The 71,676-nt window shown below is 35.7% G+C and overlaps 6 protein-coding genes and 1 long non-coding RNA gene across 8 annotated transcripts; 5 read left to right on the forward strand and 2 right to left on the reverse strand.

Annotated features, from left to right (window-relative positions):
* Positions 1–12,840: 12,840 nt before the first annotated feature.
* On the reverse strand, positions 12,841–14,093 carry LOC130462448 (uncharacterized). Its single transcript, XR_008922678.1, has 3 exons — positions 13,662–14,093; positions 13,462–13,538; positions 12,841–13,377 (listed from the first exon to the last, which is right to left on the reverse strand). It is a non-coding gene; the product is annotated as an uncharacterized lncRNA (long non-coding RNA).
* Positions 14,094–27,086: 12,993 nt separating this feature from the next.
* On the forward strand, positions 27,087–35,705 carry LOC110795435 (uncharacterized). Its single transcript, XM_056832725.1, has 12 exons — positions 27,087–27,215; positions 28,097–28,136; positions 28,987–28,997; positions 29,178–29,330; positions 29,505–29,709; positions 33,227–33,543; positions 33,617–33,742; positions 33,844–33,977; positions 34,077–34,174; positions 34,320–34,411; positions 34,648–34,769; positions 35,565–35,705. Exons 1-12 carry the CDS (start codon positions 27,087–27,089, stop codon positions 35,635–35,637), a joined length of 1,500 nt encoding a protein of 499 aa, XP_056688703.1. The 3' UTR covers positions 35,638–35,705.
* LOC110795437 (protein SRC2 homolog) lies at positions 35,565–37,784 on the forward strand. Of its 2 annotated transcripts, XM_056831340.1 has the most exons (2): positions 35,565–35,720; positions 36,712–37,784. In XM_056831340.1, the coding sequence occupies exons 1-2, from the start codon at positions 35,705–35,707 to the stop codon at positions 37,605–37,607; spliced, it is 912 nt and encodes a 303-aa protein (XP_056687318.1). In that variant the 5' UTR covers positions 35,565–35,704; the 3' UTR covers positions 37,608–37,784. The 2 variants fall into 2 exon arrangements, with proteins under 2 accessions (XP_056687318.1, XP_021856137.1); XM_022000445.2 differs by lacking the exon at positions 35,565–35,720 and having other exon boundaries at positions 36,330–37,784.
* A 3,852-nt stretch (positions 37,785–41,636) lies between these two features.
* Positions 41,637–49,650, forward strand: LOC110795432 (uncharacterized). Its single transcript, XM_022000439.2, has 7 exons — positions 41,637–41,769; positions 43,835–43,987; positions 44,100–44,570; positions 44,752–44,810; positions 48,035–48,581; positions 48,681–49,210; positions 49,339–49,650. The coding sequence occupies exons 1-7, from the start codon at positions 41,637–41,639 to the stop codon at positions 49,417–49,419; spliced, it is 1,974 nt and encodes a 657-aa protein (XP_021856131.2). The 3' UTR covers positions 49,420–49,650.
* A 335-nt stretch (positions 49,651–49,985) lies between these two features.
* On the reverse strand, positions 49,986–54,161 carry LOC110795434 (amino-acid permease BAT1 homolog). The gene is made up of 8 exons (XM_022000440.2): positions 53,796–54,161; positions 53,461–53,721; positions 51,989–52,007; positions 51,635–51,854; positions 51,342–51,523; positions 50,921–51,210; positions 50,682–50,811; positions 49,986–50,445 (listed from the first exon to the last, which is right to left on the reverse strand). The coding sequence occupies exons 1-8, from the start codon at positions 53,891–53,893 to the stop codon at positions 50,098–50,100; spliced, it is 1,548 nt and encodes a 515-aa protein (XP_021856132.2). The 5' UTR covers positions 53,894–54,161; the 3' UTR covers positions 49,986–50,097.
* Positions 54,162–54,255: 94 nt separating this feature from the next.
* On the forward strand, positions 54,256–54,750 carry LOC130463561 (uncharacterized). Its single transcript, XM_056832727.1, has one exon. It carries the CDS (start codon positions 54,256–54,258, stop codon positions 54,748–54,750), a length of 495 nt encoding a protein of 164 aa, XP_056688705.1.
* A 4,465-nt stretch (positions 54,751–59,215) lies between these two features.
* Positions 59,216–69,945, forward strand: LOC110795431 (autophagy-related protein 18a). Its single transcript, XM_022000437.2, has 4 exons — positions 59,216–60,302; positions 64,581–64,788; positions 67,208–67,334; positions 69,630–69,945. Exons 1-4 carry the CDS (start codon positions 59,373–59,375, stop codon positions 69,718–69,720), a joined length of 1,356 nt encoding a protein of 451 aa, XP_021856129.1. The 5' UTR covers positions 59,216–59,372; the 3' UTR covers positions 69,721–69,945.
* The last annotated feature ends 1,731 nt before the right edge of the window (positions 69,946–71,676 follow it).

Below are 71,676 nucleotides of genomic sequence, written 5' to 3' on the forward strand. Positions count from 1 at the left end.
ACGGCCTAGCATAATTTGGTAGTTTAGGCAAGCATATATTTTGGTCAATAATTAGTCCTTAATTGTAGCCTAGCTTTAAATTGTACAAATGGTATATTAACCAAGAAAATCAAAGAGATTGGTTACGAAATAATTCTTTCGGAATTAAGTTGTGAAATCAATTACGTGAATTCCGCTAATGAAACATGGACATTAATAGTGATATTCTCTTAAGTGTTTCTTTATTTTTGATTCATTTTTACTGACTTCTGTTTGGATGTTTATTAGACTATTTTATTGTCTATTTAAATTAATTAATTAATTAAATTATAAAGTAATCGAGGGTATTTTAGTCTTTTAAATTGGGGACACCAAGAGTATTATTACCAAAAAATCCTCAACTTTCCATTTATTGAACAAAGAAGATTGGTATTTTGTGGATATTATTCACCTCCCCCCTTAGCTGTATATTACGTAATTGATTACCATTCAAGTCTTCAGTAGTATTAACCATTTTCTAAACCTTACATGGTATCTGAGCAGGTAAAATCCAAACCTCCTTTTTTTTCTACCAACAAAAGCCTAATGGCTTCAAACAACGTAACAACAATGTTGTACCTTTGCATCCCCTCGTTAGCCTTCGAACGCAAACAAGACACACTATGATGCTTGCATTGATCTATAACATCGTCCACTCTTCTTCTCAAGGTACATTGACAACGCCCCATGTTCATATTGCCACAACCAGTAGTGCCACAAATCTCACATCTTGGCTCCTTGACATCGGCGCAACTCATCATGTCACCTACGACATGTCATACCTAGTCTCCCTACATCCCTATGATGGAACATAAGAGATTGTAATCGCCAATGGTACTAGTGTTCCAATCACCTACACCGGTTCATTCACTCTCTCTACCTCTTCTAAATCCATTCATTTACTGAATGTTCTGTGTGCACCCACTATGACTCATATTATTATCTTTGTGTCTCAATTATGTTCTAATAATAATCTTCCATTGAGTTCTTATCTATTTCTTAATAATCAAGGACACCCTCGCAGGGGTACATCTTATTAAAGGTCTAACCAAACAAGGGGTTTATGAGTTGACATTCCTTTCTGTTGTTCCTATGTTTTGGTTGATGACACACACATATTGCAAACTTCCTGATTATGGTTGCTAAATGACTTTGAACAGGCATATGCCCAAGTTTCTATTAGGATAGGAACTTGAATAAACTGGTGAAGTTCCTGAGGTACACTTGGAACAGTCAATGGAGTTCCAGAGCTGGAAGTTGTATCTGTTCCAGTTTGAAGTCACAAGAGGAGCAACACAGTTACATATCAAGAGTTCCGAATATCCACAAGAACTATTACAGACTCATAGCCAAGAGTTCCTGTGTTAGCTAGAGAGGAACTCATCAATGTTCCTTGGCTGGAACGTCTGAAGCTTCTGAGTTGCAAGTTCCAGACAAAGGGAAGACATGAAGTCTAGGTAGTCCACTGTACTTAGAATTTTATGTAAATATTAATTATGCTAATGGTATATAGAGTACTCAAGGAACTTATGATTTAATTAGGCCATTTATTTTATTGGAAGCGATTTTTATGGAAAACATTTTCATAAATAAAAACAAGTTTTGCATATTTAATATAAAATAGATTTACGTTTTATTTTATTTAAACAAAACTTATTTTCCTAAAAATTCTCCTAAGTTTTTGTAGATAAATAAAATCTGTTTTAAAGAAACGTTTTAGGGTTTGATTGAGTCAAATCACCAACTGCTTCATGGCTGAACGTGGGAAGTGGTCTTCCCCTTGTTCCTCAAGTCAAGGGACGTGGAGACCAAAGTGCTGGCAGTTAGCAGTTGAGGTTTTGAAGGGAACTAACCCTAAGGATAAACACTATAAAAGGGAAATCGTTTTTGGTTTAAAGCACACAAACATTCTGAGAGTTTTTGCTTTCCTAAAAACGTTTTGTCTAAGATTTTCTAAAACAGTTTGTGTCCTAGTTAATTCAAAGTTCCTAAGTCTCTTATATACTCACAAAAGCAGTATTAATATCTAGGGTTATCCAAACACGAATTATATTTTGTATTAGTAAGGATAGAGTTATCCTGTTTAGACTTAGAGTTTAAGTCTGAGAGAGAGAAGTTAAGGAGTTGTAATCGAAGTAGATTACTGTGAGGAACACGAGTTTGAGAGGAACTTGTGTTGGAGAGATTATTGTAATCGAGGCATTACCATAATAAAAGAATTCTCTTCTTGATTAGTATCAAGAAGTTTTCACAATTGTTGCTATTGTCTTCTCTATTCTCAGTTTCTTGATTGTTTCTTAAGTTCCGCAAGAAACTTTATCAAAGTTCTAATTACAATTCACCCCCCCCCTCTTGTGCGTGTTCCTACTGGAATAACAGTTGGTATCAGAGCCAGTACTCACCAAAACACAGGAAACCCTGTTTGAGTCAAGTTCCTGAAAGTATGAACTCACAAGAGAAACTGGAAGAAGGTTACTCGACACAAAGGCCACCTATGTTCAATGGCAAGTTCTACTCATACTGGAAGAATAGAATGGAGATATTCATCAAAGCTGAAAATTACCAAGTTTGGCGTGTAATTGAAGTTGGAGACTTCGAGGTAACAAAGACCAATGCTGAAAACGAGGTAGTTCCTAAACCAATGTCTGAATTTTCTAAAGAAGACTTTGATAAATATGAGATGAATGCCATGGCTGTCAAAATCTTGCATTGCGGGCTTGGACCTCATGAACACAACAGAGTCATGGGGTGCAAGAACGCAAAACAGATTTGGGAACTACTTCAAGTAACCCACGAAGGAACTAATGAAGTTAAGCGTTCCAAAATTGACCTTTTGATGTCTAAATATGAAAGATTTGAGATGCTTCCAAAAGAAACTATTCAAGAAATGTTCACTAGATTTACTAACATAACCAATGAATTAGTTTCTCTTGGTAGAATCATTCCCACAGATGAACAGGTAAGAAAAATACTAAGAAGCATGCCACAAGATGATCGCTGGAGAACAAAGGTCACTGCACTGTTTGAGACCAAGGACTTCACCAAGTTCAACATTGAACAACTTGCTGGTTCCTTGATGACACACGAACTGCATCTTGGAGCTGCTGTTCCCGAGAGCTCAAGAAATCGAGGACTTGCTCTAAAGGCGGAGGAACTCGATGAATCTGAACCAGATGAAGAAGAGGCTGCCATGCTGGTCAGAAGAATGAGAAAGCTCTATAGGAACTTCAAACCAGGAAACCAGAAAGGAAGGAACTTTGCCAAGAAAATCACTAGTTCCAAAACTGAGCAAGGTTGCTTCAAATGTGGAGAAACTGATCACCAAATTCGTGAATGCCCTCTGTGGGAGAACGACAAGACCAGAGGAAAAGGGAAGGAACAGGTCAAAGATCGCTTTAACAAGTCTACCTCCAACAGACCAAACTTCAAGAAGGCCATGATAGCTGCATGGGGCGAAGCAACAGACTCAGAAGACGATGAGGAACAACCAAATGAAGAAACTGCAAATCTCTGCCTTATGGCTAGAACAGAAGGAACTGATCAAGTTCCATCAGAAGAAGTAAGTTCCTCCACTCTTCAGTGTCTCTCAAAGTCAAAACTAATTGAACTGTTGCTAGAAACTCTAGATGATTACAAAAAGCTAAGTATATTAAAAGCACAAAGTGATAGAGCCTTGGAACTCAGTAAAGACCACATAAATTATCTGAACAATATTAGATCTGATGTCCAAGGCAGGTTCTTTGAATTACTAGATAGAAATACCTCTATTAATGAGTCATTCGAAAAAATTAGAAATGAAAACATCCTTCTACAAGTTCAACTCAGTCAATATAAGATGTTTAATTTAAGTTTAGATCCTACAAAATCCTTGGAAATCAACATGGGAATTTTTAACATCGACTTAGAAAATTTAAACAAAGATCTGATCACCACCAAGGAACAAAAAGAGAAACTGGAAAGGGAACTATCCATGGCCAGGGCACAGAGACAACCACCTAAAGTTCCTCCCAAATGGATTGAGAATGCTCAATCTAAGAGAACAGAAGGATTGGGCTTTAACCATAAAAATAGTCATAAGAAGAAGTATGTGGATCTTCCTAGTGTAAAAGTATGCTTCTCATGTGGAAGTGGAAGTCACATAAGTACTGAGTGTTCCAAGATGAAGGAACAGGATCAAAGAAACATAAATTATGTAAAACAAAAATGGGTTAAGAAGTCTGAAGTTATAGTTGAAAAGGAACTCGAGGAAACCCGAGTTCCTGTAACTAACCTTTGATCTCTTTACAGATTCTAGTGAAGGGGAACAGCTCGTGGTATCTCGACAGCGGGTGTTCCAAACACATGACAGGAGACAAATCTAAATTCCTCTCACTAGAAGCCTACAATGGAGGAACTGTGACCTTTGGAGACAACATGAAAGGAGAAATTATTGGAATTGGAAAAGTTGGAAGGTCAAGTTCCTACGCCATTGAAAATGTATTTTTAGTCGAGGGTTTGATGCACAGTCTACTAAGCATCTCTCAATTCTGTGACAAAGGAAACTCTGTAAGTTTTACTTCTGAAAACTGTCAAATCATAAACAATAACACTGGGAAGGTTATTTTGGAAGGAACTCGTAAAGGGAACACATATTCTGTGGATCTCAATACGGTTCCCAGGAACAATCTAACCTGCCTCAGTGCCTTTGAAGAAAATTCCCTACTATGGCACAGGAGGTTTGGACATGCTAGTTTCTCGCTGCTTGACAAACTAAGATCAAAAGAACTGGTTCGAGGACTCCCCTCAATCAAGTTCCTAACTGATAAAGTGTGTGATGCATGTGCAAAAGGCAAGCATGTCCGAAGTTCCTTTAAATCTAAGAAATTGGTAAGCACCACAAAACCATTGGAACTCATCCATATGGACTTATGTGGACCAATGAGAATTCAAAGCAGAAGTGGGAAAAAATATGTATTAGTTATTGTTGATGATTACTCTCGCTTTACTTGGGTCATATTTCTAACAAGCAAGGATGAAACGTTTGATGAGTTTGTTACATTTTCAAAGAAAATCCAGAAAACCACAGGTCACCAACTGATCCATATAAGATCAGATCATGGAACAGAATTTGAAAACTACAAATTCGATGAATACTGCAAGGAACAAGGTATGGACCACAATTTCTCAGCTCCCAGAACTCCACAACAAAATGGAGTTGTTGAGAGGAAAAATAGAACCCTAGAGGACATGGCAAGAACCATGCTAATAGCCAGTTCCTTGCCTAGGAACTTCTGGGCTGAAGCAGTCAATACTGCTTGTTACATTATAAATAGAGTTATGATTCGAGCAATCCTAAACAAAACCCCCTATGAGCTACTAAAAGGTATAAAACCCAACATCTCTTACTTTAGAGCCTTTGGGAGCAAATGTTTTGTCCACAACAATGGAAAAAGGAACTTGGGGAAGTTTGATGAAAGAAGCGACGAGGCAGTGTTCCTAGGATATGCCTTAAATAGCAAGGCTTATAGAGTTTATAACAAAAGATCTATGTGTGTTGAGGAAAGTGTACATATAATATTTGATGAATCTAACAAAACTGACATAGTACAGGAACAAGAATTTTTCGAGATTGGTTTATCTCGTGCTGCAGAAAATGATGAGGAGTTCCAAATAAGCAAACACACAGCAAGAGGAACTGCTCAACAAAATCAAGAAGTTCCCGTACTAGAGGAACAAGCAGAAAACCAAGAAGATCCAGAAACAACACCAGAGGAACCCCAACAGGGAACTCAGGTCATAGAAGGAACTGACGAAAATGCCACAACACCAGTAGCTCAATTTCAACCTAAACCTTGGAAGCATCTAAAGTCCCACCCAATGGAACTCATTGTGAGTGACATCAGAAAAGGAACTCAGACAAGGTCACAACTAAGGAACTTTTGCGCATTCCACGCGTTCCTCTCCATATTTGAGCCAAGAAATCACACTGAGGCTCTGGAAGATGCTGACTGGATCATTGCCATGCAAGAAGAATTAAATGAATTCAAAAGAAACAAGGTATGGCACTTGGAACCCAAACCAAAGCACCAGAAGGTGATAGGGCTAAAATGGGTGTTCCGGAACAAGAAAGATGAACATGCAACAATCATAAGGAACAAAGCAAGGTTAGTGGTCAAAGGTTATAATCAACAGGAAGGCATTGACTTTGAAGAAACATTTGCACCTGTTGCTAGATTAGAAGCCATTAGAATCTTAATTGCTTTTGCTGCTTTCATGGGTTTTAAACTTTATCAAATGGATGTTAAATGTGCTTTCTTAAACGGTTTCTTAGAGGAAGATGTTTATGTGGAACAGCCCCCTGGATTTGAAAATCCCGAATTTCCAAATCACATTTACAAATTAGATAAGGCTCTCTATGGACTAAAACAAGCCCCTAGATCTTGGTACGAGAGATTATCAAAGTTCCTCCTTCAAAATGATTTTAAAAGAGGTAGAATAGACAAAACCTTATTCTTAAAATCTAGAGGAACTGACTTGTTAGTAGTTCAAATTTATGTTGATGATATATTATTTGGAGCAACTAATGAAAATTTGTGCAAGGATTTTGCAAGCTTGATGAGCAGTGAATTTGAAATGAGTATGATGGGGGAACTCAACTTCTTCCTTGGTTTACAAATCAAGCAAACCGAGGAGGGAATCATGATACACCAACAAAAGTATGTGAAGGAACTCCTAAAGAAATATGAGCTAGAGTCAGCCAAAGTAAATCACACTCCCATGGGAACTGCTACCAGATTAGACACTGATCCAAATGGGAAAAGTGTGAATCAAACAAAATACAGAGGTATGATTGGATCTCTATTATATTTAACAGCCAGTAGACCTGACATTTCTTTTAGTGTAGGACTATGTGCAAGATTTCAATCAAATCCAAAGGAGTCCCATCTAACTGCGGTGAAAAGAATACTAAGATATCTCAAAGGAACTGATGACCTATGCCTTTACTATCCAAGAAGTGGATCCTTCGAGCTAAGAGGATATGCAGATGCTGATTATGCAGGTGACTTAGTGAATAGAAAAAGCACATCAGGTATGGTACAGTTCCTAGGTCCATGCATGGTTTCTTGGGGTTCCAAGAAACAGAATACTGTTGCTCTATCCACAGCTGAAGCTGAGTATGTAGCTGCTGCAGCTTGTTGCTCACAAATTCTATGGATAAAACAACAGTTAAGAGATTTTGGTATTATCTATGATTGTGTTCCTATCTATTGTGATAACACTAGTGCTATTTGTATTTCAAAAGATCCGGTTCATCATTCCCGAGTCAAACACATCCACATCAGACACCATTTCCTTAAAGATAATGTTGAGAAAGGTTTGATCAAATTAGACTTTTGCCAAACTGATCACCAAATTGCTGATATTTTAACTAAGCCTTTGAACAGAGAGAAACATGAGAAAATGAGAATGGAACTCGGAATGATCAAGCTAAGGTAATTGCCAAATTGGAGTTCCTCTAAGGCAAAAGCAAAAATCATGGTACATATAGACTATTACAAACACAAAATCTTGTGTGCAAACATAGTTGAAGCTTACCATCGTGGCAAATTCACTCACACTTCAAATGAGCAAGGTAAGCAGTTCCTTTCAAACTAGTTAAGTCAGAAATATGAAATTAAGCAAGTCAAAGTCAAACACAATTTTTTTTCATTTTCCTTTTATTTTTATCTATTTTTTTTAATTAAAAACCGAATACCCATATTCAAAGAATGTTTGGAACGGTTCCATTGGCAATAAATAGGAGAAACTCTTCACTTTCCACAATCAATCCATGCAACCCCCTTTCTCTCTCTCACACGCCTTCTCCACTGACATCACCTCTTCTTCCACCTATAAAATAAAAAACCTCAACCATGGTTCTCACAAGCAACAACACTGATCTCACATCCCTCAAACGAAAGAGAAACCCTTCATCTCCTGTTCCCATGGATACCTCACCCATTCAATCGCCAATTCCTCTTCGATCCCACAATCCAATGCTCGCAATCACTCAGGGGGAACAAACCAACACTGACATCGAAATGAAATCCCCAATCTCAAACCCTAGATCCTCCACAAGAAAATCCAAAAAACGACGAGTGGAAGCTTCTGGTGAAAACATCGAGGAAACAGAGGAGATTGCTCAAACTCAGGGGGAAGTAAAAGGGTCCAAGAAACTCACTGCAAAGGAAAACAATCTGGTCGAGGGGTTCGCAATCAACTCAACATGGTGTGAAGCCACGAAATTTAAAGAGTTGATGGAAATCCTTGAACAACAAAAGTGGGTAAGTCTCTTGAGTACCTATGCCAAATCCCCCTTAATTCCTGAAGCTATGAAAGAATTCTGCAAGAACTTTGCATGTGTTGATAATGTTTGCTCAAGTAAAGTGAATGGAACTCGCATCGAATTTGATGCCTCTTATCTGGAACAGCTGTTTGGTACACCCAATAGGGGTTTTGATATGTGGCTCAAAGGTCAAATCACAGTGACCATAGATAATGTAGATGAGAAAGATATAGTTGGTTCCATTGGAGGAGATTCTAAAGTATCCACCTCCACCTCACACAACTGCTTTTCACCTCTTCAAAAATTACTGTTTAATATTGTGTGGAGAGGTGTAGTTCCTCGAACTCAGAAAAGGAACATAGCAAGTCTGTTTGATGCATGTCTCATGTATTGTCTTGAAAGGAAAATTCCCATAAACTTTCCTGCAATCATGATCAAACACTTATCCACCTGTATCCCCAAATTCAAAATTCCATACTCCTCCCTTCTCACAGAAATCTTCAAAAGCTTCTCAGTTGACCTTAGCCCATACTTTGTGATTCCCTTAAAATCCACCCAAATCCTTCAACTTGAAATGCTCCATCTGTTAAATCTTAAAGTGGTTCAGGGTAAAGTCATTAGGGCTGGAAAGGAAGAGAAACAAGATGAGGAAGATCAGGAAGGAATGGCAGTTAAAGAAGAAGTGGAGGAAGAGGAGGAACTCGAACAAATAGAGGTCCCTTTACCTCGAGGGAACAGGAAGAGTGTAGGAAAAAGAAAGAGCATGAGGGTAGCAATGAAGGAGAACAAGAAAAGAGGGCCTGTCTTCATGGAAATAAATGAGGAAGGAGATGTCAAGGAGATGCCCATAGAGGAGGATGCTGTTCCCCTGAATCAAGAGGAACCGCCTGAAACTGTTAGGCCAAGAAAAAGGACACCCAGATCCTCCAAAAAGTCCAAAGCTCGTTGTGTTCCATCTGAACAGGAACATGTTCAAGATCATGGGGGTGCCTGGAACACAAAGGATGATCAGATATTGGAGCTAAAGGCAACAGTTGCTCGTCTGGTGGAACTACAGGAGGGAACAGATCACAGGATTAGCTCAATGCAGGCCCACATAGGTGCATTGGTTACAAGTGTCAAGACTCTCCAAAACGATCTTCACCACTACTCAGAACAAGCCAATGCAACTCGTGCCACAATCCTCACCAAGATCAACAATCTGGAATCTTTTGAGGAGACTGTGATAGAAGAAACTGCTGGTTCTGGTTCCCCATCCCAAGCCTAAATCACCCTATCCCATGTTTCTTTTATCTTTTGCCATGGAACAATTTTTTTTTGCTTTCGGTTTGTATAATTTTTAAACTTGGGTATTTGTTCCATCTTATTTTGACTTGCTTGGTTACACATATCTATGCTTTCTAGTCTTGATCATTACTGCTTGCTTTCAATTTATTGTATGAGTTAGTTTAATACTTTGAGGCTAGCTTAACTTGCCAAACGTTGATCGTGGGGCACTGTGTTTGGAATGGCTATATTTCGTGCTATGCTTTTTGTTGATGTCAACAGGGGGAAGTCATGGGTGCAAACCTCCAAGGCACACTCAATCCAGTTCCTGAATCAATCTCTCTGAATCTCTCTGTAAGCCAAGGGTGCTCCTCTTTCTTCTCTCTAATCTTTCTCTTTTGTTTTTCAATTTTTATGTTCTGTTTCACAATAGTCTGTATAAGTTCTTGTTTGTTTGTACTTACTCTCTTTGTAAAAAGTTTGCAAGTGTTGTCATCACCAAAAAGGGGGAATATTGTTGTTCCTATGTTTTGGTTGATGACACACACATATTGCAAACTTCCTGATTATGGTTGCTAAATGACTTTGAACAGGCATATGCCCAAGTTTCTATTAGGATAGGAACTTGAATAAACTGGTGAAGTTCCTGAGGTACACTTGGAACAGTCAATGGAGTTCCAGAGCTGGAAGTTGTATCTGTTCCAGTTTGAAGTCACAAGAGGAGCAACACAGTTACATATCAAGAGTTCCGAATATCCACAAGAACTATTACAGACTCATAGCCAAGAGTTCCTGTGTTAGCTAGAGAGGAACTCATCAATGTTCCTTGGCTGGAACGTCTGAAGCTTCTGAGTTGCAAGTTCCAGACAAAGGGAAGACATGAAGTCTAGGTAGTCCACTGTACTTAGAATTTTATGTAAATATTAATTATGCTAATGGTATATAGAGTACTCAAGGAACTTATGATTTAATTAGGCCATTTATTTTATTGGAAGCGATTTTTATGGAAAACATTTTCATAAATAAAAACAAGTTTTGCATATTTAATATAAAATAGATTTACGTTTTATTTTATTTAAACAAAACTTATTTTCCTAAAAATTCTCCTAAGTTTTTGTAGATAAATAAAATCTGTTTTAAAGAAACGTTTTAGGGTTTGATTGAGTCAAATCACCAACTGCTTCATGGCTGAACGTGGGAAGTGGTCTTCCCCTTGTTCCTCAAGTCAAGGGACGTGGAGACCAAAGTGCTGGCAGTTAGCAGTTGAGGTTTTGAAGGGAACTAACCCTAAGGATAAACACTATAAAAGGGAAATCGTTTTTGGTTTAAAGCACACAAACATTCTGAGAGTTTTTGCTTTCCTAAAAACGTTTTGTCTAAGATTTTCTAAAACAGTTTGTGTCCTAGTTAATTCAAAGTTCCTAAGTCTCTTATATACTCACAAAAGCAGTATTAATATCTAGGGTTATCCAAACACGAATTATATTTTGTATTAGTAAGGATAGAGTTATCCTGTTTAGACTTAGAGTTTAAGTCTGAGAGAGAGAAGTTAAGGAGTTGTAATCGAAGTAGATTACTGTGAGGAACACGAGTTTGAGAGGAACTTGTGTTGGAGAGATTATTGTAATCGAGGCATTACCATAATAAAAGAATTCTCTTCTTGATTAGTATCAAGAAGTTTTCACAATTGTTGCTATTGTCTTCTCTATTCTCAGTTTCTTGATTGTTTCTTAAGTTCCGCAAGAAACTTTATCAAAGTTCTAATTACAATTCACCCCCCCCCTCTTGTGCGTGTTCCTACTGGAATAACACTTTCTTCTATCTTAGCCCTTTCTACCAACAAAGCCAATAAATTGGCATCACAGGCTTGGTCATCCATCATTAGCTACATTTATGAGTCTTGCATCGAATTTTAAGCTAGATTGATCTAGTTCCTTTTCCTTCAATTGTGATGCATGTCAATGTAATAAAAGCCACAAGCTTCCCTTTAATAAATCTACCTTAATTTCTCATGCACCTCTTGAAATAGTTTACGCCGATTTATGGACTTCACCCGTTTACTCTCATGATAATTTCAAATACTATGTTGTGTTTGTTGATCATTTTACCAAGTACAATTGATTTTACCCTCTCAAAAACAAGTTAGACACAAATTAGCATTTATTAAATTCAAGGCCTTAGTTGAAAAATTATTTGAGAAATCCATTAAAATCCTATGCTCAGATAATGGAGGGGAATACGAAGATCTAGCCTCCTTCTTAACTATAGATGGACTATCTCATCTCACTTCTCCTCCTCACACACCCGAACACAATGGTTTTGCAGAACGACGTCATCGTCACATTGTAGAAATCGGGCTTTCACTCTTATCTCATGCTCATTTACCACTAACCTTTTAGTCTCATGCCTTCATCACAACATCTTACTTAATCAATAGACTCTCAACTCCTACTCTCTCAAACAAATCTCCCTATCATTGTTTATTTGGATATTTCCCCAATTACCTCAAACTAAGAAGTTTTGGGTGTTTGAGTTATCCTTCGCTCAAACCAGACACTAAACACAAGCTAGACCCTATATCAAAGCCTTGCATTTTTTTATTGGGTAATAGTTGTTGGCCCGCGCGCTATCGCGCGCGGTCCCCCAAGTTAGCAAAATAAAATTAACGAAATTATTTTAAATAAAAAATCTCAATTAGAGTTAGTTTATGTAATTTTTAGATTGTGTTTTTGTGAAGAAACATATTTCTTATAAGCTTATGGAGTTTTGGATTCTAATCCCTCCATCTTTTTTTATTCCTTAGTTCGGTATCATGCACGCGATTTGACGATTAACTAATGTGGATTGGGATTCATTTTTTTTTCTCATTTGAGCAATGCAAATTACGTTCATTTATAATGTTTTCACTTCTACCCAAAATATGGCATTGAAAAAAGTGAGAGAGATTAAATGTTCCAATGAATTTAATTGATCAAAATAACCACTTGGCACTTTTTTTGACAGAATATTAGGGATATTTATGTTATAATATAAAAAGAAATATTCCAAATGTAAAGATTAATAGAGAACACCCAAAATGGAAAACTTAAAAAATAAAAAGGAACGGGAGAATAATATTAAGATAGTTGTATTAAGTGCATGCGTGTTGTCTAAATGAGATAATATTTCCGTATTCACATAGTGCCTTAAAAGGTTTTGATACTAAGAATGTTTTGGATAGATCTCTAATCTAAGTATTGTTAATCACATGATCAATAATATGGATTAAACCGATAGTGAAAACCCAAAGTTTTTACAAAACATTTTAGGCTACCATGTAGTTTACATGTGACATAATCGATCATGACTCACGAGCAAGGAAAAAAGTTACTCATACGTGCTAGTATTGGTGCTAAATGGGATTCTTGTTTAGGACACTTTTTTCTATCGACATGAACCCGTGACATCGCCTGCCTTTGAGAGGAGCGTCCCACCCAAACCACATATATATTTGACAGGAACTGGATAACAGCCGGCTAACAAGCCTAAATTTTCTAAACGACAACTAAAACCTATAAGGAACCAATCAAGACTCCTAGCACTCAATTATCCCACCAAGATCATGTGCAGCAACATCAGTGACAGTAGAACCAAATCCCTTTGACTAGTCTCTGTCACCATGGATGACCAAAGTTGGCCAACCATCCATCCATCCTCAATTGTCTTGTGACCTGGTCGTATCCTTTTTTCGTTTCTACAAATATAAGCATTTTCTCCCATCCAGTATTTCTTTAAGTAGTGTAATTAACCTGGAAAAAAGATAGATCAGGAAAAACACATAAGACATTAATTTTTTTCGGGTTATTTGCAAACAACAGTTCAACTTGGTGTACTTCTACAAATCAGTCATGATTTCAATAACTTGGTGAATAGATTGATTAGCCTCCAGATCTTGCAATCCAATAACAACCTAGACACAATATGAATGAAGTGATCACTATCACACATATCTGGTAGCTTAAATAAATGAGTTTTTTTCAAAAAAAAGAGACATGGTTAAAAGCAGACATAATAAGCATTACGTAGAAATTACCTTGCCCATATTTCTTCCTCTTGCGGCCATGTAGCACTCCAGTACAAAGCCTGCCTATCGGGTCGAATTTATATATTGTAAAGGCATACATTATTACTAAGCACCTTACATCATGAATCAATAGTTATACAACCAAAAAACACTTCAAAAAAATCTTAAAAACCAAGAAACTTTAAGGGATACCTATAGTCTGATTGCGGCATAAACACATGCATTACAGGTTAAACAGCTAAGGTGATTATAAAGTTGTAATAGACTATTTTTGTGGATAGAAGTCAACATAAAAGATGTATATTCTCATTAAAAGTCTGGAAAATAGATTTGAGTGTAGTTTGATGCAATTTAATCATCAATCATGGTATTATAATCACGGACTTTGGACTGGGTTGAAAATCCCAAGTCTCAACCACAAGCTAAGGAAAGTAAATTACACTTGAACAGTCCATAATTTCTCTTTGTACCTCCTTTATTTACTGACTAACTTATTCCCTCCTCTAACTGATTTTCCTCTCGTTGCTACTCAAGCTACCTCTAATTGAGTTATAATGACAATTTCTATCGTGCCCTTCTCCTACAACCGACACATTACACAAATCTGATGCTAGCCATGCTACTCTGTAAAAACAAAGTTGAATCTTACAAAAAAAATCATAACAAATAATTTGTATTAGACTTTCCACAAAGGGAGTTATTAAAGTTCTTGGCTTTGAGGATATCTTAAAAACACTATAATCTACTTATAAGGTAGTAATTGTAGCAGGCTAATGGATATCACACTCAGCATACCCACGATCAGAATTCAGAAGAAACCATTCATCTAAAATCAAAGACACTGACTTTAAGTAACATGACGACGATGAATGTTTATCCCTTAAATCTATTGTGTAATTAATAAATCTCGAACATACTCATTTTATCATATAATATACAATTTTTTCCCTACTTCGTATTACATATTTATATGTTTAATATATATATAATATTGAAACTTATTAGAACTTATCTTAACTTATTTGAACTTAATATTGAAACTTATTGGAACTTATTGGAACCTATCTGAACTTATTGAAACTTATCTGAACTTATTGGACCTAAAACTTGTTTTTTTAAGGTGAACAGAACGCCCCCTTTAAAGGGGGTAAGATTCTAAAACTCAAAGTGCCTATCATTGTCTTGATCCCGTTTCCAACCGTGTATACACATCTCGCCATGTTCGTGGAATCTAAATTTCCTTATACTCTTTTAAGCTCCCAAACTAATTCACAAACTTTTCCTACACTAGATGCTTGGTGCTCCATTTCCCTGCCTACTTTACAAAACCCAACAACTAATACTCCCACCAACTATAGTCCAACCTCACAACTCAACCAGGGCCCACAAACTCCAACTTATCCTAATACATCCTCATCAACATCCAACAACTTAACTGATCCCTCTTCTACAATTCGTTTACCACCCGCAACTCCACTCACTTCACCAATTACTAACTCTCCTACTACCGCCGACACTCAACCAACCTAACTCATTTCCACACCCCACCAACATAATCCCACTTCACCACATGCACCAGTCTTACAGACTCACCCCATGTTGGGCATCATCACACGATAAAAAAAAAAAAATTAAACCAAACCCCAAGTTCGGTCATCCAACATATGTTAATTCAAAACCCGTCATATCGAGAAATGCTACTCAATCTCTTAAAGACCCGCTTTGGAAGAAATCCATGGAAGAGGAAATTGCATCAGTATAAAAACTTGACACCTGGGATTTAGTACCTCCAGAACTTGCACGCAATATTATAAACTGCAAGTGGATGTACCGTATTAAATATACCAAGAAGGGGTTGATTGAACGCTATAAACTGATCTAGTTGCAAAAGGGTTTCAACAACGACCCAGGATTGATTACGCATAAACCTTTAGCTCGGTTGTCAAACTGGCCACTATACGCACACTACTTAGTCTTGTTGTTTCTAAAAGTTGGCCGCTTCATCTACTAGATATCAATAATGCATTTTTACAAGGCACCTTACAAGAGGAAGTGTACATGTCACAACCACCTGAGTATATTGATAAAAAAAAAATTCCAACCACGTGTGCAAATTAAAGAAAGCTATTTACGGCCTAAAACAGGCCCCGAGAGCGTGGTACACCGAGCTATGCACATACTTACTTAACACCACTTTTAGTGTCCCCCTAGGATAAGACTAAATTACCCTCTAAATTTCACAACTAAATTCAATTAAAAAGCTAATTATTTATTGATTTAAAAATCTGATTATTTATTGATTTTAAAAACTGAAAATCAATAACAAATCAGGAAATTTTTTTTGTGCTAGCATTATGGGCTAATTCCCATACATGTAAAATTTAATGGTTTAATATTTGGATATCTTTGACTTTCTATAAAATTAGGAAATTATTATGGCATTTATTTTTCATAAGAATGGTAAGATACGATTATGTAGGAAAGACTATAAGAGTATAGTTGCACGTAGTATGTACAAGATCTTTTACGCCCATACATCAATATTAAGTAAAAGCACAATTTTAAGTTTTTAATAATTTCGCATGCATCGCGTGCATATAAGATATATATCTCTATTGTATAAGGGAATTCATGATCCCATTTTAGTAAATGGCCTTTTAGTGTCCCCTGTGGAATAGACTAAATACCCTTAATAAGGGCAATTAAAAAAATTGTAATTCATCCCTTCAATGTTACATTCTTTTACAAAATTAAACTTAATCTGACTCTTAAATTCTTAATCATACCCTAATTTTATAGGGTTATACAAGCACTTTGCGGCAAAAAACGCAAAAAAAAAATGAACAAGTAAAAGACACAATATTTTACGTTTATTTTAGTTAAGTTGTTATTACATTAATTCCTAAATAGATTTTACTACATATAAATATGTACATTTTTTCTTTAGTTTTAAATAAATTTTCTTACATGTTTTAGAAAATGTACATACTTTTAAGAATGTGTAGCGTATATAGGACTATGTTTTAATTAACAAATTAGATAAGAAAGTCATTGAAGTATTATTTTAGTTCATTATGATCAAACTTTAGTTTAATAACTTAGCACTTGGATGTCCACATAAGATATCGATGATACACTTATAAAAATTGTTAAAAAAATTTATAAAACGTTAGAACATACTTGCGTATATATCAAATCAGATTTTTAAAAGTATCTGCAAGCATTGCGTGCATAGAATGCTGGTTATTATTAAAGTGGAGTGGTGAGGATGTGAGGGCTCCAAAACCTCAATCCTCACCTCTTATGCAAAGTTATTTTGGGAAATTCAAGAAATTTAAAAAAAAGAAATAAAATAAAAAATGAGCAAAAGTTTTCACACACAATTAATTGGGAGACTAAATTGGAAATAAGAATAAATAAGATAGTAGGCATGAAAAAATAAGGAAACAATTTAAAAATTCAATTTCAAATTTCGTCAAAAATTTTAGGTACAAAATGGAAATATTATTGTTATTAATTTGATCATGTACGTAGTACTCTTTTATAACTGATCCAAAACAACCTACACATATCTTTTATGGTTAATGACATAGCCTACACATTATTTAATTAACCGGCCTTTTATGGTTAATGTATTATCTATGATCAAATTTTTATCAGAGTACATGTATGATAATTATTATAAGGCAATATTATTTTTTGTATTATTATTCTTTTGTTTATGCTCATGTGTAGGAGATTAATATAAAGTTACACCATGTCACTATGTTACAAAAAGTCAACTTCAGAGTTTGTTAATTTGTTGTGGTTGGTCAATGAGCATTCCAAAGATAAGGATGAAAAGGTCCAACGTAGATGAAATTTGGTGTTCATGGGTAAATATGTATGACTGAAATCCTAATATGTATTCATACTTTTAGTCCCTTTTAAGTTTTAGAACTAAATGTTTAACTTTCAACTTTTGCAGGGTGATGAGGTGCAAGTGACTTTGTTTGACAATGTCATAGATAAATATAGACATCATGAAAGAAGGAAAAGTGTATTTTATTGCCAATTTGGAGATAATGTCATTAGATACGAGTTACAAATATGTTTAGGATAATTATAGTTGAAATTTGGTGAGAAAGTTGAGGTACTTGATGATGTTGAAGATATACCGCGATACAATTTCAGATTCAAAGACTTCGATACCATGTCACAATACTTTAATTAACAAGAAAAATCTACCAGACATTGGTATGTACTTTTTTTTTGAATTCAAATAAGATTATAGTTTAAACCCTTTTAATAATATAGATAATTGGGTTGGATTAGCATCAAGTTAATTAAAAATACATGTCTAGAATATGGAGCGTACTTTAAAAAATTAAAAAATTGTGTTTACGTTAGTGGGTTCATCCTCTCAAGCTGTCTAACAGAGACAATAAAATCATTTAGTTCGTGCATTTACATAGGATTTTGTCTAATTCGATTAATTCCTAATCACTAACGGGTGACGAGTCATCGGATAATGGGTTCCATATTTATTGGTTTAGAATATTACAAGCAGACCATTTAGTTAGTTATAATAGTATAGATGTGAAGCGTTAGTACCAGCAATTATTTTGACATTATTGTTGAGCATACTACTAATGAACGTTTTGGTATTACCACATAATAAACATTATAGTTAACATCGTCGATTAAGAGATTTGTTATACTTTTTATAGGCAGCTCGTGCAATAGCACGGGCACATACTATTGGGAGCGCGCCACGTATGGTTTACACGCCATTAAATATATAACTTAATATTATTTCAGATTTTTAAAATAAAAAAAAAAAAATAAAGACTCGGTAAAAGTTATGTTAATGGTCGTCAAGTCAAAAACCAATAAGGGCGTCGACTCCACCATCACATATATGTCGAACAAGTCATCAATTTTGTCAGTCTCATAGCTCGATCACTTGTTTAAGGGGATTACACTTAGGGGTGGAAATGAGCTGAGACTCACAATAAACTACTCGGGTTCGGGCATGGTTAAAGCTCATTCATGTTCATTTATTTAATAAATGAGCCGAGCTTGAACAACTTTTGAAGCTCGTTTAATAAACGAGCTTGAACATGAACATACACATGCTCGTTCATTTAAGTTCATGAACAACTCGTTTATTTATGTTCATGAACAAACTCGTCTATTTGTGTTCATAATCAAATTTGCTATACATAATTGTTTTATTATAGATAAAAATCGTATTTTGACTTTTAACATCCAAAAAATATCGTAGAATAAATATTTTGAATTTAAAAGGCGAAATTAGTGCACATTCAAAATTATATTTCAAATGCTTAATGTAATACCTCGTATTTTTCTGTATTTTATAAATATATTTTATTATATTTATAAAGTGTTAGGTTATGATACATATAAATGAATATAAATCATGCGGAAAAACCATAAAAGCCAGGATTCCAAATTAATTGCCACATAACAATTAGCATAATTTATGATGCATACTCTTTGTAGCGTGCCCTCCCTTGCTGCGCCCGAACCGAACAAGAACAAATCTTTAGGACTCCAAGTGTCGTCCCTCCGTAGAAAGTCCACAGCACGTCCGGATCCGTCTTAGGTTTAATTAACTAGAATCGCCCCAAAGGTACTATGTATTTTCGGTATTATGGAGCAAATAAATGACTGAATTTTATGCCTAAAACTCTCTTGAATACTTGGAGAACTCGTTATAAATTGTGAGCATTGATCACCTATTTATGGGGTATGGAGACTGGTATTGGAATCCTACTAGGAAACGAATTAATTAATCTGAATTTAATTTAAACTCTATTAATTAATTTATCTAGTAGATATAGGAATTTAATCTTAAACGAATCCTACACGTTTTAGGTTTCGTAAGCAAGCACAAACACACACGAGCATGACCCGCATGCGCGCAGGCCATGCCCCCGCATACACAAAGCCCACGAAGCCCACGCGTGCTGCTTTGTGCTCGCAGCCTAGGCGCGCTGGGCCTGGCCTTGCGCTGGGCCTGGCGTGGCCTTGGGCTGCTGTGAGGCGCGCAAGGCTTGCTGGACGTGGGCCTGGATTCGTGCTGGGCCTTCGTCTAGCAAGCTCATCCGATGCTAATTCGTACGACGCGCTTCCGATTAATTTCCCGATTCCGGAATTCATTTCCGATACAAACAATATTTAACATTTCCGATTCCGAAATTAATTTCCGTTTCGAACGAATATTTAATATTTTCGTTTCCGAAATTATTTTCCGATTCCGATAATATTTCCGATTCCGACAATATTTCCGTTTCCGGCAATATTTCAGATTCCGGCAATATTTCCATTTCCGATAATATTTTCCGATACGTACCATGTTTCCGTTTCCGGCAACATCTACGACTTGGATGATATTTATATTTCCGATACGATCCATATTTCCGTTTCCGGCAATATCATCGTTTCCAGAGTATTCATTTATTTGCCTTTGACGATCTCAGCTCCCACTGAAACCAAGATCCGTCGATTCCGAATATCCATAGATGGAGTATTTAATGCCATTAAATACTTGATCCGTTTACGTACTATTTGTGTGACCCTACGGGTTCAATCAAGAGTAAGCTGTGGATTAATATCATTAATCCACTTGAACTGAAGCGGCCTCTAGCTAGGCATACAGTTCACTTGATCTCATTGAATTATTAACTTGTATAATTAATACTGAACCGCATTTATTAGACTTACCATTAAATGCATACTTGGACCAAGGGCATTATTTCCTTCAGTCTCCCACTTGTCCTTAGGGACAAGTGTGCATTTCCTAATTCCTTTGTCTCTCGATGCTTGCTCTTGAACATAAGGTAAGAGTTGTCATCCTTATTATGTCCAGAGGTGTTTCTCGGTTTCAGAGTTCAACTGATCAAATAAACAGATAATCATAGCCTATGATTCATCTGAGCACGGCCATGCATTTTACAGTTTCTAGCTCTTCGAGTGGCCTTGTACAACTTTCAGCATCTCATCCCGATTTATGGGAGGACAATCGCAATCTTGCGATCTTGAGATTAGACTTCGTTTGATAGGTGATTACCCGAGCGTTGCCTTTATAGCCTCCTTTTATGGTGCGACGGTTGACAACGTCAAAGTAAGCAGTTCTCAAACAAATAATCTCAAATCACTCAGGTATTGAGGATTAGTGTCTAATAATTTTAATGAAATTTACTTATGATAGATTTTCATCTCTTACAGTAAAGTTTCATAGGTCTGTCCGATACTAGTCTTCCCAAAGTAAGTATCTATGCAAATGATTGCGACATTGCCATGTCCACATAGTTCAAGAAACAGAACTACTAGTCATCTTGCATTCTAGTTGTCTAACGTTTTCTATGCGTCCATCTTTATAGAAAACTCCAACCAGGGACCATTTTCAACTTTTGACATTCAAGTTCACTTGATAGACATTTCTTAGTCACAGGACTGGTCCTGACAGTCTATCTTGAATATATCGTCAAATTGAAGGGACTCATCATTTAATAAACCACAAATTAAATGGAAAAATGAATTCTATTCATTAATGTGAATGGTTAACCAATAATGTTTTACAAAGTATTAAACTCTAAAACTTTAAAACATTAAATAAGGACATCAAAGCCATTCTTCTTTAAACTTTAAACTTTTTTAAACTTTAAAACTCTTGGAATGTATATACCTTGAGTATGAACAATGAGGGAAGTCTTGCCGAAAAACTTGTACTCCTTGAATGATACAAGACGTTGTTTCATTCTTCTTTTTATGCTTCTATGCACTGAAATTCCTGTCTGTATGACCCGACTGTCGGTAGGAGTCCAACTTATTATTATTTGGTGTATGGTTGACTCCCATCACCCTTTTCTTTCCTTTTGAGGATACTTTATTTTACCCATTCGAAGCTACTTCTTAATTAAACTATGAGTCAAGAGTCGTTTTAAGTGTCGAGTCTTGTCTCCATGTTTACTTGTTTATTATATGGCTTTTGCGTGTGGATTAATTATTCGTTGAGTGAAGCATGTTAGGATAGAACGTTATTCTAGCTTGTTCGTACTCAGCTTTTGTTGACTTCGTGATTTATGTCTTTCGGTCATGGCCTTTGCCTTAATGACCCTATGATGATCCTTCATTGCATTTGCGTTGTTGGGGAGAAGATTTTAATAAAACATGTTTGTAGAGATAACTTGCGGGAGGAGGTATCATGGGGATTGCGTTGAGAGTTTATTTCTACTTCTGTACTTTATAAACTCTACTTTTATTTTTAGTCAAGACTACAGTATTTCTTTGAACTTTAGTTAATGGATTTCTAAACTATTTAATGTTTGTTTTTGGGCCTTAATGGTTCCAAGTTGTTTTATGACCATTAACTATTTATTTTGATTGAAAGTTAGTTAAATTCCGCTGCGTAATTCTGGTAAATAGCCTTAGCCGTTATCACGGTGGCGTTAATATCTTGGTAATTCCTTTGTTTTAAGTTGGAAAATGTTTTATAAAAAGAAAAGAATTATTAGGGTGTTACAGTTAATCGCTAAAGCTCAAAGCTCGTTTAAGAAAAAAGTTCTTTTATAAATTCGGCTCGATTAATAAACTAGACGTTCATGAACACAAAACCTCTTAAACGAACCGAACTTGAACAAACTTTTGAGCTCGGTTGAAAGTTAGAGCTCAAACTCGAGCTCGCCTAAATTAAATGAACATGAACAGGGTAGTACTCGGCTTGGCTCAGCTTCTTTACACCCCTAATTACACTGCTTATGTTGTTACTCAAAAACTTCCTCACGGGGTCGGAAATGTGAGGCCATAGAATCGTGAAGCATAAAGGAATACCACTATATATCTATATATGTTTATATTTGGTTGATGATCACATTGTTATGAAAAATAATAATTAATTAATAATTAAGGAAAAATCGTTGCGATTTTTCCAATAACATAGAGTTGCTTTTCATACATGGTTTGAAGTAGGGGTGTTAATGAGCCGAGCCGAGACCGAGCTTAGGCAAGCTCGGCTCGAGCTCGAAACCTGTGAGCTGCATCTCGGCTCGAGCTCGAAGCTCGACGAGCCTGTAACATTGGGCTCGAGCTCGAGCTCGAAATTTTTTAATCGAGCTCGAGCTCGGCTCGAAGCTCGGCTCGAAGTACCTGTTATCCAGCAGCCTTAACACAAGTACACAACAACGATATGTAATTTAACAATCTGTTTTCAACCTGTTTTCTAGTCTTTATATAGCCTAAAACAAAAAATGTCTTACCCAAAATAACTAAAAAAACAAATTTAACGTTCAAATAATAAAATTTGGTCTCAAATTCAAATGTAAAATTAATAAAATGATACATGATTCATCAATACAACATCAAAGGTTCCATAAAATTAAAACAAACGCCTTCTTGCTCCTATTTTCATGTTTTTCCGAAAAACCTACACAAAAAAAGTCAACATATAGTCATTATAAAAATTAAATAATATAAAGATTAACGAAAAGGAGTGAGGGAAAAGTAACCTAAGGAATAGGAAGAATGATTTCCTTTGGTTCATCCTTTTCAATACTCTGTACATATTATAAAATTAATAGTTAAGTACATTCAAAATAGAAAAGACATTAAAAAAAACATTTTCCATCTTACTTTGTTCTTTCTTTGCACTCCATAACGGGACCTACACCAATCTCCTGTGCAAATCAACATTTGCATGGTCTCGGGAAGTAATGATGCTAGATAAGGATCAATAACACGACTTCCAGCACTAAAAGTAGCCTCGGAAGCAACAGTTGTAATAGGAACAGCTAAGATATCGACAGCCAATTTAGACAAAATGCGGTATTTTGAAGACCTTTCCTTCCATCATTGTAAAACATCAAACTTATTTGGGCTATTTCCTTCAACAACAAAGGTTTCTTCCTCAAAATACAACTCCACTTCTGATTTCTTAGGTTGAGATGTTTCCCCAATTCTCACAACTTGTATAATTCTAGACATCGCATAAAGGTCATCTTCTTCAACATTTGACGTTCCATTTCCACATTCACCAAATTCCTCCACTAAAGGAGGATACATATTGCGATACTCATCATACAATTCAATCAGAATATCTTTAACTTTATTTATATTCTCCCTAACTTTATCTGAAGCAAACATGGTAGGAAAAGTAATTTCAACAACCTTCATCTTAACACGAGGATCTAACAACCCACCTAAAGCCATGATCAAATTACATTCACCCCAATACTTATCAAACCTTTCTTTCATGTTTTTAACCATATCTTTAACAAAAACATCAGGGGAATCAGCATTACTATCCAACATTTTCTTAATGTAGTAGACCTCCGAAAGAAACAAATTAGAAGTTGGATATTCAGAGCTTGAGATAATGTTGGTAGTACAATAAAAAACCTTTAAGATCTTTATCAATTTCTCAATTTTAATCCAATCATCAGCACTAGGACAATAAACATAATCGTTATCCTCTAGAAAATACCTCCTTGAACTTGATTGCACAAGCTAACATATCATAAGTTGAATTCCATCGAGTCTTGCACTCAAGAACTAATCTCCTTTCCTTGAGATTGAATTGTTGGACAAGCTCAGTGAACTTTTTCAATCTTGCCTCACTCCCATTGAGGTATTCCACATAATCATGGACATTCTTAATGATGGTTTTGACTTGCTTTAGACCATGATGGACCATAATATTAAGAATATGCGCACAACACCGAACATGGAACAATTTTCCACCACATACTTACCTCTTAGTTAGTGAGAACGTATCCTTCATAATTTGTATACATGAATCATTTGCACTGGCATTATCAACTGATACCGTGAAGACCTAAAAGAGAGAAAGAAACAAAAAAATAAAAGTTATCAATCTAATCAGTAGCTATGTTTTCAAATATAAAATTAGTAAAACAAATATTTGTAAATGGATAAATAAACACTTACTTTGTTTTCAATTTCCCACTCCTTTAAGCACCTAAATATGCAATTTGCTATGTCTTTTCCTTTTCTAGGAGGAGGTATATGTACAAAACTCAAGACTCGCTTTTGTAGTTTCCAATCCCGATCAACAAAATGACAAGTAAGAACCATGTACTCAATCTTTTGTGGTCTTGCACGCCATAGATCAGTGGTTAAAGAGATCCTATCAACCTTCTTCAAAGTGTCTTTCAACTTCTTTTTTTCAACCTCATATACTTTAAATGCATCAATTTTTATAGTTTGACGTGAAACACTGGTCCACTCTGGTATTCCCCTCTTTAACATCATATTAAACCCTACTTCTTCCACAACAGAAAAAGGTTTCTCATGCATGACAATCCAATTTGCAACCCCTTCTCTCATGATAAGCATATCAAGCTTACCATTATGTATAGCACTAACAAACCCAGAGTCAAGTGGACCCGCACTTTTATTAGATGGCAAAAAATTCAGTAAAGTTTGTTGCTTCAATAATTTTTGTGGACAAGTTTTCAGATGACGGTTTAAATGACTGGTGCAACCAGATTTTGGAAGGCTAAGAATTTTTTTACAATACTTACATCGAGTTTTTCTTAACCCTCTTAAGACAAATGGATCCTCCAAATCCTTCCACACCTCAGACCTCCTTGCTCTCTTTGTACCTTGGGTTAGACTTTCGTCTACTGTGTCCGTAGGGGTGGTATCTGGTGCTTCTTCTTCAGCATTGTCCTCCAATTCATCATCGTCTGGCATATCTTCATCAAGAGGTTCAAAAAATGCTTCTACCGTAGGTGTAGAAGAACAAGGTGTTGATATTGGTGCTGCACAACTAGAGTCATCTGTAGAAAACATTTATTAGAATGTATTACATACACTGAGTCGCTGACTATGTCATTAACTCATTATATCAAAGAAACTAAGTCATTCTAGCAGTAGCCAATTCAAAATAACAGATTCGTTTTTAATTAGCAGAACAGAATCAATAACACAATTTCGACAACCAAAATAACTTCTAACCACACTACCCAATTCAAGAAACAAACAATAATAACAAATCAACTAAAAACACCTTAAAATTGACCACAATCCACAATAATCGACTATTTAGCACCTAAAAATTGACCATAAATCCAGACTAAACGGTTATTTCTCCAAAAAACAGTCACAAAACATTACTTAAATACCAAATGATTAAGATTTGCAAATACTACTATACTAGTACAAAACATATTATAAATTAAAACTTCATAAGAAAATATTAAGAGAGAGAATAACTTACCAGCCATGGATAGAGGGGGTCGGGTCGACGGTCGACGGATCTCGTAGAGTCGTCAGCCGTAGGTCGTCGGAGGTGGAAACGTGAAATAGCTAGACAAGAAATTGGGTATTTGGGTGTGTCGTCGCGGCTAGGGTTCTTGCGTGAGTGCGAAAATGTGAGGTTGAGATTTGAGGAGTATAGTGATTAGTGAAAGTGACGTTTAGTTATTTTGTTTAAATGATTTTTTTTTTTTGGTCCCAAATCCCAATTCCCAAAAGTCCATATATTTGTACTTTGTAGTTTTATACGATGTATCTAGAAATCTAGACATTTAGTAGCTTTGTAAATAATAATTATTTTGGTAAAATTATTTTATATTAAATTATTTTACAAATATTAATATTTTAAAAAAAACTCGAGCTTGCTCACGAGCTTTCGAGCCGAGCCAAGGGTAGCTCGGGCTTGGCTCGTTAAGATCTCGAGCCGAACCCGAGCTCGAGCCGAACCCGAGCTCGAGTCGAGCCCGCTCGAGCCGAGCTTTGATCGAGCTTTGACGAGCCGAGCATTGAATAGTTCGCGAGCAGGCTCGGCTCATTTACACCCCTAGTTTGAAGTATATATACTAACCCGTGTATCACACGGGATTCACATATAATTTATCATATTTTATAATAATATTAAATTTTACAATTTTACTGATTTTTTTTTGACACAACCCGAATCGACCCGAAACCAAAATCGAACGTAACTCGTATACCCCGAAGTTCGTCGTAGGCTCGTACTCCGTAACATTTTTGCCGAAAATCGGTGGATCACATATTTTGCCGTGTAATGTGTAGTAAAGGCTGCAGGCCCTGCGCATTGGAATTTCTGGAGCAGTGGGGCGTGCTCGAATTTCTCCGACCCCGTGCTTAAAAAACTGCACTAATTGAAATTAAGGGGTGAAGAAAGCCTAAGCCTGACCCAAATTCACCATTTCAACTTCGCAACAAGCAATCACAAAGTTCCACCAATTAGGGTTCTGAGAATTCAAATGTGGCGACATAAACCATTTTCGGTAAATTTTATGCTTCGCGTTTCCTTTTTGTCTTATGAAATTGCACTTAATAATATTATTTTCAGTTCGATAATTCGTTTTTATTTTAGGAAATTCATGATTCCGATCAGAGTATTTCTGGTAAGTCAGCTTAAGATAGTGTATTTGTGAGAAAATGTTAATATTATTTGATTTTCGAATTATTCTTACCATTTTGGAATGTTTCATAGACGACGATGACGAGCAAGACCGTAATTCGCCTGGAATTTGTGTTTCCTTAGCTGGAACTTCGGACCGCAAGAAGGTAAGACTATTTATGTGCTGCTGATGTTGTTGATTGTGACTTGTGAGTAGCTAATCAGCTGTTGTGTAAATTTTTTGACAATGCAATTTCACTATAACAATGTGTGATTGTCTTGTGAATTTGAATACTGAGTTTTCGTTAAAGTAAAGGTGGAACCTCGATGGACTTGAATCATACAACTTGCTATAGTGTGTTCGGGCTAATGAAGAGGTTGTTTAGTTGAATAGTATAAAGTAAGACATAGTATGAAGTAAGGTGGACAATATTCTCTTTACTCTTTAGTACATTATTGAAGAACTGGGACTTCAGTCTTGAAATATTATATCCAAAAGATACCAGAACTCGATTTACTCGTATTTTTGGTTGCTAAGGGGTGTGATTAAATAGCATTTGAAATAGTGGTTAGGATTATATAGCGTTTACAAGATTAACCAAAAGTGTAGTCATGTAATTTAGTGCTGTCACACTTGGGAGTTGTTATCTAGTAAGGTGAGGCATTGTTTGCTGAGCGTAAGTGATTAGTTTTCAGAATGGGGCATTCGGTATTGTAGCTGATTGTCTAGCACCTTTGCAGTACTTGGAAGTTGGAACCAATAAGTACCTGATATATTTATGTAGTAGATAATGCCTCATGACCCTCCTGAAGACTAGTAGCGTAAGATTGTAAGAATTGAGGCGGTAATATGTGAATCAGAATTAAGTAAGAAATAGTGAAGTGATTGACACTCTTTTCCTAATAAATCCTTGACATGTGTCTTAATACTGTGCAGAGCATGCTAATTTTAATGTTTGATAAGACTTTCCAACTTGGTATAAGAGTTAAGTTCTGCGGTCAACAATTATATTTCTGATAAGCTGCATATACTTTTTCTATTTTCCAGGAACATCTGGGAGTTGCGTCACAGCTTGAGTTACTCAAAGGTATTCTCAAATATTGCCTCGGTCTTGTTCTATTTCTGACTTTCCTTTATTCGTAATTGTATTTATCTCGTGTGTTTGGTTTTGCTTTGCTAGTCCACCTGCATGGCTGTGTTGATACTTGATAAAATTCTGCAACTTGTTATTTATTCTTGACAGTTCTATCATAGATTTCCTCTCGTTTGTTTCCACCTTTAAAATAAAAATAGAGTAAACTTGTGAGTTGTGGTGATTGTGATTAGTATAAAGAGGAGTAAGTTTGAAATCTCACTGATATAAAATTGATCAAATATTCGTTACACGTTGATGTTCTTATCCTTGTTTAGCCGACTTGTGATGGTTGTGGTTAATGAACTTATTCTGTTGATTAACGCTCTATACCTTATATGAGCTCTATTCCCTATATACAAACTGTTTTCGAGAATCTAGGGGAATTAAATACGTAAGTCTCTCAGTCATGACCGGGCATGCTCGTTGTTAGTTTGTGGGCTTCCATCCACCTCCATTTAACCCCATTGACAAACTCCTGAACTGGGCGTTGTTTTTAGCTTGGCCAAGACTTGGTGGCAAATTGGCAATCCAATCTATCTTGAACTGGGCGTTGTTCGATATTTTTCCCCTTAGTTCGTGGAGGCTGGTAATGTAGTGTGAACATTTACTCAGTAGAGAAACTTGAAGTCAAACTTGCAACGAGCTATAACATTAACTTTTGAGCTATGTGCTTATGGATATGCCAATAGAGATGGAAATTTTATATGTATGCTGTATCCTTATCCTACAGTATCTTATGTTATGCCAAAGATAGTTATTTGTCAATAATCTGGTGTTTATAGAATTGTTGTCTCTTATACAGGTTTACACCAGGTAAATAAGAAATGGTGAACAACAAACAATAAAGCTAGTCTGTTTTCTTAGGTGAAAGTGAATACATCGAGTGTCCTCCATGGACTTGGTGACCTAGTCAATGGTTCCTGCCTTCCTCGTGTTGAATTGTGTACGTATAAATAAACGCTGAGTGGTACATAACAAAATCTATTCTATCAGAAGGATTTCGGCTTCTCTTCTGAAGATGAGGTGGAAGTACCAGATTTTCACAAAAGGAACCTTGATTGGGAGAATGATATTGGATGTGACTTTGTCAGCTCAAAAGTTGTTGGTTCCACTTCTGATCCAGATGAACAGATCTCGAGTGTTGAGGTACATGGTACACTGTTGCCTTCTAAATGGTTGTGATGCTTTCTATCAAGTGATAATATGCCAAGTAAAATATTTCTGCTGATTTACTGTGAGATATTTCTACTGTTCTTGTAATGGCAGTATGGTACTGTCGACTTACTGAATCTTACACTTTTGACGTGCCTTTTTTGGCAGAAAGGAAGAAAGATGCTTTTCAAACCCATCAAAGGTGGGAATAATGTATCTGAGATGCTCGATCGTTACACTAAAGGAAATGAAAAACAGTTTGAGCCCTGCACATCTTATGCGGTTGATAAAGAGGCAAGAAGACTGGATCAACAGAGTGAAACTGCCAGAAGGTCTACATGCCATCCTTTCAATTCAGAGGACAAGAACCCTGGTAAGGGTAGTATCTTGCTTATAATCATGCTCTTGTTTTTTGGCTGATGCTTGGTGCACTTTAATTTGTTTGTTTAATGCAACAACTTTTTATTTTTTTTAAAGTTGCCATGACCCATTTCATTGATTAGCTGGGCAGACAAGCAGTTCCTCTAATTCAGGGTTCCTCTAATTCAGTGTTTTATTTTTGGCAATTAAAAAGGTATGAAGGATTTATTTCCAAATAGGCAGATTACAGCACATGAAGTCTTAGAAAGACTGCAAACAAAGGTAACAGCCTCACCACAACAACTATACTTACAACCAGACCACTAGAAACAACACAGGAACAAACACAAAGCTAACCTTTAAAACACCCTTCATACGGAGAAGATCTTTTTTGAGCTTCATTGAAATTCTTTTTCTTTTTTTTTTTTCAATTTTTCACCGTTAAAGCTTTTTTTTATATGTTGTTATTGTCTATTGGACCACATCCTATTAGTTCTTAACAATGGAAAGTGGGCCAAGAGTCCAAAAGAAAAGAAAAAAGAAAAAAAGAAGATGACATATCCTTTTGAAAATAGCATAGTATATTTGTTTCCTAGTGGATATTACATGATAAACACTATGTTATATGCTTCATTTTGTTAAAACAAGGAGCAATAGGGAAGAAAATCTGATGTTTATGTGTTTTTTGTGGTTATTTTAGTAAGATATATATCCATAATGGTAAAGAAACCTTGAATTCTTAAAAAGTGCGCTTCGCTTCGATGAAGCTCGCGCTTTGCGCTTGCGCTTTACGCTTGCGCTTTACGCTTGAGATCTAGGACTCATATCGCTTTAGTGCGCTTTGCGCTTTTTTAAACACTGACTCACCCTCACAACCTCCTAAAGACATATTGCATTCTAGTTTTTTTTTTGAAAGCAACATGTAAAGAACATAACATTAATTCATTATCGTTACCCCAATGCCTTCAAAGAGGCTTCCGCAACAAGTGGGGTAAGGGGGGTCCGACGAACGCAACCTTACCCCTGCAACTGCAAAGAGGTTGTTTCCAATTGACCCATAACTCCATAAGTGATAACGGGACGACCATCTTCTACTTCAGGAAAGGAAGCGAAGAGGCTTTGAGAGCGATTTTGATTTATTACATTATATCCCAAAGCCAAGAGAACATATGAATCTTTGGCTCCATCAGAAATGGACAGTAAGGAACAGTACAACAGGGAATAGGTTTAAAATCTTACATTCTAGAACGTGATCAGGCTTAGGCACATAATAGTGGACAATAGTAGCATATACATCCTTCTCAATTATGGCCCAACTCTTCTTGAAAAATACGACATTCAGGGATTGATTCCCATCTTCACCCCTTTCAAAGCAGCTTCAGTTCAGCTTCTGTGACCTTTTGTAAAACCCTTCTCTGGCAACCAGAATTAATCAAGGACCAGCTCTTACATTGGGAAATGAATTATGAGAAGACTAGAAGCAGAAGTTCCAGAAGCTTCAATATCTTTTGGATCAACAATCTTATCACTCCTATCGTGAAATATCACTGAAATTCTGTTCAATCTCAACATTTCCTCAACTGAATAGAAAAAGATCTTATAGCTAGTGTCACCTATGGTTTTAGATCCAGTTTCAGTTTCATTTCCTATTCAGTGTTTTATTCTGATGTAATGTTTCTAAGCAATTTTCTTCATTGGCTTATGGTTGTAGAGGTTATAATTTTTTTGAAAATATGAAGCTTCCAATTGAAGTGTGCAAAGTTATGGAGAGGATTTTGATCTAGATAGTGTGAAACAGTATGAGAGTTAATGACCTGAAATGGGTGCTTTTAAGTGTGATGCTAAAGATATTGACTTGTGTTTGGTACAAGATCAAATTTGGCCTGATCAAAGGGAGAGGAGCATATGGAATACTATGTGATAGTAACATGCCTCTACAGGTGATGAGAAAGTTATAGCACTTCCGTTCAGCCGACTTTCTACACGGGTCTTATTAATGGGCTTTTAAGAAATGTCATGTTTTTGGAAGATGAATGTGGAGTAGATGTATCTGTTAAGGTTGATGTATGGGGATTAAAAAATGATGGAATCTACAACTAAGGGAGTTCAGTAGAGTCAGAGTGACATTATTTGATAAAAAAATATGAAAAATGTGGGAGTACCGAGTACAGTTGTTTTGACATACCCAGTGCGAACTTCTGCAGGTACTGGTTCAAAGACTGAAGAGTTGGGAAAAATATTTAGGTCTCCAGGATATTTCTTTGGGTAAAATGGAAATGGAGAAGGGGGCCTTACATAAACTTCTCATGGGAATGCCATTCTACTTAAGCTATCCCTGATCTTCTTAGGATTAAGGCTCTTAAACTGTTGCCGTTGCTTACTAATTGGCTGTATGTCACAAAGACATAAACAGCCAAAAAGAAGAAGAAAGAAACGAGATGTCAAAGAGAAAAGAGAAAAAGAACGTCAAAGAGCATGCAATATGTGCACAATTGTTCTCTCTCAAAAATAAATAAATTATATGTGCACAATTGAGATTTCTTTGGAAAACTTGTAATGCAGTAGAGAGTTCCTTCTTTCTGGTGTCATCAACCTACATTAAATAGAATGCTTAGGGATTGGACTTCCAAGTTGTGTTTCCTTGTCATTGTAGGCATAAAATGCAAAAAGTTACTAGAATTCTTAACGAGCCTTGTGTTTAACCCAGTGTTACTTGGTTCGCCCCTAACCCCTGCAAACCGGTTTGGCTGTACCGATTCGTGGTTCGCCGGGATCCAATTCGCGATTTTTCACGAACCAAACCAAAACCCCAGTTTTAACGATTGAAGGTCCGTGAAGGCGATAGAAGATAAAATATGTTGGGATTTTTGTTAGAGAAGGACATACACGTTGATTGCGATCGTCAATTGTTATTTTCGCTGTTCTTTCTTCTTGCTGAATCTAAGCACCATCGGAGAGACTGGAACTCTAGATGTCGATAGTGAAGAATGAAGATGATGGATTGTACTTTTTGTTTTTATTTTTTTTACTTTGTTTTGCACTTTTTGTTTTATTATAATACTTTTTGTCTTATTATTATACCTTTTGTCTTCCGGTACTATTGTTGTGCATTGCACATGGGTCATGGGTGTGGTGTCCCATTATTTTATTAAGTTTCTTTTTGTCAATTAACTTCTGCCTTTTTAGTTTTCACGTGACTTTGCTAAGGATTGTGTAATTAGCCAGATTGAATTTTCCTTATCAACTTTAATACTATTATTATTTTTATCGCATATTACACTCAGTACTTTAAAATGTAACTACACAAAAAAAAATTCATACTTCTCTCGCGAACCTAAAATCAGCTACCTGCGAACCGCGAACCCGAACCCGTACCCCATACCGAAACTAACCACGAACCAGGTAGCTCTGGTTTAACCTTCCAAGAAAAAAAATGATGGAATCAATCTAGCCTACAAAAATAATGCAATATGCTTTTCATGTTGTACTAAAACTGCAAGGTATTTGATATGAAGTATAAACTGTTACAGGTGTCAGATGTAAAACCAAGAAAAGATCATCTTTACAGCCTCATAAACTAGACACTTTTTGGTCTGTTTGGAAAGACAAGTATCCTAACTCATCTAATGATGATGAGTTGCTCGACAAAGCTGAAAGTAGTGAGAATCGGCCCATGGACAAAACTGGTTCATTAATTCCCGGAGGTGGTGATGATGAGACATCAACAAAAAGTCTTGTGGTGCCAATGGAAGCAGCTATGCAACATGATTATAATAAACATTCTATGGCTGAACTTTTGGACAACCTCCAGGGAAAGATCATGAATCCTCTCTTGAAGTCAAAAAAGGTTCCTTACCTTTGTAATTATAAATTTTTACATTGAATTCCCTTGTCATAATCTGACGTACTATCTGTTACAGGGTAGTAGGAGAAAAGGAACAGAACAACGTGCTGTTAGCAGAAGCATGCCTTTGTCACATAGGGATATAATTAGTGATGAAGACCTTTGTGAAGCTGTGCATAGTGGATCATCAACAGACAATGAGGTATCTCTATTTTGTTGATAATTATATGATTTCCCTAGGCCCAAAAGATGTACTTCGTATATTTATTTTCTTGTTAATTAAGATCTTCATTCATTATTTAGGACAATGCTCAAATTTTAGAACTTGCTATAGTAGAACCTGGAAGGAAAACAATGGCAGACAAATTCCAGGAAGCCTTTGATTGTGCTTCAGTAGTAGACAGGAGAGCTTCCTTTGAAGTACCGAAACAATCCAGGTGAGTGTTGGAAATAAGCGAATCTTGATAAATCCTTCCCATGGAATTATTTTCCAACCTGTTCCCTGGCTGTTTTGGTTGTGTTTCTGCGAGGTGCAGCACTGGACTCTTTGGAAGATTGCAGCGTATAATGCAACGGCAGAAGGAACAAGATGCAGATTTCTTAAAGAAAGTGCAGACTGAAGTTTGGCCTGAAGGTGATAGCATAGTACTCAAATTGATTTCAGCGTGGTCTTTTTCTTAACTTAATAATTAACAAATTTGGGTAGTTACATAGTTTCTGTGATTCAATGTCCCTTTTCCCAGAAATCTGTCTCAGTTTTTCATGTTAATTGTATTCAGATGGAGCAAGTTGCATTGATGTGAAGATATTATCAAGATCCTTTGATGCGAAGCTTAGTGTTTGTCATTGCTCTCTAATTGAAAACGAGGAGGTTATTTCTTCTGATCATGATCGTTGTATTTTTCTCTCCCCCTCTTCAGGAGTCCCCTTATGTATTTGTAATTTGTCCCTTTTTGTTCATCATTTTTGCTTTTTTGACTTTATTTTCGTTGTCTTGGGAAGGACTGTTATTACTTGTAGTCCTAAAGAAGGGTCTATTTTTTTGCATTGGATGTCAAATAAAAATAGAGCCTTTTTTATCTTTTATTTATTTGTTTTTTGTTGCAGAGTTCACTTCAGAATCCTCAACATGAAAATTTTGGGAAGATATGGACTGTCATCTTTAACTCAAGGGTTTGTGGTGATGTCGACCTGGAAGTAGGCAACTTAATTCGTATCTGTCCGCCTTGGTAAGTATCAATGTCATTTCCCCGCCATAATGTTGCTTGTAGAGTACGGCTAGATAAATCTATATGTAGTGGTATTTTCACTCCACGTTTTGGATGGAAGATTAGTATGTCTTCTTGCTGGAGTTCTGTCTAAAGGTCCATCATATGCATTATGATGTTAGATTATAGGGCCGATAAACACAATTGACCAGTCAAGTTTCCTAAGTTGTGACACAGTGTGAGCACGACACAGGACTTCAAGCAACGTCACAAGCACACACAGTCGCGCAAGACATCGTGGTGGATCGATCTACGAGAAATTTCTAAGCTGTGTAGTGTGGTTGTCTTCTCATAGCTCCAGTATTGCTTAAAGTAACAAGCATAAAGCTTCCACTGTGCCTCTGAAGATGTGAGCTATTTTAGTTAAGGTGTCCCAACTTTGGTCATTTACACAAGTGCCCCCTCCAGGGAGCTGTGTTGCAAAGTTCGAAGGCGCTTTGCCTGGCTATGGAGAATTTCCCAACTTCATACTAATTTACTTTACACGTAGTATGTATGTACCCAAAAATAAATTGCACAAATGCACACTAATGAGAACTGTCCTGTGTATACAACTCAGATCCGCACCCGTCACCAAGAGAGAGAGAGTCCACTTAACAAGACCGTAGGAGGTTCCACCTTAAAACCATATGGCTATAAGGGGAGTAGCCCCTTGGCCTTATTAAGTGATTAACTCTCTTCTCTTTTGTCAATGTGGGACTCTCACACGTGATGTTTCATGGGTTAGATCTTAACATTATGCGAATGTATTGACAGGAAAGACGTACAGGTCCTTCGGGGAGGAGAGATCATAATTCTGGCTTTATACTTTTCCCAGATCCATACCTGAGACTCAAGGCAGTATCAGATACGAAGCACGAGTATTTTTTATACAATCAAATTCGCAAGTGGAGCTGATGTCACAATTCCTCGGTAATCAAGCTAATTCAATCTTCTTCTCCCCTTAGCCTTTCAGTTTCAATGTATTATTGTGAATTGCATTCGAAATAAAACCAGTAGATGCTCTTAGGTATGTATAAATTCCGGGAAAGGGTAATGTAAAAGATAAAGTATTTCGTAGTAGAATACAAGTTAGTATATTATCAGCTAGGCTAATTAAATTACATCTGTTTTGAGTTGTCATGATGATGATTATAGTCCATAAAAAACAGAATTAAAATGCTTGTTAAATATCTTATGCCAATAATGCCATTGTTATTTAAGAGCAAAATATCCTATGCTTTTGTACTTTCAGCCTTCAACTTTATCCAGCAATACTTTTTTAATTGTTAATTACTTTTTTCTTTATATCCAATTGCTTAGGTACATCCATCCTTTAACTTATCGAGGATTATTTTTATTTTTATATTATTATAATTTAAGTTTCTTTAAAAAAAATCATTTTTATACTTCGGGTCCGTGGAAAGAGGGTGGAGATATTTTCTTTTTGCCTTTAATTAATGGAAGCAACTTGGCAATTTTGAAGTCTTTTCTGTTTTCTCCAATTAAAGATAAAGATTACTTTACTTGGAATTTTCTTGCGACCCACTATTTCACAAAGAATGGCCTAGCATTTTCTGGAGTAATTTCTTATTTTTATCTATTTTCTTTTATTTTCCCAAGTAAGACGTTTCAAACTTCTACGCGTCATAAGCGTGTAATCGTGTATGCCCCTTTTTATATATATTTATATTCCTCACGTCTTCATAAGAAGTTTTCTTCTATAACATCAATTTCATCTCCTAACCTTAAAATAAAAAGTCAACTTTGTTCATCTCATCCTCTCTATCTGGTTTCCCTCTATCTGTTCTTATCAAACTTTTTCATCCTTGCGTTTGCGGAAGATCATATACAAAAATGGTTTACAAAACCTTGGAAATCACTCTTATTTCTGCAAAAGATCTTAAAAATGTCAATCTTATAGGCAAGATGGATCCGTATGTGGTTGTTCACTTATCGGATGAACCCAAAAACAAGCAAAAGACTCCGGTGCATCAAGACGGGGGCACGAATCCGGCATGGAATTACACCATGAGGTTTACTATCGACGATGCTGCTGCGGCGAAACCGGGTAAATATGTTGTCTTTACCCTAAAGCATGAGCATACCTTTGGTGCTGATAAAGATTTAGGGGAAGTCCTTGTACCTATAAAAGAGTTGTTAGACGGTGTTAAGGATCCTAGTGGTTCTAAGCTTGTAACTTATCAGGTTAAAAGGGTTTCATCTGGGAAGGCACAGGGCGAACTGAAGTTGTCATACAAGTTCATTGACATGGCTAATAATATGGGTACTTATGGTAAAGGTGAATATCAAACTGGTCAATCATGCAGCAGCTCGACTTCTTCTGCGCCATACCCTCCACCAGGAGGGTATGGTGGAGGGTATGGCGACGTGTACCCACCACCACACCATCATGGAGCTGGAGGGTATCCTCCTTCGCAGTCGCAGGCACCACCACCAGCAGCTGGGATCCCATATGCTGCACCAGGAGGGTACCCTCCGCAGTCACACGGGACTGGGGTACCGTATGCAGCAGCACCAGGACAAGCACCACATGGTTACCCTCAATATGGAGGGTACCCTCCCCCTCCTGCTGCAGGGTATGGGTATCCACCTAGCGGTGGATACCCTCCACCTGGTGGGTACCCTCAGCCTGGTGGGTACCCTTCTTATCCTCCGGCAGGTGGGTATGCCCAAAAACCACAGAAGCCAAAGAAGAGTGGTGGAATGGGAGGATTGGGAATGGGATTGGGAGCTGGACTCTTAGGAGGACTTGTTCTTGGAGAAGTGATGGATGATGCTTTTGATTGTGATTTCTGATTGTGATCCAGTTTTCGATTTTTAGCTCTGCTGATTTATCTTATATGGTCTAGTTTTTGATTTTGGACCTTTTTTTATGATTCAGTTCATTGTTATTTTATGTCTTGATTGTAAATTAATTGGCTTGCTGATTGATTCAGACTTTGATAGAATTAGTTAGTCTGTTTATCCCTTAAATATGTGTCTTAATTTTTTTGGTTTGATTTTCTTCTAGTTATCAGTATCATCTTACTCACAAGTTCCGTTGTGCGATTAGACATTAACTGTATGCATGGATTTACTTTGCCAATCACCACTACGAGTTGACATTCCTATGCCCTCTTATGATGCAATAAGGTCCTGCATACAAAATAAAATGGTTGTATTTCTGATAAGCAAGGATCCAGCAGGTTCATTTTTTTGATGCTTTGATCCCAGTGAGGCAGAAGACCCCATCTTGTGGCACTGCAGCCCTTTATTGATGCTGCAGGCTCAATGCTCGAGCTTATCCTCTCACAGAGGATGCTCGAGCTTATCTTTTTCTCCCATCAGTGAGCGTCGTGACACTCTTGTGTGGCTTCTTGCCACGGACGACTAGCTTCACTAGGAAACTTTTCAAAGTGGTTGATTTAAGAATGGTGTCGAGAATTCATGTGGCATTTGCACATTCTTTGCAGGCTTGCAGCCCTTCATCTTTCACCTTCACTAACATTATTATGATCTCAACATCTATCAGCATTTTTAACGACAAATTAGCTACCATAAGATAGGGATCAATCCTTCTTCCTGAACCTGCATTTTACAAATAGAGCAGTTGCCATAATATGTACTTCAGCTAAATTAACTTTAAATACCAAAACTTTGTGAAAAAATTATTAGGTGCACACCGCACACCAAGGGTATTTATACGTCTATTGTGTGTTCTATCATATTTTCTCCACATATGGACGGAGAAAACACGAGAGGATGTACAGTGTACCTAGATGCATGTAAAATATTTTAAAAACTTAGTACTGTATAAAAATCAACTCTCTAAGAACGGTTTTGTCCCTAATAATAATATGTACCTCTTACAAAAGGCTAGAAAATCATAAAGATGATAGTCAACAGTCAACAAAACCAATATAGTGTTACGATTTTTATAAAGAGGATGTACTATCCTGAAAAAACAATTTCAATGTTCTAATCCATTTTTTCAAATCGATTTTCTTAATTTGATTGTTACGGAGTTTTTTTTAAATTTATTTTCAAAAATGCCTAGCTGTTGTGTCGTTTTATGGAAAAAATAATGGAAAATTGAAAATGTTATATGGAGTACCTACATTTGTAAATTTTGAAAATAATATTGCATTTTTGTATGCCATTTTCGTAGCCAAATTTGTTTAAAATTACGACCAAGTAGAAAAGGTGAAAATACTCCGTAAAAATTAGGGAAAAAACGTCAGTTAAAAAAAAAATTGAGATTGGATGAAAAAACTTGAGCTTAATGGACATAAATTGAGTTAAAATGAATAAAAATTGCATTTAAGTTATATTTTATTTACGATTATACAATAACTTTTTTTTTGGTTGGGGATCGAACACGAGTTCTCCCTACCAAGTTCAGCCCCAATCACCACTTAACCAACAGGCAATTGGTCTACAATAACTTTTACTATTCATAATAACTTTTTTATTTGGATTCACCAAAATAATCGAAAGTTCTCTGTCTCTATTCCGTCCTTGACATTCAGTAATGGAGAAAACCTAAAAAAACAAAACTTAGACTCCCTTTCTTTACATTCAGCAATTGAAGACAACAAAGCAGATCAAATAAAATTTTAATTTTTAAATCTAAAACTATTCATTCAGTTATAGGAAGCTATTTATCTTCTACATTCAATCCAATCAGAGGTTCAATAAAGCAATTCAGTTGATTTGTGCAATCACAAATGGACGGAGAATTTGGAAAATTATATCAAATGATGAAGCAATTTCAATGCCAGCTAAAAATTCAAGATCAAGCACTTCCATCTCCATCGATATCTTCCTCGCCGCTCCTGCCATCGGCGACTCTGCGGCGGCGCTGGTTGCGGTTGAAACGGTTAGTGTTGGTTTAGTTGATTTTTTGCTCTTGATTACAGTTACTTTTCTGGGAATTATTTTGACTGCCTTCGCTTCTTTAATTAAATTCTATATTAATTGTTAAGAGTGTTTCCTAACACTAGAAATCTAGAAATATGACAGCTTGTATGATATGATATCCTGTAATATGATATCTTGTATGATATGATATCTTGTTATCTTGTATGATATGATTGATATCTTGTTATCTTGTATGATATGGTATCTTGTATGATATTTTAGGATAACTATGCTCATGATCATAGGATGGAATGTATATTCAGCTTGTTTGATATCAATACAAGGCAACCCTTTCTAGCTTGAACATTGCTAGAGTTTACCACTTGAGCAATCCAAGTTTGATTTTGGGTTTCCTTAATTTGTGCGGGTTTTCACTTTTCAGTGATTAGTGAGTGAGTGAGTGAGTGAAATCCATTATCCATAGTTGGGGTAACTTGAGTATGAGGAGTGAACTTTGGGAGTTTATATTTAGAACACAAAATAAGAGTTGATCATGCTCAAGTTGCTAAGAGATGTGCCTGTTGTACTCCGGACCGGACCTGTCCGCTTTGTTGATACTGCAGTAGTCAAAGGTCACCTCTAGGGACTATGTTTGCATAACTGTTCAACGTATTTGTACTTCAATTGAGCGCACCTCCTGAAGCATATCCACAAGGTGATGCGAGTCCGAAAGGATCATGAGGGAGGCGATGTTCGGTTGAGCCGCCCACCTTAGGCCATTAAGGAAAGCCTGAGATTCCACTTGCGGTGCTGACTCAGTATACCCAAACGTAGCACCACCACCACAAACAGCAGTCATATTCCTGCCATGGCCTTTCGAAAACCAACCCATTTCAGACCAGTTCGACTTCTTTCATGACCCATCAATGAGAATAGATGTAAGTGTAATAACAATGCCATAGGGCCTCGTCACAAAAATAAAAAACTTTTAGTTTTCACAATGTAGAATTTACCAACGAGGACCGTGTAGAATTTCCTATTTTTTCTTTTTGTATAAGCAAGCCAATTTATATGAAGCACATTTGGTGGATATGCATACACATAACTCATAAGCCTTTTCTTAGGGTTTGAACAATCCTTTTAGTTGTCTTTTCCTTGAATTTTTAGTTCAATTTTTTTTTTTCCTGAGATATATCGAATTAAGATACTTTTGGGAAAAAAATTATTTCAGCTACTTTTAAAATAAGATGAAGTTATATAAGGAAATAAATAAAAAATATATGACTATATCAAAATAGTTACTCAAATTTATAGTGCAAATGCAAATGAGCAGTAAATCGAACCTAGTTGGTAATATATCATAAATTAGTTTGTTTCCTTTTATTATATACTCCATATTTCCTTAAATGTTCAACAAGAAATTACTTCCTATATATTTATCATCTTTTATATATCGGGCAATCGTGGATGTAACTACCATGATCAATTATATTCTAAGAGGTGGTATGCAACACTTAGGATAAAATCCGTTTACATCACTTCCGTTTTTGGCTTCTTGCATAAAATATGATATAAAGTAAAACTAATTAAAAATTTAAAATACGTGTAAAAAAAATCAGATTTATAGAAGTTGACCACGTATAAAAATTAAAAATTCAGTGGGCAGTTTGGCAAAACCAGGTTGGAAAAAAATTACATAACGTTAAAGATTGAGGTACACAATTTTTTTTTTTTTTTTTTAACAATCCGGGTATTCACATACGTGCTAAATAACTATTGGACTAGTTTTGACTTTTACATATTAGACAACCTTACAAATTTTCTGCACAAACTGTAGAAATTTATACCTTCCTTCATCAAAACAACCTTTTGTCTCTAAAAAAAACTCAAAATCCTTCTCCAATCTCCACAAGTTGTTCATCTTAATATTTTAAACCATCCAAATTCAAATTTCTCGAGTTGGATTTGTGGTTGCACAAAGCATTAATGGATCAAAGGAATAGTGATTATGAAATGCCAGTCCCTAGTTATGCTATGGGCACTCGTATCCTTTTGATTGATCCAGATATCATTTCTCTTTTGCAAACAACTTCAGTTCTTGAAGAAGCAACTTATCAAGGTTCAAAGAAAAACGTTTACTCTTTTAGTTCTTCTCCTTCTCAATTCCTTTCATTTTTAGTTATCTTTATATCCCCTTTTTTTTTCTGAATGAACTCTATCCAATTTGGGACTAAGGCTTTGTTGTTGTTGTTGTGAACTCTATCCAATTTGTTTATGAAATAAACTTTTTCCAGCCTTCTTTGGAGACGAAGTGGAATAATGTGGGGTCGTTTTTGAAATGTCGGGGATCGAATAAAACAAGGATGTATTCTGAAAAATTAGAAATAATATGTATTTATATATTTATATGGATAAAACCTTTATTTTCATCAGTAATGCTTAATATATGCATGATCTAAAGTTCAGAAATTCTCGAAAGGATCAAACAAGGATGGTGCAATTATTTCATATTTTCTTAAGATGTAACTAACGCCAAAGTTGGCTATCTTGAATCAAGAAAATCTGAATCAGATGTGATGCACACAATCAGTTAGAGCACTAAGTACATCCCACCCCCAACACATCTAAGATGCACGCTCTCACATTTCCTCCTTACATGTGGATATCATGTGAGGAGAAAATGTGAGAAAGATCACCAATGGGCATATTTGGTTGCACCAAATAATTGTTACCCCACCCCTTGATATGGATAAAGGAATTTTTATAAAGAAAACTCTTGTTCTACTGGTGTACTCTGTATATAATAGTCAATTAGTTTTACTGGTGAATACTTGGGTTGATTACTATTTTATTTTTATTTTTAACATTGGGGATGATTACTATTATTAATACTAGTCACATATGCTAAAAATTAGTATATCGTGTAAAGTCTTGAGGTGATACTCAACTACTCGTGAATAGGGATTGATTCAACATTGTTTTTATTTTTTTAACCTCCAGTACGTTTATTATTCTTATTATTATTCTTATTATTATTATTATTATTATTATTATTATTATTATTATTATTATTATTATTATTTTTATTATTTTATTTTTATTATTATAAGTTATATTACTGCTGTATTATTATTGAGCATCTAAAGATACAAAGTATAACTAGCAAATACATTACCTTTTTATAGAGATGTCAAAATGTTGTTTAATTTTTGTTTGTGCTGTTGTGCATCTTCACATATGAAAGCTATCTTTGATCATGAAAATCTGAATCATATAAGACGCATCCATTCATTTTGACAGTAGTAATAAATTGTTAATGTTATTTAGTTTACGTCATTTTGCCACAGAATTACTATGCTTAAAAGTTAAAACTGTTCTTACTTTTCAAGGGACAAATAATATGGAAAATGAAAGATTAACGGGATGGATATTGTATAATTAAGGGAGTATATTGTTATTTACATAAGAGGTAACGCAAATGTAATGATTTTGTCAGATTTTTATTTATATTGTCAATTCTTATGTATGGACTGCGATTTTCTGTCAATTTTTATATAATGAATGCGATGTTTGTTGATTTCTATGCATGGAATGCAATTGTTATGTCGATTAGTAAGTGTGAACGTGAGTACTTTGTCGATTACTACTTAATGAATGCGATTGTTTTTGTTCATTTGTATATAACTTTAGTTACGCGAATTTTGTCGATTCATGAATGAATGCATGTTTTCTTTGTCGATTTCCATATAGTAAAGCCGTGTTTCTCTGGTGTGTTAGTCATGAATATGAACATTTTGTCGAGTAGATAATGCATGCTACCAAGTTATGAGGCATGAATGCTACAACTACATGTAAGATATACTTTAGATTTCAGCTACCTATCATGAGTATTACTGTATTAGAGACCAATGAAGTCTGTCCTAGCGGGGTGGGTAAGACCGAGGGCGTGTATACAATAGGGTCATGTGTACGATAGGGCATGTGTACATAGATCATAGGTGTTAGGTCGAATGCCCTCTCCCCCATCTGTAATCTATATTGCTCTTGTAGCTCATACAAAAGTTACAAACCCCCCAAAAAAGAATAATGGCTATTAGAGATATTAAATATTTGGAGCTAATTATTTATGTTTTCTTGTAGTTGATATTAAATATTTTGAGCTAATTATTTATGTTTTCTTGTAGTTACGAGTATTGAACTTCCAAATGTAGCACTCTCCATGATGAAAGAGCAAGCTAATGAGTATGACATAGTCATTGCTGCAATGGAAATGCGAGGAATGGATGCCTTTACATTCCTTAGAATTGCAAAGAGCGTGTCAGACATCCCTGTTGTCTGTATGTTTTTGACAACTATTTCAATCTTAATGATATACTATGTATATTTGATAAATGTTATGACAAGAAAAGTGTTTTGCAACTAAGTTCAATTTAAATTTCAATTTTGCAGTGACCTCATATAAGATTAATGGTCTATTGGTTATCACAACTCTGCAGCAAGGAGCCTCTCAGCTTTGCCCGTCACCTTTGAGCAGAGAGGATGCTCGAGGTTTATGGCAGTTTGTGTTTAGAAAAGGACAGGAAGAAAGTGATAATGATATCACTAAAAAAAGAAAACAGTTGCCTCAGAGTGATTCTGAGCAACTAATAGGCAACTCTAAAGGGAAAGGCAAAGAGAAAGAATTCCCCACGAAAGATTTATCAGCATCAGATGAAGCTACAGGTCATAAACAGAACAGGAAGAAAAATCAGAAGAGAAAAAGAGTAGAATATGGTGAAGAAAACAGGTATGATGATACAAATTGCGAGTCTGAGGCTGCGAACAAAATGAACACCAGGAAACCTGAGAAGAAGCGCGTCAAGTGGAACTCTGACCTTCATGTCAAGTTTATGGATGCACTTATTAAGGGCAATGAAAAAGGTAACTCACTAGGATAAATTTCCTCTACTACTGTTTCCTCATAAAACCTTAAATTCACATGATGCAGACAGTTTAGACATTGAAGGTTCCATATTAGTACTCCGCTTGGATTCTATGATCGAGATGTTACTATATTGAAACTAAAGTACATTATCCTAACTCTTGTTATACCTTTTTGAAGCAATTTTTGTAACGACGCAAGAAGATTCTGGAACTACAGATTCGGCATTGCTAGCTCAGGTAACAAGCCATCTTCTGGTAGTGCTTTGATGTGAGTTATTACTGTTAATATTTTTAACTGTTTAAGGTTAACAGTTATGAATTTGAGTTCCTGTAAGTCATACATAAAGTCATTTCCTAGATGGCAAAGTGGCTTAGTTATGTCTTAAGAATCATAATCCTTGGGTATCCATGTTTTGTCCAATTAGGTAACAGTACATGTTGAATAAAGCATACACCTCATTATGAAATTAAGCAACCTACGTGATAACAAGTGCAAGCTAAACCCATCTACATATGTAGCTAACACGTTCTAGACTTCGAGTCAGACCATAACGTGGACAACAGGAAATGAAAGGATGGATATGAATGCAGGTGCTAGATGGGTAGATCCAGTAGAGCAGGTTAAAATTTCACTAGAACTAGAATGCCACAATTCAATATCGAAAATTTCACTAGAACTAGAATGCCACAATTCAATATCGAAAATACAACTGAGAGCCTGTTTCTTGTCATAAACAATTTTTGTAAAGAGAAATGGTCAATATATGAACACTGGTTTGATCTGCAAGCAATCCTGAATGCTCGTTTAGATACAGGTGATTGAAATACTTTACCATAGTTTTAAAAGGCACAAGGCGCAAAAGTCCCTGGAGCCTAGCCACAAGGCGAAGGCGCACGCCTTTCGTGTGCAAGGTGCACGCTTTTTAAATTTTTTTTTGTGATATTTAATTTCTGAAAAGAAAAAATCAAACTAGTATTACTTGTTGTCACAAAGGGGTAAAATTAGTAATCATAGTAAAATTAAAAGCTTTTGAGGAAAAAAACAAACAAAAGGGACTAAGGAAGGTTCACTTTTTAGTCACGGGGTTCATTTAGATTCTCAAAACAAGTGTGTCACAACTTACATGAAACAAAGATAGAAAAAAGGAAGAGTTTACATGACCTGTCGCCGGCTGTCGCTAAAAGAGACAAGGAGAAAGTAAAAAAAATTGGGGTTTTCTCTCTACTCTTTTCAATAGAGTAAATTCTAGCGGTTAAAGAGAGATATTAAAGTCACGTGGTTTGGCCTTTTTTTTCAACAAAAATATTACTCCCTCCGTCCCAAAATTAGAGTCCTATTTTCCAAATAGGACGTCCTAAAATTATAGTTATGTTTCTATTTTTGGCTATTAAGGTCCCCATTTTCTCATGTACTATATTAATTAAAAAATGTATTGAAAACACAACAAAACAAAATCAAGTACTCCCTCCGTCTCTTTTTGTTTTTTACGTTTTCCTTTTTGGGTATTTCAAAGTTTTCTTTACATTTCCTTTTATATTATCACATAAATAACTTAGTATTCTATCACAATTTGTGTCCAATCATTATTTTAACCAATCAAATTTATTGGGCCATTTAATCTCTCACACTTTTCCATTGGGACATTAATATTTTCTCATTTTCCAATATCAGAATTTTGATAAAAGTGAAAACATTATAAATAAACGTAATTTATCTCGTTTAAATAAAAAAATTGAGGGATTTCAATGCAAATTAATTATTCGTTAAAACGCGTGAAAATATCAAACGTAAAAAACAAAAAGAGACGGAGGGAGTACTATATTTCTCTTTTCCATGTACTTTATTTCACTTTTCCATACAAACCAATCATCATTTGTACTTTATTCCACTTTTCCATGTACTATATTTCATTTTTCTTAAAACCCGTATTTTTAGTCAAACGGGACTATAAATATGGGAAGGAGGGAGTACTTGTCAAAAATTGGAGCCTTATACCACAAGTCCATAGGGCGTTGAGCCTTGAGCCTGGGAAAAGACGCAAAGGTGCGCACCTTTTTGAGGGTGCCTGAGCCTATCATGGTTAGGCGCCAGGACCTGTGCCTTGAGCCTAGGCGCGGCCAAGGCGCACTTTTTAAAACGAAGTACCTGACACATGAATAAACAGAAGAATGAACAATGAAGATCATTGATCTATAATCTAGACTTCTGTAAACAATGAAATATAACCAACAACAGCATGTTTAGTTAAGATCGCTTAGTTGTGCGGCCAAAGTGGGGGAGTTGTAAAAGTTACTTGCACTTCCTGCTGTAAAAATCCATTTGCTAGATTCAAATAAACTGCTTATATGTTACTCCCTCCATCCTGAAATAATATGCCACATTAGATTGGGGTCAATTTTCTACATTTGAGTTAAAATATATCAAATGATCCCTTGCTATTCAGATATTTAAATATCCCAAGGTATCAATAAGGGTAACATGGAAAAGTATGAAGTTTAACTTTACAATATTTAGGAAGTGGCAGACTGGCAGTGGCCTACTATGAAACCTAAACTATATGGCGATGGAGGGAGTCTTTGAAGAATATGGACGTCTTTTTGGAACTAAACTTTTCCCTAAACTTAGAATCAGTCAAAGTTATGGAACTATATTTTTCAGTAATTACTAGTCAATCCCCTAGGCCTAGATGATAATGAATGTGAGAGTTTAAACTGCATTCTCCTTCCCTTTTTTACGTGTAATTATTCTCAATCCTCCACATTTCTCTTACTTAATTACACCTGGTGTACAATATTGTAATGCGGGTGTAAGGTTACCCAAAATGCTTAAAAGGTACCCCGATATAATGTAAAGTTATTTACTTTAGCGATAAAATGTTTCTTTTTAATAAAAAAATATCCCTTCAAAATCACTCATAAATCATACTCCCCCCGTCCCTTAATACTCGCACCGGTTTGACCGGTGCGGAGTTTAAGACATTTGAATTGACTTACTCAGTATTAATTTAATGGGTGGTAGTTGATAGTGGGGTATTTTTTAATATAATTAGTGGGAAATGTGTAAGGGGTGGGGAGTGGTGAGTGAGGGATGTGGATTTTTAAATGATTTTTTGTGGGAATTAGGGGTGTAGGTGGGGTAGTAGGTAAGTGTGAGAAATAATATAATATTGGTAAAGATTTCCATTTATAGAAGTGGTGCAAGTATTAAGGGACGGCCCGAAAAGGAAAACGGTGCGAGTATTAAGGGACAGAGGGAGTAATATATAAAGGTAACCATGTAACTTTTAAAAAAGTTTATCCATACAAAATTAATACATAATATAAAAAGTTAATCAAAACATGTCAAAAGTTACCAAAATTTGGGTCCCGATTTACAATAAATTATTGTATACCTGGTGCGCACAAGACCCATTGTTTAAGAACTTGCTTAGCAGTTGAACTTGTGATATTTTCTTCCTCAGAATACCAAAGAAGATGGCAATTATCCTTCTGTCAACATAGCAAGTCCGACAAGTACTAGTGACATATTACAAATTCGAGGCCGTTTGAGTTCTGAAACTTCCACAGATGCGAGGTATGCCAGCAACGAAGTTCAAAGGTCAGGGGCTAATCCAAGACTACAATCAAACTATGTAGTCAACAGCATTTTTGCCGCAAGACAGAGCTATCTTTCAGTTCAAAATTACTGTCCTGAAATTAGGACAACAACTAATGGAGGTTTAAGTCCACCGAACTTTAGAATTGTTGATGACGCTGACAAAGGAGAACAGGCTAAATGGGGGGCAAGTTTTAACCCAACATCACAACCCCTTGGCACCACTAGACTAAACCTTGGAAATAATGTCAGCCAAATTGGAATAATGGATGAGGCAAGTTCTATGAACAAAACTTCAGTTTTGTACAACACTAGTAGCCAATTGGCTTTTAATGAGACCGCTCCTAATCAATCAATTCTTAGAGGAAGGATTGATCAAATTCGACATGCATATTGGACTAATGTTAACTCAGGTATGCCTACATATTTAAGCATACATAGCAGTGTGTTGAATTTAAAGAATGCTGAAACTATTTGGACATTTAATCACTGTAATTTTGGAACTGCAACAGGGAAAAAAAGTTACATACCAAACAAACAGGCTGAAACAGTTGTGTATCTACACTCAAGTGACAAGGGAAACAGCTCTCGATCTGGCAATGTTAGCAATGGAGATGTCAGAAGTATAGGCGAGTTATTTAGCAGTCAGGATAATGTAATTCAAAAATATGGATATGATGGGTCAAGCGATATGAATTCACGGTTTCCTACATTAACTGCGTGTTCGCCACACCAAAACCAGTTTTCATTTCCATCTTCAGAGAATTATGTTCAATCTTTTATGCAGAGCTCTTGCAACATACAGGTGGAAACAACAGGATTATTTCAGAGTTCAAAATTTTCCAATTCTGACAGTCACAGCTGCAACCTTTTGCCTTCCTATGGATTAGAAAATCAGGATAGACAACCAACAACTGATTTAGGTGGGTATGAAGATCTTGGAGTTATAGATTCTACTGAAGAAATCCTGAATAATACCGATGGAAGCAGATCACAGCAACCTACTGATGAGGACATTTTCTTGGAAACAATTTTAGCCGAGGTTGAGCATCTTATTCAAACTTTTCACTGCTTAACTGAGGAAGAAGCTAGATAGAATCTTTTACATATTACTTTTGGTTGGTTTATATGTATATGTTACTTACCAGGTGCTATTTTTGGTGTTTACAGCTGCGTAATGATTATGCAATCAGTGATCTCGAGAGCTTAGGTTTCGCCACCAGCAATGATGTGATATCGAAGATTGGATGAAGCTTCAAAAATATACAGCTTTTTAAAACTTCTATTAGCTAGGTTGTTAAACTTTACTGTCCGCATCCAGAGATGTGCAAAACTTAATAGTATTTTGGATATGTTAATGTATTTGGTTCTTGAAAATCCTGACTGCTAGAATTTCATGTATGCCAAAAGAAACAATGGTAGAGGTTGAATCTCAATGAGATTTATTAGCTCATTCCAAATTGAGCTGTATTAACTGCGCAATCTGCTTGTCTTGCTACTGAAATCCATTACTATTTATCTTTCCTCTGTTGCTCATGCAGTCTTCTTTTTATCTATATGTTTGATCTCATTCTCAGTGATGCATATACTTCAGTCTATTATGCTACAAGTTCTTTTACTATAAACTAGTCTTTTCCAGAAAAACCCGACATTCTGAAAACCAGTCACCTCCCAAAAGATATATTGTATCGTATAAAGTTCTTCCTCTTGCTTTCACTTTTAAGAAGATATTGAACAGTGTCACAACAAATGAACAAAAGGGTGTACAATGACCAGAAAAAAAAAGAAAAAAAAAAAAAGAAAAAAAAAAGAGAAACTCTGAGTATGGAGTTATCATTTGATGTGCTAGAAACTGAGACATGAAGTATTTCCAGTGAAGTTAAAAATAGAACTACAAAAAGAAAAAGAAAAAAAAATACAAATGACAAATCAATTATGTATGTTTGTAATAGGACCTTTGAACCAGTGTCTTGCTCTTAGAACCCATGCAGAAACCGTGAGGATCAACAAACCACCCACAGCCACAGGTGTATAATTGAGGGTATCCGTGCTAATAGGATAGGCTACAGGCAAAGAGAACAATAAAGAAATAGTGATTACCCAGATTACAGCAATCCAACCAACAATAACCCCATATCTTCCCAGATTGAAAGGCCCTGGGTTGAAAGAATTACGAGCCAAGGTGACTCTAAAGAAGATAGGTAATGCATAAGCTATATACAGTCCAATAGTCGCTATTGATACCATCGCTTCAAATGCCACTAAGCTTCCAAGAGACTGCCAAACAAGAAGACTATATCAGTGGCAATACATTCTAATAAAAATGAAATGAAGTTAGAAAGTACATTAACTCTAATTAAGACATTATCACAAATCCATAACATGTTAATGCCGAAGGTAGCTAGGAAAAAATATATCTGTATTTCTAGTCAGAAAATTCCTCCCAGCTACAAAATGCTTATGATTAACGTGTACTGTAACTAAAAAATTCATGAATAATTCTCAATTCATACCGTCAATGCCATGCAGAAGGAGATGAAAGCAGACATCCACACTGCATTGATAGGAACCTCTTGCTGGTTCACTTTATGCCAAAATAGTGAAAAAGGCATGGCACCATCTCTTGAGAATGCATAAGCCATCCTGAATAAATTAAGATATTTATAACTTAATGAGATTTCATGTCTCTCCAGGTTACTAAGAAATAGAAGAGTACGTGAGTTTCCTTAACCAAGAAGAGGACAGTGTTTACCTAGAATTGCTGGTAACTGAGCTCATGCCACAGAAAAATATGGCCACAGCAACTACACACAAGCAAATTATTCCTCCAATTCCAGTTCCATATCTACTTTTAAATGCTTGGTAAAATACTTGAGCTATGGCATAACCACCAGCATCATTCTCGCTACTTAAAAGGTAAGGAATATCGGTCACTGCAAAGGTGATCCCAATGATGTAAGCCCATCCAAAGATTATTGATATACCAATTGCGCTAATAATTCCTTTAGGTCCATTCTTATCTGCATCCTTAGTTTCCTCAGTCTGCAATTCAAGTTAAACACAATAATATAAGCAGAGATGATGTCTGGTTTTTTTGTATTTGGGATAAAAAAAATAGATTGGAAATAGACAGTACATATGTAGATGCTTGTTTTCAAGGACATACTACTTACCATGTGAGCTGATGCATCATAACCTGTCAGTGTATATTGGCTCATCAGGAGTCCAATAAGGAAGATGTAAGCTCTATTGTTGATACCATCACCATTATCAGTGTTGAAGTGTGTGAAAACAAACTCAGCACTGGCTTTTTCCTTGGCAGCCAAAGGAATGGCAATCATAAGGACAAACACACCTAGAAGAACGACAAGATTGATTATGTAGATATTACGATGTAGAGGTTTCTCTTTACTGAAAATAACGATCATTGACAGTAATAGTGCGGTTTTTATGAATCATTTTATACCTGCAACATTCCATGCTGCAGCAAGCTGTCCAAAGAAGGATAACCATGAAATAGGAAGACTGTTCAAGATAGCGTGCAACAGTAAAATCCCACCATGGAAACCAATAACAACATATTTGGATGCCTCATAACCACCACCATTTTTACCACCAGTACTAAGTAGAATGATCACTTGAATTAGCTGTGCCAGAGAGAAATCCACACTAGTCGTGACAGCCCACTGCCAATGGAAGATTATATAAACAAATGTAAACCTTTATTCCAGTATAAAAAGTTTGAATTTCGACTAGCAAATGGAGCATAACTGTAGCATTCTAGTCATCAGTCATTCAGAGCATACGTTCTTAGAATTACCTGACCAACGATGTTGAACCTGCAAAATGTAAGGTGAAATCCTTTCTTTATTTTGTAGTAAATAATATAAAAGTATTGACAACTACACAAATACCCCATTGATTCCATTACTGTCTAAAAACTGAAGCTTTTGAGCAAAATGATAGGTTCATGATAATTAAAATTTTGAACAGAGAGCATACAAACTCATTATTGTCCATACATTGCCACACTATGACTTCAATGCCTAAAGTAAGGCTGCTTATTTAAGTTGAGGTATGAGGTAACTCATATGATCATAACTTTCAGCCTCAAATATAAGGAAAAAATTAACATTTCTCTTAGACAGTTAGACCATTGATTAGAAAGGTTGAAAATGTGTTCAATTCTAATTCCTTTAGCTATGTGCTGTTTTGCTGAAATGTAGTACTTGTACGTTCTTTCCTGCAAACTACTACACATAGAGGATTCAAAGAACTCTCATGTAGCAGACTCCGCGCTTAAGAGTGATACCATATATTGACCTTAAGAATGAAAACAATGTCCTTGCTCTGTTACCACTATACCAGGAGAAACGGACATACTTGAAGAAATAAAGATTATGCTTAAGCTCTCTCTTTCATAGTCATGCAGGTGGTAGAGACAGGAGTCACATAAAGTACATTTTGCAAAATTTGGCAGGACTATTTATTTCTAGGAAGGTGCTCAAGTTCTACAATCATTTTTCTATTTGATCATTGATCAAGATAGTTTTGCTAACTTATTTGCATATACTTCACTGACAATAACTGGAATCAAATGTGACATCCTAACGGATGAGGTTCTTGACCACCGAACAGCTTGGTAGTTGGTAATGGTATCCCAGAAATTTCTCATTAGTAGTATTTGACAAACTTTTTGGGCCAAAGGGGAATGATAAAATTCGCACACAAGCATCACTTTAGCTAGTTGATTAACGTTTCACGAGATCCATCAAATTAGCTTTGAAAAACTTGGAAAAGCTTGAGACACACCAGAATACCATTATTTGGTTCACATTTGATATGAACTTGACAACCTCGTAAACTAGATAAGTAACTTAAATCTTATGTCACAAATAACAAAAACAAAGGATATCATTTATTTTTATCTCGTTTACGTTCTAGTGAAACAATAACCACGGGTCATTTCAGAAGTACACATGTCATCTCCTTTTCGGAAAAAATCATGCCTACTTTTTTTTTTTCTTGAATTTATATTGATGACAAAAGAAACTTAGTTACAACAATTGGTATAAATGCCAAAACGTATACGAAGTATGTGATCTTATAGCACCTTTTTTTTAGTATGCTCTTTAAGTATGTGAAAGCAAAATCATGGTGATTTCCCATTGAACAATATTACGGAATCTAAGAAAAGTTTCCATTTTAGTGACAAACAATATCCCAAAAACTATGTACTCGTAGTTATTAATTTATTATGAAAATAGAAATATTTGATAATAAAAAAGTTACCAGCCAGTGAGCCAAGATGCAAAGGGAGCCCAAGAAGGACCAGCAAGTTTAGCACTCCAATAATAAAGACCCCCAGAAGTAGGATAAGATGAACAAATCTCCGCCATTGATAATCCAACAATCATCGTAAACAACCCCGCTATAAACCATCCGTACACCATCACTACCGGTCCACCAAACTGCAACCCATTATTATACAGCGTCGTTACTCCAGTCAACACCGAGATTATCGAGAACGAGAACGCAAAGTTCGATAACAGTCTGCAACAACAAAAACATCTCAAAACAGAAATTGGGCAGAACAAAAAGAATGGAGAGTGATAAGAATTACGTACGAGAGGTCACGCTTGAGTTCTTGCTTGTAACCTAGTTCGTTGAGGCGGGTGTGGCCGGAATCAACGGGAACGACGACGTTTTCAGTTCCTACTACCATGATTTGATTATTGCTCTGCTTTTCTTAGCTTCCGAAGATTTTGGAAGCGATAGCCAATGGGGAGAGAGATAGTGATGAGCGTTGACTCAATCGAAATCAGAAAATTGTTCTTTCACTCCATTTTTGCTTCTTTGCACTAAACTCTCTTTAAATCAAATCAAATCAATTCAAATGATTTGTTTTTGTTTTTCTGGATTTTATTATAGTCAAAAAATGGCAGCGCGAGTGACGTGTTGGGCCTCCGGCCAAATGTTGCATAACAAGGTTAGTTAAATGCCCACTTGTAATTATGGGTATTTTCAACATGCAATTGGTAAGGAAGTCTTAGCCCTTAAGTGCCTTGTGTTTACACGTGACAGTCAATGTCCCGGAAAATTGCATTGATTATCGGAATTAGGATTTTGGTCCCTATTTACAACAAAAAAAACAGAAATAGCCTGAAAACAAAAGACAGGTTGTATAAGTTAAAGGTAGGGTATGATGACCTTTGCCCACTATGTGGTACAAGCTCTGAAACAGCAAACCACCTCTTCTTTGACTGCCACTTCAGTATCAATTGTAAAAACCAGATTATGAGCTGGCTGGGATTCCAACACAGTAGGAATTCTGTTGCTATCCTTCTCAAACATATTCAAAGATATGCCAAGAGCAAGGTCCAGAAGACAGTTATGTACACAGCAGTAGCATGTCTTGTTTATCACATTTGGAAAGCTAGGAACTCATCAGTATGGAGAGCTCAAGTGCCAGTGATCAAGAACACTGTCAAAATTATCCAAACTGAAGTTAAGAGTAGAGTGGCAAATTTGCTTAGCAAGAAAATCTGTAATAGAGATAAGGATTGGTTTTCTAGCCTTTGAGGGGCTAGGGTCTTGTTTGGCTTGGTGTTCCTAGCCTTTAGTTGTTTTGTTTCCTGTTTGGTCTGTTGGGGCCATTCTGGTGACTGTTTGTAATGGTTGAGTTGGTTGATCAATAAACTTATTACTTGCTTGCCAAAAAAAACAGAAATTGGTTCTATCTCACAACTTTTTTTTAAAAGGTCATTTGTCACACTTTTGGGGTTTTAAAAGGTTCTTTCTGACAAAATTTCCTACAAAATATGTTATTTCTAATAACATAAAATGACTTATATTGTTACTTCTTAGCAATTTTGCATTTTTGGCACTGACATATTATGTGTTGTTACTCAAGATGGTTGTATTTGGGTGAAATGTGTCCATATGGACACAAGCCATTAATTGGCATTTGTAAAATCGTCTATGGATCAAGTTTGATCGATTTAGGTCATACCTATATCTATATTAATATATATAACATGAAAATTTCTTCTAATATTTAATAACATAAAAAATTGAAAGAAATCTGCAGTGACACGTGTTCCTCCTACAAAACATCTTCCCTTATTTTCTTTAAATTTCATGTCTCTTTCTGTGTTTCACCATTAAAAAATAATGCATGCCCCTTCACCCCTAATAAATTTCATGCCCCTTTATCTTTTAATTTTTCTATTAGTTTTAAGTAATATACCAATTTATATTTCTATCTTCGTTGTTTTCTCAATGAAACACGAAATGAAATACATTTACTCTTTGTTTATGAATTGAAATATTAAATCCACCTTTAAAATATAACAACATTCGTGCATGGCATGAGATCGATACTAGTTAGGTATTTATGTAGGGTTAAGTTAGCTTATTTTTGTCTATATATCCTGATTTATCAGTGAAGATCTTATAAATTATCACCATCTTTCGGCTGAGATTGCTGGTAATATTTGAAGACATTCGAATGTTGAAATCACAGTGAATGGTAGTTTTGATAATCTAATTTGAATTAGTAATTTGACGAGTAATTCAAAGGTTGCCCGTGGTATCTAATGTCCAGATTTAAATATAGTGGCTGGACATCTCGTTGTTACGGGCAGATATAAAACATAGAACAGGTCTTGCGACACAGTTAGCTTCTTATTTCTCATGAGCTTTTTGTTACTTTAACCCTGTTCACATTCTTTTTTAACTTTGATTTTTTCTGATTTGATAAAATGGGTAAAATCGTGATGATTATAAAAAGTCGAATGTGTTAAAATTAATGTTTTTAAGATCGAATTGAGATCGGCTGATGTGATAGGTTTTTTTAATTGGCATCTCTTTGTATAGTTTTATATTCATCCGTTTCAAAACAAGTGCAACACTTGATGATGCACGGAGTTTAAGAAAAATTATTTGTTCTCTAAGTTTTATTAAAATACCGCAAGTGGGTACTTGATATAATAAACAAAAATGGGTGGAGTAATATTATATCAAAAACTTTTGTATGCCCCTGGTCGATATACAGTATTTTACATGTACATCCAACCCGCACGTAACTCACACGTGTGGCAAAAAAAGGGATTTTCCCTCCGATTTTTTTTACTTACAGTACATCACTTGGACTGAGACACTTTTCAATGCATCGTTTAACCATTAAAAATCTCAAATTTTGTATTTGTAAAAAAATTAAAAAGTTGATATTAAGAAAATATGTGTTGTGACTAATCCAACAACATTGTACATAATGACATTTGATTATTATATATTGGTAAAAAAATCAAGTCAAACTTAGTATCTATGTATTATACTAAAGCACATTTTTATTTCCCTCCAAAAATCTCACATGTTTTTTTTTATTCATTAAAAAAAAAATTAAGTCCATACACTAATTGATTCTTCTTAGAAATAATAAATGACTTTAAAATATTCAATGTGGAGTAAATTACGAAATTACCTATTTTATTTATTACATCTAAATCCAACTCTTTTTTTAGTTGTTAACATTGAAAACCAAAATTATTAACTAATGTCCACTTTAAAATCATCTTTGGCCACTTTGAATAAACTAAATGTTCTACTTCGCATAAAAGTTAATGAAACCGTGCATTGCACGGGTGCTAACTAGTATGAATAGTGTCAAAGTTTAAGTGATGCACGTAAAATAAAAACGGAGGGAGTGTTTTTTTCTTTTTTCAGAAATTCAATTTCACGGAACCTAAACACAACAGAGGAAAGACAAACAACAGAAGAAAGAGAAACACACCTGTAAGAGGAGAGAAAGCTTTGCGACACCATGACAGGGGAGGGAGAAAGTTTTTCGAATCAACAATAAATTAACCATGCGACGGGAGAGAGAAAATGCTTCGATTATGGGCTAATACTCATCGTAGTTGCTATTTAATTAATTTTCCCTTGTCGTGTAGCGCCAAGTCACGGTTCTCAGTCATATGATAGCATTTTTATTAAATTAAAGGAACATCACGTTGCAAAATGAGATAAAAACTTCCAAAAAGGAAAGAAGGAAATTAAAAATAAAATAAAAGAAAATAAAAGAAAAAGGAATTGTTGGATGCCACACGTGTGAGAGAGAAAAATGGGCGCATGAGCTTGCTTTTTTGGGCCGCCACACAGTAAAATATTGTCGACCTTTCTACAAAGTTTGTGATATTATATAGAAATTAAATACAAAAGACCTTTGGATAAGTGGGAAGAGAGACAAACAATACTTTCTTTGTTTCAAAAAAATTGCAACACTTTAGATAACATTGTTCTTGCTTAAACTTTTATTGTATAAAAAAATTTGGGTAAGTAAATTATTGTATGTTATGAACTTATGATATGACTATCGTTCTTGTTTCAACCCTTTTTGACATAGAAATTTGTATTATATGTCATATTACACATGATTGACATTAGTGTTAATTCTTGTTCAGTTTATCTTATTTCAATACATTTTTTAAGTTAAGATTAGTGCATACTATATTAGCATAGCTTGTTCTGGTTCAAATCGCATCAGATAATATAAAAAACGTGTCGCTCCCCTAGATCAAAAAATAATTTAATTTTTATTTTCATATTTTAGAAGATAAACCGTAGATCATAGTGTTTACTAAAAAATTCCAATAAGTATCGATCTTTTTGCTCAACTGGAAGAGTTATAAATAAAATGAGTAAAATACAGAGTAATAAGCATGAATATAATGTCTGGATTGTAATACACGGTACTTCGTATATGATTAATTTGCCCATTTAATTAGGAGACCTACAATAAATCTATACTATACATTAAAAGGCGTTTATATTACGGTTCGTCCGTCACGTGACACTCTGCTAAAGAGTTTCATTATATGTCATTCGCATGCATATATACTTACACATAAAAATTGAAACATGGTTAGCGTAGGAATCAAACCAATGACCTCAGGTTTAAACAATAAAAACTTAACCATTAAGTTATACTAAATCACATGTTATCTTTGCAAAAGAGAACATATACATAATTACACTTAGTCAAAAAGTTACTCAAACATAGATTTTGTATAAAGTCATAATCATAATAAACGTAATAACCAGCCTGGACTCAAAAACTAGTTTTTACTTAAAACATTGTGCATTTTTAGCAACGTTCATATTTAGTGTAAGCTTATATTTGGCAATACTAACCAAAACTGTAGTTGAACTAACAAAAAAAATCGGAGGGAAAGACCGGACGTCAAGTTATATTATATTAAATCAAGTTACACCAAAATTTTGTAGGCTTTGGGGGGAAATAGTTCATACGCAACTCTCTCTACATTGACATTGGTATCCCATCTAGCAATAGAAAGAACCGCCATATTTCATGCTCGTGTAACACGAATGCACATGAACAAATCAAATGACTTCCTAATTCTCATAATATCACCACAAATCAAGTAGGTTAAACTAATAAGTTAGTCATGAGTCAGGTTTAGGTTGCATTCTTAAACATTTAGTTCATATTAGTTGCATTATAAGTCTTATTTGCATAAGTTATTCATTTTTTACTCTATTACATTTCGTTTATGTTTTCTAATGTTTCACGTAGTTTTAGTAGCTATTTGGACGTTTTAGGGATGATTGTTTGTTTAAATTAGTTCTTGTTGATTTTTTTTTAAGTTGTGGTGAATTGGTGATGAGATGTAAGTATGTAATTATATGTTTCGGAAGTAAATATAGGAAGTGTTATTTAGGTGTTAATTTGTTTTAATAATATTTAAAACCTTTCACCCGAAAATTATCAATTCATCCTTAGATTAATACATAAAGTACTTCACTTGATCCGACCCGGCCCATTTCCATTCGTAATCCCATGGCAAGAATTACAAAGTCATCCAAATCAAAGTAGCAAAGGGAGCAATCATGAATTGCGTGTTCCCAACTTTCCATTTCCTATTCTCCTTACTTAACCCTCAATCAAAGAATCCAATTGTCATTATCCTTAAATCCATAGCTTATGATACTTACTTAAATAATGACTAATCTCTCCTTATTAATTAACTAGGCATTAAACAAATTTCCAAAACCGTCTTCAATCCAAATTTCCTAACTACCCTAATTCATTTTCTACTGTTCTTCTTCTACTACTCCGTACTTCATCTCAAAATTAAAAGTCATCATCAAATACTTTCTTTCATCTTTCCAAGCTTTCATCAATGGCGACCGTTTCAGCTTGGCCGGACAATCCACATCCAAATCCTAACCCTAATTCTTCATCTTCTTCCCCACCTTCATTCCTCCTTCTTGATCCAAACCCACAACCGCCGCTACCATCACCGTCTTCATCGCCCATGTCGCAGCAGTCTGATCACCTTTACTTCGATACCAATTCCGACGAACCTGATTCTCTCTCTCCTCCTTCTTCTCTCCCCCCTATCCGCACTTCTGTACCTGAAAACACTAACCCTATTCCTAATTCTAATTCCCCTAATTCGCTTTCGTCATCTCAGCCTCTTACTCTTCTTCATGTTTCTTTTAATCAAGATTTCGGGTGTTTTTCTTCTGGAACTGATCGAGGGTTTAGAATCTATAATTGCGATCCGTTTCGTGAGATTTTCCGGCGGGATTTTGATCGAGGCGGGGGGATAGGGAAGGTAGAAATGCTGTACCGTTGTAATATTCTAGCTTTAGTAGGCGGAGGACCTGAACCTCAGTATCCTGTTAATAAGGTCATGATTTGGGATGATCATCAAAGTCGGTGTATTGGGGAACTGTCGTTCCGGTCCGAGGTTCGCGGTGTTCGGCTGCGCCGTGATCGGATTGTGGTGGTATTGGAGCAGAAGGTGTTTGTTTATAATTTTGCTGATTTGAAGCTTTTGCATCAGATTGAGACTAGCGCCAATCCGAAGGGTTTGTGTGAGGTTTCACAATCGGCCGGGAAATTGGTGTTGGTCTGTCCTGGCTTGCGGAAGGGGCAAATTAGGGTTGAACATTATGCTTCTAGAAAGACTAAGTTTATCATGGCTCATGATTCGAGAGTTGCTTGCTTTTCTTTGACACAAGATGGAGGTCTTTTGGCAACTGCTAGTTCGAAGGGGACGCTTGTGAGGATCTTTAACACTTTTGATGGTACATTGCTGCAGGAGGTAACTTCCATTTTCAGTTACATTTTTCGCTTGAGAAACAAATTATTTTTCGTATCAGAATGTATTATTGTTTGTTTTTTTCATATGGATTAATATGTATTCATATGTTTGGTACCTAATGTGATCGATAAGTAAGAACAATAACCAAATTTTTAGATATCATGTCCAGGCGATGCTAGTGAGTGATGAATACCGTTTGTAATTATGAGCTTGTAGTTGAAATTTAAGTCAATGTCTATTGATTATAAGTCTGCGGACATTATGATATTATATATGTTACCTTTTTGGTTGTGTTATGTGAATTCCTAGTTAACAGCTCCTATAAAGTTGTTCCTTTATCAATTACTACTTTCCTATGCACGCGATGCATGCTTGTAATCTAAAAGTACTCACACTAATATTAGCTGCTTATTTACTTCTTGCCCATCTTATTGATTTTTTTCTTCTAGTTTTAATATTGGTTGATTTTGTTAAATATCTTTTAAATTGATTTCTTTTATGTTGCAATATAAACAAAGGATAAAACAAACAATCATTTTTTGATGCCGCCTCAGGCGTTCCTTTATATAATAGGGAATAGTTTGTTGTTTAGTTGAGACTAGGTTGAAGAGAGTGGAGTTGAAACATAGATGAAAGGTGAAAACTTTGTTTCTTTTCATTTTTCACCTTGCTGGATAAAGCGATAGGTGACATGTTTGTAGTTGATTTAAGAAGAGGAAGGTGATGGATAAGAGTCTTCAATAGTTTAGCAGTTTCCATCGAGGTCATGAGATTATTAATCTGAATTATGTGATCACTTAAACCTCTAGAAGTAAATTAATGCAAAAATGTGAAGGCATTATTTATTGGGAGCAGTGACCACTACACCTTCATTGGCATAGTGTTGAGCATCTGATTACCACATATGCAGGTGAGAAAAACCGAGTAATCGAGTATCTTTAGCAGTATTAGAACTGACCATTTTTCCAATTAATAGCATGTCACACCAGGAAGCCAGGAACTCAGTGACTGGCTCTCATGAACTCATCTTAACTCTTCATTACCACAGGCTATCCATGCCTATAATTAATACTATAAAAGGAAGATCACCTTTCATTAAACACCAACTGATACTTACAATAACAGTTTTTCATTCTGTCCTAATAAAAAGCAGATCTTAAACAACTTTTGACTCGGAATTACTCAAGGTTTTACTTCCGCTCAGCTCTCACACCATGGCACAATCTTTGGACCATGATTTATCATTGATTGCAAAGCATATCTTCAAATGGAGATCAATACAACAAGTCTAGTGATGTGGGAGGAAACTCGATTTCCCAGACCTCCACTCTTCCGAACACACAAAACTGTTACAAAAGGAGGGACAGTGGTTCCTCTAGAAAAATAAAATTCTCTAACAAAGAGATATTTCATGGAACAAGGGATTAAGAAGAGAAAAAAAGAAGGGAAGAAGGGGCATGCTTGTTTGTACTTTGTAAAGGTATATAAAAATAGTATAAGGAAAAGCATTCATCTCATAATATTATCTTGGGCTTGGTTTTACCGTTGTTTTGTTAGACCATTATTCTTTTAGATACAAGTTTACTCAACTTCTGTGCATGCTTTTACTGATCATACTCTTTGGACTCTCTCCAGCGGCTCCAGCCTCCCCTGTATTTTCCATTTTTTAGCTGGAAATAGCATGTGGACTGACATATTTGTGCAAACGCCATTTTTTGATGTTATATTTGGAGTTTTGACTTACCCACACCGCCTCTCATTTTCATTTACATTTGTTGGGAATAGATGGCCTTAAGCTTAATTGTCATTATTGTTAACTATACCAATTTTGGTTCACCTGGATGTTTTTCCCAATCACTAATTTGTTTATTAACGGTAAAATAAATCTTGGATTTTAGATTTTTAATCTTCGTGCTTTTTGGAGGGAGGTGGGGCCATGGGAGAAAGGTTGGGTGGGTAAGTGTGAAAGAGAGAGGGAGATATACATGTGGTTGGATATTTTGTTTGGTTATTTCTGTTACTGAAACAGGAAATGATGAATTGGTAGAGACGAGGAAGTGGAGAACTGGGAAGGAGGGGAGGGAGGGGGATGCCTTGGAGGAGTTGATAGATATTTGGTCATTAATGCGTGTTCTTAAATGCATACATGGTCTTTTTTTCCCAATTACTTGAGATGAAAAAGAAGTAAACCAGTGGTGAAGAGAAAATATGAAATTGCTTAGTTAGAGATCAATTCAATTCTTTTTTAAGGTGTTTGGATTTAACCAGGTAAAAGAAAGGGTATCGCCGTGGCTTTTCTTTCTCCCAACTATCAGTTTCTACACTCTATCCCCTCTCACCTCAGTGCCATTTCTATCCTTCTCATAACTGTTATCCGCTGTCCTATTTCTAGTGCAACACCATCCTTTCATCTTCCCTCTATACACAACTACACACTAGTGTTGATGTTGATTGCAAGGGGTAGTCTTTGGGTAGGTTGCACAGATACGGGAAACGGATACGGATACGGATACGACGTTACGGGGAAACGGGAATCAATGATAGGTATAGGGTGATAAGCCTGGAAACGCGTTTCGCCATGTTGGAGTGTCGTGTGTTCTACACGTTTTTGAAACGGTTAGATTCATATTTTTGTCGTGTCCGTGCATCGTAGGTCTTTGGTTGCCGAACTCAATCGTAAAAGCTTTAGATCCAAAGGTTTAGTGGTTGAATAAACCCTTTGAGTCCATAATTTTAGCCAGATGTTGCTGGGTAAATAAAAACTGCAAAATCTATTGTGGTCAACTGGCCGTACAGGGTGGACGAAAAAATTAAATCAAGTTGGGTGGTCAAAAAACAGGTACAGGATGGAAAACGACAAATCTGAAAATTATAAAACAATAGGTACGAGTACGACACTCTATTATGTGAGGTACCTGTATCAGGTGCGGAGGACAGTTATCGGTTAGTGAGTGATGAGAGCAAAGCTCATTGCTTTCGTAAAGGCCAAGTAACAGACACTGGGAAGAGAATATTAGAAAGAGGGTGATAGAGTTTACAAGAAGCTCCCATCAAAGTTATATTTTACCATCGATGCGAGGTGGTGGTGAAGGGGTAGGTAATGTGGGATGAGGTTTGAGGTTTCCGGTAACTTAAATCTTGAGAGCAGCTGGTAAGTAGTCAAGTGAAAGCTTTGATGCGAGGAAATCTCAGGATGGTCTCTTTTATTTAGGAATTTAGAAACTTGTAAAACTGCGTAAATTTCGGAAACCTGAAGCACCAGCAAGTTATCTCCCTTTATGGATCTATGAAGTCTCAAAATAAGTTACCATCCATTTCCCCATTTCCTAGTTTCTTTAAGATCGCTATTTTCATGTTTTTTTCACTTCTATTATGTTTGGTTCCCTTTTCGGTGCTACTTAGATATAGAGAATAGTGGACACAATAGATTTTAGGGCATACTAATCCATTTCATTCAGAGATCTTTGGTTGGAGAAAAATGAAAGACAAAGAAAACTTATTTTTGAGCCAATCGAGAAATCCAAAATGAAATACTGCTTTGACAGCAAGCTGATGTTTGTAGGATATAACTCAAACTTCTTTTCCTTGTGTGTGTAATGTATATCTGAAATTGGACGTCAAGGTTCTTGTCTACCTGTTCCTGCATATGGAAGTTGCTGTCTTGATAATCTAAGAGACCAAGATACCTACACCCACAGCCTTTCTGATAACCACTATTTGAGTTCAAGCAAAAGACAGATATGCAATGCAGGCATCAATAACGGAAAAATGTTTGAAGGCATCAAGTACGGGAAAAATGTTTGAAGGAGATATCCCCCATTGTAACGTAGATTTTCTCCTCGTGGAGTCGTCTCACTTATTGGTTGGAATAGATCCTAATTGCTGTTATTTGCCTCTTTTTTTTTAAATAGGCCCTGTGTGTGCGGAAAGGGGGGGGGGGGGGGGATGGTACTGCAGTTTTGGTAGATAAGTTGGTTATATGTATAATTTTCTTTAACATTTACTTGATTTTTATGAAGGATTTTATTATGGTCAACTTTTCTACTCCACTTTTCTGATGATTATAAACTATAGTTGATGTGGTTGTTGACTTCCTGGTGGCTTTAAGGGACTTAAGTTGCATACACTTGAACGGTTGAACGGCCTCCCTAGCTGTCATCCATTGCAGGACCTTATTGGATTATTTATTTTTTAAAACACTTTCCGTCCTTAAGTTTTCTCTCCCATGGCATATAAGATTGCCAAAGAACCTTACAGTCAGTTTATTGGGTACTGTAGGTAAGAAGAGGTGCAGATAGAGCAGAGATATACAGTTTGGCCTTCTCTACAACTGCTCAATGGTTAGCTGTTTCAAGTGACAAGGGTACTGTACACGTATTCGGCTTGAAAGTTAATTCAGGCTCCCTAGTCAATGAAAATCTAAGTCCTCCTCCTGAAAGCAATGCTGCTGGCGCACCAGTTGGTTCATCTCTTTCGTTTATAAAAGGTCAGTCGCAACTGCCAATTCCTGTCAAAATTTAAATTTCTCTGTTGTGTGCAAAATGTCAGCAACTTGTGAAATATTTCTTTTTGTACAATGTGAGTTTTATTTTCAAGCGCTGAAAGCTTAAAAGAATTCTCTGTGCTTCTCGGCTTTTCTCTTAAGTTGATGGTTAAACATTTTATGAACTGAAAAAAGGGATTTTTCTTGTACACCAGAGGTTCCATTTTCTGTTAAATAAATCAAATCCTACAGTTCTGTTAGTAAGCTCACTGAGTTCCATAGACTAACTAACAAAGGATTCTGGAAACATAGACACAATTGTCTGCACCAGTGTTTAAAAAAGCGCGCTTAAAGCACGCTTAAGCCCTGAAGCTCGAAGCTCTAGGGAAAAACGCTTAATTAGGTCTGAGCGAAGCTCTTGTGATTAAGCCCGCCGAAGCGCGCTTAAGCGCATGAAGCCCGCGAAGTGCATAAAAGCACGCTTTTGGCGCTTCATTGAAATTCTTTTTTTTTATTATTACTTTACGTTGAAAGCTTTTTTATATGTTGTTATTGTGTTTTGGACCAATCCCTATTAATCCTTAACAATAGAAAGTATACCAATAGTCCAAAAAAAAAAAAAAAAAAAGACAACAGTCACAACAGCCGACCCTAGCTTCTAGCTTCTGGATAAACACTATGTTATATGCTTTATTTTTGTTAAAGCAAGGAGTAATATATTTTTGTTAAGGCAAGGAGTAATATATTTTTGAAAGCAAATCTGATGTTTATATATTTTTGTGGTTATTTTAGTGAGATATATATTCATAATAGTAAAACTCTTTAATTCTTAAAAAGTGCGCTTCACTTCGATGAAGCCCGCGCCTTGCGCTTATGCTCTAGGACTCATATCGCTTTAGTGCGCTTTGCGCTTTTTTATACACTGGTCTGCACTCTGTTATCATACATACATTTACCGTATTCTATGTCTCTCTTGTCCCTTGTGTCTTCCTATTTACCAGTTCTTCTTAGTAAGGCTTTTGGATAGTATTATAAACTTGATAATTTCAGCTAATGTGTTGTTACTTCTAGCTGTTATTGCACTGCGTCAAAAAGCTCTTAGAAACTCAGAGTGTTGTCATAGTTGCGGATCTCAGCCTGTCTAATTTTTAAAGATAAAGGTGTATCCTGAAGATCTGAAAACCTTCACATTTCTTGTTTTGATGCGCATTACTGCGTATCAGTTGGAATGTGCTCTCTTCGGTTCATAGTTGTTTTACACCTGTTTAACCATAGGGCTAATGAGAGAGCAGGCAGGTGCCTTATTAATGATCAAGTTGGGCTTTGTTGTTTAAAGACTTGAAGTTAAGGTGGAAGGGTCAACATGTCACATATGTTGTTGGCTCAGAAGGCCCCTTTTAATTTTTATTGCCCCAGATTTTGTATGACTTGTCTCTCTCTCACACCTAACCTTGCACCTAAAGAAAAGGGAGCTATTTGGTAAAGAAATATTAGGAGAGACTGCTCAGAAGCTCGCTTGGCATCAATAACATCTTTGTAGTTTATGAGTTCCCATGGATAGGTGGTTTCTTTTATTCTTAAATAAGATGATGTTGCGACTTTCTCAAATGTTAAATGATGTGGGCACTGTGGTTAGTTCAAGTGGCTTCTGGCTTGGGTCATAATGATTAAGCACGAGGATACCAGTTTTGGGGGAAGGAGGTTGAATAATTATTTTATGTTCAGTTCATCTACTTCATATATCCTCTGGGACTAGATGACATTTGTTTAGGAATCCGCTACACTCTGTCTCATGGTAATATGATGCACCTTTCTGGAGAACCATTATCTGCTGTTTGTTGCAGAAGAAATGATTGGTCTTTCGAGTTGCTAATCCTTTTTGGTCTAAAGAGATTCCTAGTCCCTTGTGCTCTTTCTACTGACTGATGGTATTACTTTAGTCTCATCTCCATTTTCTGTGGGGTTGGTTGGATGTTTCATCCACCCCTGATTTAGGTAAGTGGCTGTTTTAATATTTTGTTTCCACCATGTGGAATAAATGATACCACCCGGCTACCATGTAGAATTTCCTTAAAACTTATACAAAAAAAATAGCACCTCTTTTGGTTTTCTTTTAATATTAGGCTAATTTCCACAGATTATGCTATTTGATACTTGTAAAAGTTGTAAGGCGTGCTGCTTGCTAGTTTAGAGAACTAAAGAAATTTCTGTCATTCCTTTTGTTGAGAAGTAGTTCACCTGTTATTGTACTTTTTTTATATAACCCCATATCTGCTGTCAGTTATAGTCTTGTGATATTAAATGCTGAATGTATATGCTCATATGGAAGTGTAGTGTGGCTTCTTGGATAGAAGTTAAATGGCTTTTACAAGTTATTTTCAGTTTCTATTACTTGCTGGGCTGAGGCCTTTTGGTTGTGCAGGAGTGTTACCTAGGTACTTCAATTCAGAATGGTCGGTTGCTCAATTCCGTTTGCTTGAAGGGAACCAATATATTGTTGCATTTGGGCATCAAAAGAATACAGTGGTAATTCTTGGCATGGATGGAAGGTCAGTAAACAATTAGATGGAAGGTTTCATTATTTCTTTCTGTGGTATAAAATATTCAAAGCGTTCTAGTTTCTCTGCTATGCTAATAATGTGTGTAGTTGGGTGTTACTGAGTTTGTTATAATTATAGACATTTGTACTACTGCAATGATAATGATAATGATGACGTCGACATGTATTTTCCTCTTTTTTCCGTATGTTTGTAGGATCTGGTTGGGGGCAGAAACTTGATTCTTGTCATGCCATCTATACTAATATTTAATAACAGGCAAATTTGCAAGAAATATGGAGTGCCACGTGTGCCTCCTTGAAAATATCTTCCCATTTTATTTTTGATTTCATGCCCTTCTCTAATTTCATGTCTCTTCACCACCAAAAAACCTCCAATAAATTTCATGCCCCTTTATCTTTAAATTTTTCTATTAATTTTATATAATATACCAATTTATATTTTCTATATTCGCTGTTTTCTTAATGAAACACAGAATAAAATGCATTTACTATTTTTTGATGAATTAAAAAATTAAACTCACTTTTAAAACATAACAAAAGTTGTGCATGGCACGGGATCAATACTAGTTCTAATTTATATTTAAGGTAACCAGGTTTCAACTAATTGATTTAGAGCTTAGAAGCTTGGGATTTAAGTGGCAAATATCTTGCAGTTCTGGTGATTAATGAACGTGTTTTATGGTTCAGAGTTTTTATTATGATACCTGTATTTTCTTATCCCAAAAGTTAGAAATGGTTGTTAAAGGCATGTTGTTTATGAAACTACCTTCTAACTTTTGGAGTAACACAAGAAATCAGATTTAAAGGGGATTACTTATTCCCATCAAGTTCTCTTTCCATTTTCAGCTGTTGAAGGTGCACGCTCAGGTAATAGCATGCCTGCAGCCTAGAGGGTGGCCTCACAGCTGAAGCAAGAAAGCGCATCTGTTAATAAAAATCTAATCTTCTTACAATTTCAGGATATAAAAACATGTTAGAAAAATGCGTTGCCTATATTACCTAAGAATGCATTATTTATTGCATATTATACCCGTCTTTCTCTTAGGCTCCGTTTGGTTGGATGAAAAACATTTTCGGTGAAAAATGATTTTAAATGGAAAATAGATATCAAGGAAAAAAACACAATTCCAAACTAGTTTTCCTTTGTTTGGTTCCTTATAAGAAAAGTCATAGAGAAAAGGAAAATGGGAGTGGGTGGTTAACTGGTTAATGAAAGATTGATGGGAAGAGAGAAGAGGGAGGAAAAGTGGTTTCCTTTCCTCTCAAAAGGAAAATGTTTTCCACCCTTGCGAGAGTTATTTCCATCATTGGATATTTGTTTTCCGAACAAACAAAGGAAAATGATTGAACACCCCCAATAGTATACTACTTTCTAATTTAACAAGTTAAAATCTGAAACTTCTCCATATCCGTGATGATATGTATTTGTGTGGTTTAAATGCACGTTTTTAAATAATGGGCTCTTATGTTATTTTCACTCAATTCCTTAAAACGGTCCCATTTGAATATGGTCTAAAGTACTAAGGGAAGTAATATTTTTGCTTTTACCAATAGAGGCTTGGATTTATGGAAATTTTGTCTGGCACCTTGAGGCCTACCTTATTCTCCATAGCAAATCCACTTGCTTAGAGCACCCTCAACTATGACTAATAATTTTATCATCCCTCTCTGTCCTTTTTGCGGGGAGGCATCTGGGCATCGCGAGGAGAGAGTTATAGAGAGATTGGGAGGGATGTTCAATTTTTGTTTCATGGATGGGCAATTAGTCTCAGCAGTCGACACACCTTTTTCAGTCACTGTCAATCTGTCATTGACCATTGTAATATACTCCGTAGTTTGTATTGTGGGTCTCTACAAATTTTCAAAGTGATTTGTAGGATTCGGCATGATCAACATCGATCTTTAAAACTCATGATATGATAATCAAGTATCCAATAGTAACCATCTTGAGACGTCTTATTCTTTTGTGATTTTTTCTTCATACAGCAATATAGGATACAATAACTAGGGATTCGACCTTTCTGCTTCATATCGTTCAAATCATGTGAATCTCTCTTTTGTTTTTAGTTGCTTTATTTGTCAAGTTTGTCTTGTGTGAGTGTTTCTGTTTTGGAAAGATCTTATGGATTTACGTTGCTTATTGCTTTGGCACAAACCTTACACATATGTCCTTGTTTTCTTCCCCTTCAAGTAAAATAGAAACATTTTATTGTGTCCTTAGTTTGTGCGGTAAGGTAATTTGATTTTTGATATTTGACGACTGACTGAGCTATCTGGAATGCAGCTTCTACCGCTGCAAGTTTGATCCTGTAAAGGGTGGAGAGATGATCCAATTGGAATATAACAACTTTCTGAAGCCAGAAGAACCTTTCTAACAAAATGCAGCAATTCCCTTTGACTTGTCCCCCCCTTGAATGTATATTGTTTTATCAATTTGTTTCACCATTTTGCCTACCTCTGTATCTATAAAGCTTTCAGAGGTATACACTACGCACGGTTATGTTGTAAATATTGGATTATGGATCTTTGTAACTGAATGTACTTAATCGATAACATGTAATATCTGAAGATGCTTACGTAAAATCCTTGCTGTCTTGCTATTTTTTCTTTTTCTTTTGCTTAAATTGTTGTAAAGAAACAAGTAATTTTAGGAATGTCTCAAACTTGTAGTGTTAACAGTGCATTGCAAGAATTGTAGTTTCTCAAACTTGTAGTATTAACAGAAGAGCACGCTGTTTTTGTAAATCTTGCTACTATTCTTTTTTGACAGCTTATTACAAAGTGAGGTTCAGACTAGCAAGTTTTATTAGTATGATGAAATTACTACCGCCAAACCCTCACTTAAAATCATTTTAAGATGACTCAGCTTAAAACGCTCACCAATTGGGTGTCAATGCCAAGTCATATTCTTGTCACTACCTAGTCAGCTGAAAAAATTTCAAGGACAATTCGAATTTGAATTTCAAATAATAAAACAATTTTTTTTTATTTCTATGATTTATTTCGATGAAACCGATGTTTCATCATCTCCCCCAAGTTTTTTGATCTGTCTTGATTCGTATGTTTTGATTTTCCAGAAAAAGATTGTTGTTGTGAACTCTCCTTCTTCATCGTCGGAGCATCTATTTGAATGGAGTATTTTCTCAGATTTTGTATTTTTTTTTCCGATATTTCCAATGTTGGAATTGGTTTTTTGTTGCTTACTTTATCCTAGTTTGATATCCATATCCCCTAATGTTATCAATGTAATGTTTAAGTTTGGAAATAAAAAAACATTGTTTGTTGTTGGCAAATCTAAAGAAATCGACAATTGCAAGGAATTGGAAAAAAATGGAGAAAGACGAAAAAAAGGGGTGGGGGGTTGGTAGGGAAGAAGTTGAATGCGCGTTTTATTATGCTCATGCCAATACTCGAACCCGCGACCAGCGTGCAAAGCAATGCTCTATGTTAATGCTTGAGTTGTGACCATTGTGACGTGAGGCCGAAGCCATTGTTGGTTTTGCGTAGAAATTGTATTTGTTTGGTTTCAGTATGTATCTGTAAAATACAATCTTAATTATATTTTAAAAAACGAAATCGTTGATTTATTAAGTTTTAGACAATAAAATAAGTGAAATTGTATTATGTAGAAACTTTATTTAGTGTAAAGATTAAGTTGTAATATAAATACAAGGATTTTTTGTCATTTAACACCTTAAAAAAACTAGTTTTTGGAAGTTTAAAATGTACTTAATGTTTATTATATTTAAACATCTTAAAAAAACTATTTATTTTGAAATCGACACAACCTAACGTTTTCCATAACAAAAAACGTTAGTTTTTAACCATGAGATAGCTCCCAAAGTATAATTTGATGGTAGAAGGAGTTGTTTAACACCAAATCATGCCTTGGGAACTTTAACATAGCTGAAAAGTAACGTTTTTTTTCTAACGAAAATTGTGAAGTGGTGTCGATTTCTAATAATTTTTGTTTTTTAAGGTGTTTAATAACAAAGAAAAATAAGTTAGTTGTGAAATTACAAAAACTGATTATTTTTAAGGTGTTAACTGACAAAAAATCGTGAATTAGAACATTTATAATGTTTTTATTGAATTGCTAATTAACATACTGGGTGAAAGTAAGGGGAAAAAAAAACGAAAAAAAGGGGTGGGGGTTGGTAGGGAAGAATGTAAATGCGCGTTTTATTTTGCTCAGCCCAGTTCTCGAACCCGTGACCATGGTGCAAGGAATGCTCTATGTTAATGTTGTAGTTGTGACCATTGTGACGTGAGGCCGAAGCCATTGTTAGTTTTGCGTAGAAATAGTATTTGTTTGGTTTCATCATCTGTAA

The sequence above is a fragment of the Spinacia oleracea genome, chromosome 6 (assembly GCF_020520425.1).
Source record: "Spinacia oleracea cultivar Varoflay chromosome 6, BTI_SOV_V1, whole genome shotgun sequence".
NCBI classification, from domain to species: domain Eukaryota; kingdom Viridiplantae; phylum Streptophyta; class Magnoliopsida; order Caryophyllales; family Amaranthaceae; genus Spinacia; species Spinacia oleracea.

Coding starts and splice junctions, on each gene's coding strand:
- LOC110795435 (XM_056832725.1), top strand. CDS start 27,087: ATGTTAATATTATTTGATTTTCGAATTATTCTTACCATTTTGGAATGT. Junction 27,216..28,096: donor GAACTTCGGACCGCAAGAAG/GTAAGACTATTT, acceptor TCTATTTTCCAG/GAACATCTGGGAGTTGCGTC. Junction 34,770..35,564: donor ATTCGTATCTGTCCGCCTTG/GTAAGTATCAAT, acceptor ATGTATTGACAG/GAAAGACGTACAGGTCCTTC.
- LOC110795437 (XM_022000445.2), top strand. CDS start 36,645: ATGGTTTACAAAACCTTGGAAATCACTCTTATTTCTGCAAAAGATCTT.
- LOC110795432 (XM_022000439.2), top strand. CDS start 41,637: ATGGATCAAAGGAATAGTGATTATGAAATGCCAGTCCCTAGTTATGCT. Junction 43,988..44,099: donor GTCAGACATCCCTGTTGTCT/GTATGTTTTTGA, acceptor TCAATTTTGCAG/TGACCTCATATAAGATTAAT. Junction 49,211..49,338: donor TGGAAACAATTTTAGCCGAG/GTTGAGCATCTT, acceptor TGGTGTTTACAG/CTGCGTAATGATTATGCAAT.
- LOC110795434 (XM_022000440.2), bottom strand. CDS start 53,893: ATGGTAGTAGGAACTGAAAACGTCGTCGTTCCCGTTGATTCCGGCCAC. Junction 51,524..51,634: donor TGCAGCATGGAATGTTGCAG/GTATAAAATGAT, acceptor TCGTTCTTCTAG/GTGTGTTTGTCCTTATGATT. Junction 50,446..50,681: donor CCTTCTGCATGGCATTGACG/GTATGAATTGAG, acceptor CTTGTTTGGCAG/TCTCTTGGAAGCTTAGTGGC.
- LOC130463561 (XM_056832727.1), top strand. CDS start 54,256: ATGTCCCGGAAAATTGCATTGATTATCGGAATTAGGATTTTGGTCCCT.
- LOC110795431 (XM_022000437.2), top strand. CDS start 59,373: ATGGCGACCGTTTCAGCTTGGCCGGACAATCCACATCCAAATCCTAAC. Junction 60,303..64,580: donor ATGGTACATTGCTGCAGGAG/GTAACTTCCATT, acceptor TGGGTACTGTAG/GTAAGAAGAGGTGCAGATAG. Junction 67,335..69,629: donor ATTCTTGGCATGGATGGAAG/GTCAGTAAACAA, acceptor TCTGGAATGCAG/CTTCTACCGCTGCAAGTTTG.